We start from the raw sequence: 72,089 nt of genomic DNA, 5'->3' as shown, positions 1-72,089 counted from the left end.
CCCTAGAGAGAAGAGCCCTCTAAGCAAGCTGGTCCTGGTCCCTAACACAAACAGATCCCACAGAGCCCCAGGACAGCAAAACAATTAGACCAAAACAAATCATGAGAAAACAAAAAGATAATTACTTGACACATGGGAAAGAATTTACAAAAAATCAGAGCAAACTAGAATGTTATTTGGCTCTACACAGTGGAATACCTGAACACCTTGACTGACCCAAGATGAAGTAAATCTTTGACTATGTACAGAATCGGTGAGCATAGCCTTGCTATTGAGAAATGAAGACAGACTTCACACTGCCCACAAAATGAGGTTGACACTGAGCTGCACTTCCTAACCTCCTGCCAAATGTATTACCATATTAGAGAAACATATTTCCCTCAGAATACACACACTCACAATGATTTTGAAAACAAATCCAATTTTGATAAACTCCCATATATTTTGGGCAAAACACCACAGTGTGCCATCACAGCAGTAATATTTGTGACCTGTTGCCACAAAAAAAGGGATGTTTTTATTGTTTATTTCACTTTTGTTTATTATCTATTTCACTTGCTTTGGCACTTACGTTGGCACTTGCTTCGCCAATAAAGCCTTTTAAATTGAATTGAATTTGAAGTGAAAATTGAATTGACATTGAATTGATCGTCTATTAGGTTGTCACCCTCTTTACTAAACTGTGTCTTGAGTGGAAGCAGTCTACCCATGTAAACAACATTTCAACAGTGGGCACTTTGGTGATTGGTTGAACTGTACGCATCATTTTTGTTGATGCCTTATACCGCCCACCATGGTCTTCACAGGTTAACTGAGGATCACTGACTGTATATAATCAATGCTAAAAGTGGACCAATTCTAGTCATTTGCAACAACTGGCTGGATGAAAGCTGTCTAATACTCTTATCTGGATAGTCTGAACAATTCAAATATCATCCAAAAACCATTTTTATTTTTTTGGCAATCATCGTTTTCTGTACAGCACTTTGTGACATCGGCTGATGTAAAAATGGCTTTATAAATACATTTGATTAATTGATTTAACACCTGATTTACCATCACAGGTTGTTGTTTTTTAAATAGTAGTTTGCACTTTTGTACTTTTTAAGCATACATTACATGTACCTGTATGCTCTTGGTATCAATATCAGTTGTGTGCCTTAGATATCTTTGGTTCCATCACTTGCAGCAGTTACAGTTATTCTGATGACCTACAGGAGGACTGTTATTCATAGAACATGACTTGATACTGTACGTTCAGGATGAATAGGGGTGGAGCATCATGAGTGTATAAGGGGGTAACACCTACAGGATGAAGCAAGTCTATTTTATGTCAGTCTTACTTTCACTATTTCACAGTAACATTAAGTGTAACACCTTAGAGTTTAGTAGGGGTCAGAGGTGTACCTGGGTGGGTAGGGCTCTTGGCTGTAGTCTGGATACACCTTCTACTCTACACTCTGTAAATTAATGATTACAGTTCAAGATTTGATAAAACCTATGATCTTGTAAGTGATAAGATACTGTGTTAGTCTACATGTCATGCAGTATGTCAGTGGGTCTGTGTTTCTAATAGTGATGGGGGAGAACAATGACTAAAGAAAGTAACTGACTGACACCACATAGACATCCTGCTGAAAACCACAGGGTGTGTAGAAGTTCAGCAGGCCTGTCCAAAGTATAGAGATGGCCTCGTCTTGAGCTCTCAGCAGACCAAAGTGTCCAGGTACCTGTGAACAGCTCACTGAGTGCATGATGTGTAGGTGGGTTCAACATGGTAACAGTAGGTTGTCTCTGCAGAAGCCCTCTGGACAAACGTTCATACAGACATACTGTATGTACAGAACACTTCTACAATGGGCTTATTGGTGATTGGTCGGACTGGACGTGTGCGTCATTTTTGTAAATGCCTTATTCAGCCCACCATGTTTTGCATATCTGAAAATCACTCATGTAATCAATGTTTAAAGTGGACCAATGCTTACTTTATATAATGTTTGGTGAATCACATGTATTGGTGTCTTGATGATAATGTCATTTTTTTTGTAAACATGGTGTTGTTTGAAAGCACTATCTGGACAAAGATGTCCAATCCTGAGGTTTCACTGTGGAAAGAGACATATAAATGTCCATCAGTGAAATGGGTTTAAAATAATAGCATGCAGTATATCAGGGGACCGTGTTTCTAATTGTCATGGTCATGATCAACAATGCAAGCATGAGAGAAAACGCACAGACACCACATAGACATTCTGCTGAAACCACATAGTGAGTGAAAGGCCAACCAGGCCTATCGAAAGCAAAGAGCTCACAGCAGACCAAAGTGTGCAGGGTACCTGTGAACAGCTCACTGAGTGCATGATGCATGGGTGACTTTAGCATGGTAACAGTAGGTTGTCTCTGCAGCAGCCCTCTGCACAAACAAACATACAGACATACTTTATGTACAGAAACTAAGTGATGGAAGAAGTCTATTTTAGTCTGTATCTGTTGATTAAATATATATTTATTGATGCAAAAAGAAGGCACATTCAGTACACAGGTTAAGTGACTGTTTCTCACTCCGGAGACCCGGGTTCGTAATCGGGTCCTGACAAATAAATCATCATTTGTAATGCATAGCGATGATACAGTATCTCTGACTTTACTCCAAAAGCCATCTCTGGTCTATTGACACTGGTCTTAGCTTTATCTATTTACTGTTGGTGTAGATGATGATGAAGATGGTAGGACAGAAGAGGAGAATTCCAGTTCCTATGATGGAGTGAAGGACCAGGATTCTCATCTGTGGATCAACATCACCATCTGAAATCATAAAATTGCTCTTTCCATAACATAGACTGACCAGGTGAAAGCTATGATTCCTTATTGATGTCACTTGTTAAATCCACTTCAATCAGAGTAGATGAAGGGAAGGAGACAGGTTAAAGAAGGATTCTTACGCCTTGAAACAATTGAGACATGGAATGTGTGATTCAGAGGGTGAATGGGCAAGACAAAAGACTTAAGAGCCTTTGAACAGGGTATGGTAGTAAAAAATAAAAAAACTTTATAACTTTCAAAATATTTGTCACATACACATGGTTAGCAGATGTTAATGCGAGTGTAGCGAAATGCTTGTGCTTCTAGTTCCGACAATGCAGTGATAACCAACAAGTAATCTAACTAACAATTCCAAAACTACTGTCTTATACACAGTGTAAGGGGATAAGGAATATGTACATAAGGATATATGAATGAGTGATGGTACAGAGCAGCATACAGTAGATGGTATCGAGTAGAGTATATACATATGAGATGAGTGTGTAGACAAAGTAAACAAAGTGGCATAGTTAAAGTGGCTAGTGATACATGTATTACGTAAGGATGCAGTCGATGATGTAGAGTACAGTATATATATATGCATATGAGATGAATAATGTAGGGTAAGTAACATTATATAAGGTAGCATTGTTTAAAGTGGCTAGTGATATATTTACATCATTTCCCATCAATTCCCATTATTAATGTGGCTGGAGTTGGGTCAGTGTCAATGACAGTGTGTTGGCAGAAGCCACTCAATGTTAGTGGTGGCTGTTTAACAGTCTGATGGCCTTGAGATAGAAGCTGTTTTTCAGTCTCTCGGTCCCAGCTTTGATGCACCTGTACTGACCTCGCCTTCTGGATGATAGCGGGGTGAACAGACAGTGGTTCGGGTGGTTGATGTCCTTGATGATCTTTATGGCCTTCCTGTAACATCGGGTGGTGTAGGTGTCCTGGAGGGCAGGTAGTTTGCCCCTGTTGATGCCTTGTGTAGTCCTCACCACTCTCTGGAGAACCTTACGGTTGAGGGCGGAGCAGTTGCCGTACCAGGCGGTGATACAGCCCGCCAGGATGCTCTCGATTGTGCATCTGTAGAAGTTTGTGAGTGCTTTTGGTGACATGCCTAATTTCTTCAGCCTCCTGAGGTTGAAGAGGCGCTGCTGCACCTTCATCACAACGCTGTCAGTGTGAGTGGACCAATTCAGTTTGTCTGTGATGTGTATGCCGAGGAACTTAAAACTTGCTACCCTCTCCACTACTGTTCCATCGATGTGGATAGGGGGGTGTTCCCTCTGCTGTTTCCTGAAGTCCACAATCATCTCCTTAGTTTTGTTGACGTTGAGTGTGAGGTTATTTTCCTGACACCACACTCCAAGGGCCCTCACCTCCTCCCTGTAGGCCGTCTCGTCGTTGTTGGTAATCAAGCCTACCACTGTTGTGTCGTCCGCAAACTTGATGATTGAGTTGGAGGCGTGCGTGGCCACGCAGTCGTGGGTGTACAGGGAGTACAGGAGAGGGCTCAGAGCGCACCCTTGTGGGGCCCCCGTGTTGAGGATCAGCGGGGAGGAGATGTTGTTGCCTACCCTCACCACCTGGGGGCGGCCCGTCAGGAAGTCCAGTACCCAGTTGCACAGGGCGGGGTCGAGACCCAGGGTCTCGAGCTTGATGACGAGCTTGGAGGGTACTATGGTGTTGAATGCCGAGCTGTAGTCGATGAACAGCATTCTCACATAGGTATTCCTCTTGTCCAGGTGGGTTAGGGCAGTGTGCAGTGTGGTTGAGATTGCATCGTCTGTGGACCTATTTGGACGGTAAGCAAATTGGAGTGGGTCTAGGGTGTCAGGTAGGGTGGAGGTGATATGGTCCTTGACTAGTCTCTCAAAGCACTTCATGATGACGGAAGTGAGTGCTACGGGCGGTAGTCGTTTAGCTCAGTTACCTTAGCTTTCTTGGGAACAGGAACAATGGTGGCCCTCTTGAAGCATGTGGGAACAGCAGACTGGTATAGGGATTGATTGAATATGTCCGTAAACACACCGGCCAGCTGGTCTGCGCATGCTCTGAGGGCGCGGCTGGGGATGCCGTCTGGGCCTGCAGCCTTGCGAGGGTTAACACGTTTAAATGTCTTACTCACCTCGGCTGCAGTGAAGGAGAGACCGCATGTTTCCGTTGCAGGCCGTGTCAGTGGCACTGTATTGTCCTCAAAGCGGGCAAAAAGTTATTTAGTCTGCCTGGGAGCAAGACATCCTGGTCCGTGACTGGGCTGGATTTCATCTTGTAGTCCGTGATTGACTGTAGACCCTGCCACATGCCTCTTGTGTCTGAGCCATTGAATTGAGATTCCACTTTGTCTCTGTACTGACGCTTAGCTTGTTTGATAGCCTTATGGAGGGAATAGCTGCACTGTTTGTATTCAGTCATGTTGCCAGACACCTTGCCCTGATTAAAAGCAGTGGTTCGCGCTTTCAGTTTCACGCGAATGCTGCCATCAATCCACGGTTTCTGGTTAGGGAATGTTTTTATCGTTGCTATGGGAACGACATCTTCGACGCACGTTCTAATGAACTCACACACCGAATCAGCGTATTCGTCAATATTTTCATCTGACGCAATACGAAACATGTCCCAATCCACGTGATGGAAGCAGTCTTGGAGTGTAGAGTCAGCTTGGTCTGACCAGCGTTGGACAGACCTTAGCGTGGGAGCCTCTTGTTTTAGCTTCTGCCTGTAGGCAGGGATCAGCAAAATGGAGTCGTGGTCAGCTTTCCCGAAAGGGGGGCGGGGCAGGGCCTTATATGCCAGGCACACCGGTTTGTGTCAACAACTGCAATGCTTCTGGATTTTTCATGCTCAACAGTTTCCTGTGTGTATCAAGAATGGGCCACCACACAAAGGACATCCAGCCAATTTGAGGAACGTGCCACAAGAGCATTCATGAGGTTGTTCACTGATGTTGGGCGATTAGGCCTGGCTCACAGTCGGCGTTCCAATGAATCCCAAAGGTGACCGATGGGGTTGAGTTCAGGGGTCTGTGCAAGTCAGTCAAGTTCTTCCACACCGATCTCGACTAACCATTTCTGTATGGACCTCGCTTTGTGCACATGGGCCTTGTCATGCTACAACAGGAAACAGCCTTCTCCAAACTGTTTCCAGGTTGGAAGGACAGAATCATCTAAAATGTCATTGTTTGCTGTAGCATTAAGATTTCCCTTCACTGAACTAAGGGGCCCCAGACCATTATTCCTCCTCCACCAAACTTTACAGTTGGCACTATGCATTGGGGCAGGTAGCATTCTCCTGGCATCCGCCAAAACAAGATTCGTCCGTCGGACTGCCAGATAGTGAAAAGTAATTAATAACTCCAGAGAACGTGTTTCCACTGCTCCAGATTCCAATGGCGGCGAGCTTTACACCACCCCAGCGCTTGGGTGCGACTGCTCGGCCATGGAAACCCATTTCATGAAGCTCCGAGTTATTGTGCTGACTTCGCTTCCAGAGGCAGTTTGGAGCTCGGTAGTGAGTGTTGCAACCGAGGACAGATCATTTTAATGCGCTTTGCGCTTCAACACTCGGCGGTCGTGTTTTCTGAGCTTGTGTGGCCTACCACTTAGTGGCTGAGCCTTTGTTGCTCCTAGACATTTCCACTACACAATAACAGCACTTACAATTGACCTGGACAGCTCTAGGAAGGCATAAATTTGACGAACTGATTTGTTGTAAAGGTGGCATACTATGAGTGCCACATTGAAAGTCACGGATCTCTCACTAAGGCCATTCCACTGCCAATGTTTGTCTATGGAGATTGAATTGTTGTGTGCTCGATTTTATACACCTGTCAGCAATGGGTGTTGCTGAAATAGCCGAATCCACAAATTTGAAGGGGTGTCCACATACTTTTGCAAATTATCATGTATTTTTTAAATTTTATATTTAACCTTTATTTAACGAGGCAAGTAGGTTAAAAACAAATACTGATTTACAATGATGGCCTATTCTGGCCAAATCCTTACGATGCAGGGCCAATTGCCTTAGAACGCTGCACCGCTCGGGAGCCCTTGTATGTACAAGTGTGAACATGAGCGGGGTAAACACCTACACAATGAACCAAATACATTTCATGTCAGTCCTCCATTGCTTGTATATCATTCAAAGAAACATTCACTAAGTGTAACATTTGAGAGTGCCTATTTTGATTGGACAACCCCAGCCAAACAGCTAGTGACACACTTTATCTAGTCTTTTTAACTCTGTGGTTAGTGTGGTTCTAAAAGGAAGCAATCTATCAGAAGGAGGATCCTCCTCTATTGGTCTCATTCTGACAGAGGAACCTGCAGTAGTTTGTGTGCTTCATAAGACATGTCTTTTTGAGAATTTACTCAAAATTCTTCCATGACATCATCACAAAATGTCCCCTCCGCCCTGGACCACAAGTTAGAATAGATGGTGCTGTACCACACATGAGATGCTTAACTAAGAGGGTTCAAATATGGTTCATCAGCAGTTATTTGTGGTTTGTAACAGATTTCAGAAAACTAAATATATATTAGTCAGTTTAATAAATAACTGTTTTGCTGACTGTAAACTGCCAGGGGCAACATGAACAACAAGTAAAGATAGTGAGAACAACAGTGACACCACATCGACATCCTGCAGAAAACCACATAGAGACACAGAGACACAGAGAGCAGGTAGGAGGGTCCTGTGGGTACAAAGTCAGCAGGCCCACCTGACCAAAGCATAGATACAGACTCATCTTGGGCTTACAGAAGACTGCAGAGTACCTGGGAACTTGTCAACATGTGGGGGGGGGGGGGGGGGGGGTTCAGTGACATGCTATCAACACAACTAAACGAGGACAACACATTACAGAGGAGAGATAACTTGAATAAATACGTTTTCTCCCATACTTATTCAACTACTCCCTAGAAATCTATTTAAATAAACTACCTGTAAACACACGCATCATTGTCTTCATCATATAGAGATCACTCTACTACCAGTTTTATTTTTAGTGATTGTGTAGCTCCTGGTGACTTAGATACACTTTATAATAACTTAGTTGATGTTAGTAGTAATGATACAGTGATGAGAACTACCTAGACTGTTTGATACAAGTGACTGATTCTGAAATTGATTTACAACATGGTACAGATGTGCAATACGTATGTAATACATTTATATATTACCTTGTTACAGATTCTTAAAAGCCACACAGTGTCTTTGTTGGGCCTTTGCTGACAGACATTATGAGTACACACATCAACTATCACAGGAAAGTGAACAATTTGATAATTTTCACAACTTCTAAAAGTTGATGCGACTCTACTGGTGAAGCATTCACAGGGACATCCATATACACTGCTGCTCCCTATTGAAATATACATGAATTGCAGTACTGCAAGGTGTACTTATAAGTTCACATTTGTCAATAGTTTCTGAAAACTTCTAAATCCCAATGTGTACATTGTCATATTTGAAATCAGTCTCTCAACGATATACTGTTCAAATTATATTCAGCTAAGATTTTATTTTTAGTTCAGGCTTTTCTCATGAAGAGAGTGACATGGTTGTTTATGGTTGTTACATCCGTTGTTGGAATGAGACCAAGGCGCAGCGTGGTAAGTGTACATCTTTCTTTATTTTGATGAACACCAATAAAACAACAAAAGATAAACGAACGTTCTGCAGGCTACACATTAACTGAGCAAAAACAAGATCCCACAAACTAAGGTGGGGAAAAGGCTGCCTAAGAATGATCCCCAATTAGAGACAACGATAGTCAGCTGCCTCTGATTGGGAACCATACCCGGCCAACAAAGAAATAGACAAACTAGAATGCCCACCCTAACCACACCTAACCAAATAGAGAAATAGAGATTGCCCACCAAATCTAACCTAACCAAATAGAGAAATAAAAGAGCTCTCTAAAGTCAGGGCGTGACAGAACCCCCCCCCCCCCTCCCCACAAAGTTGCGGACTCCCGGCCGCTAAACCTTACTCTATAGGGGAGGGTCCGGGTGGGCATCTATCCTCGGTGGCGGCTCCGGTTCGGGACATAGCCCCCGCTCCGCACGCTGATCCCTCCGCTTCCGTGGATACCGGGCCATGGATCGTCGCCGGAGGACTGGGAACCCCCACTGGAGGCTCTGGACTGCAGACCATCACTGAAGACTCTGGAATGTAGACAGGAAGTTCAGGAAGTTCCATAGTTCCATAGTTCAGGAAGTTCCATACTGTTGAACTGCTGAGGTTCTGGACTGTGGACCGTCTCAGGAGGTTCAGGACTGTGGAACGTCTCAGGAGGTTCCAGGCCATGGATCATCACTGCAGGCTTTGTGCCATGGATCATCACTGGAGGCTTCGGGCCATGGATCATCACAGGAGGCTTCGGACCATGGATCATCACTGGAGGCTCTGGGCCGTGGATCATCACTGCAGGCTTCGTGCCATGGATCCTCACTGGAGGTTTCGGGCCATGGATCATCACTGGAGGCGTGCGTGGAGCAGGCACAGGACGTACTGGACCATGGAGGCGCACTGGAGGTCTGGAGCATAGAGCTGGCACAACCCGTCCTGGCTGAATGCTCACTTTAGCCCGGCAAGTGCGGGCGCTGGCACAGGAAGCACTGGGCTGTGAAGGCACACTGGCGACACAGTGCGTAGAGCCAGTGCAGGATATCCTGGACTGAGGAGGCGTACTGGAGACTAGGAGCGCTGAGCTGGCACAACCCGCCCTGGCTGGATGCCTACCTTAGCCCGACAAGTGCGGAAAGCAGGCAAAGAACGCACCAGGCTAAGGGCGCGCACTGGAGGCACGGTGCGCAGAACAGGAAAACATGGTATCTGAACCGTGACCAACTCCTGTAATTACAGGGAAAGGGTTCGAACGTAAGACGTTATTAGTAAAACCATCCCCTTGTTTAAAGGGATCTGATGTTATGTTTGAAAGTGTACAAAATAGCATTAGCTTGCCCGAGATGCTAAGCTAACAAAGGAACAGCAACCATTTTGTTTTTGCTGTGTCACTTGGAAATTTTACGCAGCTTACGGTAGCTGCAAAAGTACCCCTTGGGACAAAGAAGTTTCGTGGACCCCTTGGGACAAAGACCTCTTGGTGCAGATTCCGATTCAAAGAAATATTACGATATCTCGACACATTCCATAAGCAAATCTGAATTAACATTTTTTTTCATGATGAGCCAGCACAGCACTGTGAATGAGCAACTTCCCTCCTCCTTGAAGTCGTACAATACTGTAGTTGAGATGAACGACTCTTGCCCTTTGGACACTTCCGCAAGCACTGTGGCCGTCTCAGCAAGAAAAACAACGAGGCGCAGAGTGTACTCTGCTTCCGCTGATACATCTTCCACCTTGTGGGGGACTGTCACCCCTTTCAATGACACAAATAGCATCAGTCCTGCAACTCACCCAATGTGTTATGCAGGTGAGTGAGGACCCAAAAGCGATATAACGGAAACAGAGTCTTTTAATGTCCAAACAGGGAAAACATAAATCCTCAATCATTACAGGGGAAGTCCAAACAGGGAAAACACAAATCCTCTAGTTTAACAGGAGAGTCCCCCTTCTAGTTGTTGAGGAGAGTTGCAGGGCTAGCGGCAACAGACTGCAGGTCCCCTCGGGTAGGCGCGGCCGTAGAGGAATAGAGACACCTGCTCACACATAGTATCTGAAGACGAGGCAGAATACAACTGGACGGAACAAAAGCAAAGCAAACAGCAAACAAGAATCCGACAAGGACAAAAGCAGAAACAGAGAGAGAAATAGAGACTTAATCAGAGGGCAAAATAGGGGACAGGTGTGAAAGAGTAAACGAGGTCGTTAGGAGAATGAGGAACAGCTGGGAGCAGGAACGGAACGATAGAGAGAGAGAGGAATATAGAGAGAGAAAGAAACCTAATAAGACCAGCAGGGGGAAACGAAGAGAAGAGAAAGCACAGGGACAAGACATGACAATACAATACATGACACAATGACTGCCACTGGTGAAATACTTTGTGATATAACAGACAGATATCCTCGTCTCAGTTTGCAGGTACTGAAGAGGTTACCACACGTGGCCACTTTGGTGACTGACAGGCCTCAACAGCCACTGAGTGTTTTGAAGCACAAACACCAGGAGAATTGGTTGAAAGGTTACAGCCATTCTCATAACAACGCGGCTGCTGACTACTCATACGTAGGATCTGACCATTTAGTTTGTGCCTCGGATAACAACACCAACTGCTGGTGGGGGGTCCCGAGCCACAGAGGGGGGGAATAGTAGCCCAGACCCATGATGAGGGGGGGGGGGACTATGTGCAACAACGTACAAGGCCACCAGAGCAGAAAACAAGATATCTAGTTGTAAACTCCCCTATGAGAACAGTGAGGAGCAGACAGGCCCCTAGATGGGGGATAATCTTAGAACACATAAAATATTACTGAGGTGTACCACACTGGTCGTAAAAGAAGTCCAGTGGAATTCCACCTTCTAAACAAATGGCAAAAATAGATTGGATAATATTTCAGAATAAATCGGTAGAATAACTGGTCTCCTTGAGTACCAGTATCAATGCTACCACAGACAGTCCAGCAACAATCATTAAGAGGATTAGAGACCTCACAAGTCAAATTGCTATTGATAATAGCGATAGAGGAGTTAGTAGTCACTCAGATTGCAACACATGTAAGGGAATCTCTAGAACACTCTTCTGATAGTAAACACACATGCCACTAATAAATAGAACCCTCCCAATCAGCAAGTCGTGAACCATGATCACAACGAGTACGACTGGTTCAGTGCTGAGAATACTTCCGTTGTGAGGTCAGCTCCTCCGTGGATAACATAGCTATGAAATAGACTCCTTCATACCTACAGTTGAAGTCAGAAGTTTACATAGACTTGGGATGGAATCATTAAAACTCGTTTTTCAGCCACTCCACAAATGTCTTGTTAACAAACTACAGTTTTGGCAAGTCAGTTAGGACATCTACTTTGTGCATGACACAAGTAATTTCTCAAACAATTGTTTACAGACAGATTATTTCTGTCACGTTCTGTCCATCGTTCGTATGTGTTTTCCTTGTTTTAGTGTTGGTCAGGACGTGAGCTGGGTGGGCATTCTATGTTGTGTGTCTGGTTTGTCTATTTCTATGTTTGGCCTGATATGGTTCTCAATCAGAGGCAGGTGTTAGTCATTGTCTCTGATTGGGAACCATATTTAGGTAGCCTGTTTTGTGTTGGGTTTTGTGGGTGATTGTTCCTGTCTCTGTGTTTTGCACCAGATAGGGCTGTTTTTGGTTTTCCACGTTCATTGTTTTGTAGTGGTCATGTTTATCCGTTTTTGATTAAACATGAGTCAATATAACCACGCTGCGTTTTGGTCCTCTTCTACTTCACCACAGGAAAACCCTGACAGAATCACCCACCAACCAAGGACCAAGCGGCGTGGTAACGGGCAACGGCAAAAGCAGCAGCAGGAGAAGGAACAGAGGCAGCAGCAACAGGAGCAGCAGCAGCAGCAGTGGGAGATGCTGCACCATTTGGATAAATGGACTTGGGAGGAGATCCTTGATGGAGAAGGACCCTGGGCAGAGCCATGGATGGAATTGGAGCTGTCGGTGAAGCAGAGTGCTGAGTCTGAGAGTGTGGAGGATGTATTGGACAGAGTAGAAAGAAAGCTGTTGGTTTGGCATAGTATGCACGGCATACCAGTGCCAGCACCACGCATCAGGTCTACAGTGCGTCCCGCCTGTCCAGCGCTGCCGGAGCCTTCCTCCTCTCCAGCGCAGCCAGAGTCTCCCGCCTGCCCTGCGGCCTCTGAGCTACCAGTCTGTCCAGCGCCGCCAGTGCCGCCAGTCTGCCCAGCGCCGTCTGAGCTACCAGTTTGCCCAGCGCCGTCTGAGCTACCAGTCTGCCCAGCGCCGCCAGTGCCGCCAGTCTGCCCAGCGCTGTCTGAGCTACCAGTCTGCCCAGCGCCGCCAGTGCCGCCAGTCTGCCCAGCGCCGCCAGTGCCGCCAGTCTGCCCAGCGCCGTCTGAGCTACCTATCTGCCCAGCGCAGTCTGAGCTACCAGTCTGCCCAGCGCCGCAAGTGCCGCCAGTCTGCCCAGCGCCGTCTGAGCTACCAGTCTGCCCAGCGCCGCCAGTGCCGCCAGTCTGCCCAGCGCCGCCAGTGCCGCCAGTCTGCCCAGCGCCGTCTGAGCTACCCGTCTGCCCAGCGCCATCTGAGCTACCAGTCTGCCCAGCTCCGCCATTCTGCCCAGCGCCGCAAGTGCCGCCAGTCTGCCCAGCGCCGCAAGTGCCGCCAGTCTGCCCAGCACCGCAAGTGCCGCCAGTCTGCCAGGATCCGCCAGTCTGCCAGGATCCGCCAGTGTGCCAGGATCCGCCAGTGTGCCAGGATCCGCCAGTCAGCCAGGATCCGCCAGTCTGCCAGGATCCGCCAGTCTGCCAGGATCCACCAGAACTGCCAGTCGGCCAGGATCCGCCAGTCTGCCAGGATCCGCCAGGATCTGCCAGAACTACCAGTCAGCCAGGATCCGCCATAACTGCCAGTCAGCCAGGATCCGCCAGTCGGCCAGGATCCGCCAGAACTGCCAGTCGGCCAGGATCCGCCAGTCGGCCAGGATCCGCCAGTCGGCCAGGATCCGCCAGTCGGCCAGGATCCGCCAGTCGGCCAGGATCAGTTAGATCCGCCATTCAGCCAGGATCCGCCAGTCTGCCAGGATCAGATCCACCCAGGATCCGCCAGTCTGCCAGGATCCACCAGTCAGCCAGGATCCGCCAGAAGTGCCAGTCAGCCAGGATCTTCCGGAACCACCAGCCAGCCAGGATCTGGTAGATCCATCAACCTGCCTGAGCTTCCTCTCACTCATGAGCTTCCTCTCACTCCTGAGCTTCCCCTCGGTCCCGAGCTTCCCCTCGGTCCCGAGCTTCCCCTCGGTCCCGAGCTTCCCCTCGGTCCCGAGCTTCCCCTCGGTCCCCGAGCTACCTCAGTCCAGTGGGGCCCATTGTTAGGTTTTCCAGGGACAAGGTTAGCGGCGAGGGTGGCCACTCAAGGGACACTAAGGAGGTGGACTAAGACAATTATGGAGTGGGGTCCACGTCCAGCGCCAGAGCCGCCACCGCGGAGAGATGCCCACCCAGACCCTCCCCTATAGGTTTAGGTTGTGCGTTCGGAGTCCGCACCTTGGGAGGGGGGGGTTCTGTCATGTTCTGACCATCGTTTGTATGTGTTTTCCTTGTTTTAGTGTTGGTCAGGATGTGAGCTGGGTGGGCATTCTATGTTGTGTGTCTGTTTGTCTATTTCTATGTTTGACCTGATATGGTTCTCAAAAAAAAAGAAAGCTGTTGGTTTGGCATAGTATGCACGGCATACCAGTGCTAGCACCACGCATCAGGCCTACAGTGCGTCCCGCCTATCCAGCGCTGCCGCAGCCTTCCTCCTCTCCAGCGCAGCCAGAGTCTCCCGCCTGTCCTGCGCCGTCTGAGCTACCAGTCTGCCCAGCGCCGCCAGTCTGCCCAGCGCCGCAAGTGCCGCCAGTCTGCCCAGCGCCGCAAGTGCCGCCAGTCTGCACAGCGCCGCAAGTGCCGCCAGTCTGCCCAGCGCCGCAAGTGCCGCCAGTCTGCCCAGCGCCGCAAGTGCCAGTTAGGATCAGTTAGATCCGCCATTCAGCCAGGATCTGCCAGAAGTGCCAGTCGGCCAGGATCTGCCAGTCAGCCAGGATCTGCCAGTCAGCCAGGATCCGCCAGTCTGCCAGGATAAGTTAGATCCGCCATTCAGCCAGGATCCGCCAGTGTGCCAGGATCCGCCAGTCAGCCAGGATCCGCCAGTCTGCCAGGATCCGCCAGTCAGCCAGGATCAGTTAGATCTGCCATTCAGCCAGTATCCGCCAGGATCTGCCAGTCGGCCAGGATCTGCCAGTCGGCCAGGATCGGCCAGTCAGCCAGGATCCGCCAGTGTGCCAGGATCCGCCAGTGTGCCAGGATCCGCCAGTGTGCCAGGATCCGCCAGTCTGCCAGGATCCGCCAGTCAGCCAGGATCAGTTAGATCCGCCATTCAGCCAGGATCCGCCAGGATCTGCCAGTTGGCCAGGATCTGCCAGTCGGCCAGGATCTGCCAGTCAGCCAGGATCCGCCAGTCTGCCAGGATCAGTTAGATCCGCCATTCAGCCAGGATCCGCCAGTGTGCCAGGTTCCGCCAGTGTGCCAGGATACGCCAGTCAGCCAGGATCCGCCAGTCTGCCAGGATCCACCAGAACTGCCAGTCGGCCAGGATCCGCCAGTCTGCCAGGATCCACCTGTCAGGCAGGATCTGCCAGAACTACCAGTCAGCCAGGATCCGCCATAACTGCCAGTCAGCCAGGATCCGCCAGTCAGCCAGGATCCGCCAGAACTGCCATTCGGCCAGGATCTGCCAGTCGGCCAGGATCTGCCAGTCGGCCAGGATCCGCCAGTCGGCCAGGATCCGCCAGTCGGCCAGGATAAATAGAATGTGTACTTTCCAAGATACAGTTTATGTCGTCTTATCATCAGTAATAATGTCTCTGACAACAACTGATCTGACATCATATTCTTTAAGTACCAACGGATATTTTCAGCTGGTTGGATTACAGAAATACAGAATACAAAAATATTGTTCCGTTCTCCACCTTTTTGATGTTACCAGACTCTCTCTATGTTAACAACGGGCTTTCCAAGAGTCAAATCTATAGATTAGAGAGAGGAAAGGGGAAAGGTATTTATGGGCGTCATAAACCTCACCAACAGGGCAACGTCATGACACTGCATTTGTGTATAGCTGTATTGTAATTTGTAGGTAGCATGTACATGTTGCTGCAATCATTCCCTTGTAAATAGCATTGTTGCCCTATTTGTGCTATCATATAGTATTGTCTACAGTGGATTCATTACCTCTGTTTCTCCTGTTTCAGAACCACTACCTTTCCCACTTTTCATTCCCATACACATTCCTATGTCCATCTCCATATTCATAATCTCCAGTGTGTGTAAATAAAGCCACTGTGTGTGCTAACTCTTAGACTGCCTTATTCCGCTCTAACTGGGCAGAGTCAGTGGGTCGAGATTTGGGCCTGGTCCTGGATAATCAATATGGTTTCCCCTCCGACTCATTGAAGTAGAAGTCCTCATCCAAATCCAGATTAGGGATAGCTGTTCTGATGTCCAGAAGCTCTTTTCATTAAACTGTAGGAAACTATGGCAGAAACATCATGTACGGAAAAAAAAAAAGTTAAGGTCAGCTTAGAAAAAAAATCACTAAATAGCACAATTGGTCAGGAGCCCTTATAATATCTGCTATTCCCTCCAATGCCATTCCACATCAACATCAGCATTATGCATTCAGCATTATGCACTCAGCATTATGAAGATAGATTGGGGATAAGGCCCTGTGATAGACTAGAGTCCTGTCCAGGGGTCGTACTTGTACATCAAGCTGCTTCACGCTACAGAAACAGGATATAGGCTGCTGCTCCAATGAGCTGTTCCAGCTCGCAAAAGCCAAGGCTCGTGTTCGGCTACCTCCTTTTGACAACTAAATGACTTAAATGTAAATGTATGTAAATGTAAACCTCCTGACTTCAGAGTCTGGAGGCTGTTTTCATGTTGTCAGAACGATATGTTGATAATGAAGGGTGCTGTGCTTTTTTACTGATAGGTTCTCCCATGTGTATTTCTCACTCAAGCACCCACATGGACAGCCACACACAACCCTCTGTGTCTTCTTTGATACAAGTGTACCCTACATCTTTGAAAGAAAACCAATAGAATTTTCACCAGGACATTCAACAGTTACTGAAAAAGAGCAACATAACTTTGTGTTTATTGGTCTGTGACCAACTGACATCGCTCCCGGTTAGAGGGGAATAAGGAAGCCCAAGAGTTGACACACACAGAAACTTTATTCACACACACCGGAGATCTACATGGGGATGGAAAGTGGGAAAGGTTGTGGTTCTGTAGAAGGACATGAAAGGTAACGGATATACTGTACATACAATATCACAAGAGCTGTAATAACAGTAATACAGGAATGTATAAATGGCATATAATCCCTGAACATGTTTACAGGTAACAAGCTGTACAGAGGCAGAAGTCATAATGCAACAATAGCTAACTATTAAAGAACATTATAAACATGTCCCACAACTCACTTTGTGCACGCACACAATCCCACATGTCCAAAGAAATATGAGTCCAGCTGTTGTTGTGAAGGACGGAGATGCACTTGCTGCTCTTTCTGTGACTGCTTGAAGGAATCTGAGAGGGGAAGGCAGGAATTTGGGATCTGGGATCCAAGATGACTACCTGTGATTGTTTGATCCCACGGTGTAATAAGGCCCTTGGCAACCATGACCCCTAGCAACCAATCGGTTTGGCAATGTCCAGTGGTGTGAGGGGCCAGTTTACGACCCATAGCCTAGTCTACTAGGCTTCAGAGGGGGAGGGTAGCCTACTGCAGGTGTTACAGAGTTTGTGTTCTTATTTTAAATGTTTTATTTTTTTGTTCACCTTTCTTTAACCAGGTAGGCCAGTTGAGAACAAGTTCTCATTTACAACTGTGACCTGGCCAAGATAGAGCAAAGCAGTGCGACACAAACACAGAGTTACACACGACGCAGTGCGCCGACCCCGGCCTCGAGTACGACCCGGAGGACGATGCGCGGGGCGATCCGGGTGGAGGTGGTGGAAATCCCTCAAGAGGGAAGGATCTAAAATGTCCCTCCCCGGTACCCAGCACCTCTCCTCCGGACCGTACCCCTCCCAGTCCACGAGGTACTGCAGACCCCTCACCCGGCGTCTCGAGTCCAGAATAGCTCGTACTGTGTACGCCGGGGACCCCTCGATGTCCAGAGGGGGTGGAGGGACCTCCGGTACCTCATTGTCTTGTAGAGGACCAGCTACCACCTGCCTGAGGAGAGACACATGAAACGAGGGTAATAAGAAACGAGGGTAATGCGATAATAAGAGGGAAGTTGCAATCTATAACAAACCTCGTTTATCCTCTTCTGGACTTTAAATGGCCCCACACACTGCGGCCCCAGGTTCCGGCAGGGCAGGCGGAGGGGCAGGTTTTGGGTCGAGAGCCAGACCCTGTCCCCTGGTGCGAACACCGGGGCCCGCACTGCGGTGGCGGTCAGCGTCTCTCTTCTGCCGTTCACTGGCCTGCCTGAGAGAATCCTGGACTGCCCGCCAGGTCTAGAGCGCTGTACCCACTCCTCTACCGCAGGAGCCCCGGTCTGACTCTGATGCCACGGAGCCCAGTACACATTCGAATGGCGACATATTCGTAGACGAATGCCGAAGAGAGTTCTGGGCCAATTCTGCCCACGGAACGTACCTCGCCCATTCTCCTGGCCGGTCCTGGCAATACGGCCTCAGAAACCTACCCACTTCCTGGTTTACTCTCTCCACCTGCCCATTACTTTCGGGGTGATAACCAGAGGTAAGGCTGACCGAGATCCCCAGACGCTCCATAAACGCCTTCCAAACCCGGGACGTGAACTAGGGATCCCGATCGGAGACTATATCCTCTGGAACCCCATAGTGTCGGAAGACGTGGGTAAATAGAGCCTCTGCAGTCTGTAGGGCCGTAGGAAGACCAGGCAATGGGAGGAGACGGCAGGACTTAGAGAACCGATCCACAACGACCAGAATGGTAGTGTTCCCCTGACATGGGGGAAGATCAGTAAGGAAATCTACCGAGAGATGGGAACATGGCCGCTGTGGAACCGGGAGGGGCTGTAACTTCCCTCTAGGAAGGTGCCTAGGAGCCTTACTCTGGGCGCATACCGAACAGGAGGAGACATAGAGCCTCACATCCCTAGCTAAAGTGGGCCACCAGTATTTCCCCCTAAGACCCTGCACTGTCCTATCAATCCCCGGAAGATCCGCAGACGGTAGTGTGTGAGCCCACCGAATCAATTTATCACGGACACCAAGCGGTACGTAACTTCGACCAGTTGGACACTGTATAGGCGCAGGTTCAACCCTCAACGCCCGTTCAATGTCCGCGTCCACTTCCCATACCAATGGGGCCACCAGCCGAGAGGCTGGAAGGATGGGAGTGGGTTCGATGGACCGGTCCTCGGTGTCATAGAGACGGGACATCGCGTCGGCCTTAGTGTTGAGGGACCCTGGTCTGTAAGAGATCGTAAATCTAAAATGTGTAAAGAACATGGCCCACCTAGCCTGACGTGGATTCAGTCTCCTCGCTTCTCGAATATACTCCAGATTACGGTGGTCAGTCCAGATGAGAAAAGGGTGTTTAGCCCCCTCAAGCCAGTGTCTCCACACCTTCAGGGCCTTTACCATAGCTAGTAACTCCCGATCCCCCACATCATAGTTCCGCTCCGCCAGACCCAGCTTCTTAGAAAAGAAAGCGCAGGGACGGAACTTCGGTGGCGTGCCCGAGCGCTGAGACAGCACGGCTCCATCTCCAGCCTCGGACGTATCCACCTCCACTATGAATGCTAACGAAGGGTCCGGATGTGCCAACACGGAAGCTCCGGTGAACAGTACCTTCAACTGGTTGAAGGCTCCATTAGCCTCTGCTGACCACCGCAGACGCACCGGTCCCCCCTTCAGCAGTGAGGTAATGGGCGCCGCTACTTGACCAAAACCCCAGATAAACCTCCGGTAGTAATTAGCAAACCCTAAAATCCGCTGCCCTCCTTTACCGCGGTCGGAGTCGGCCAATTACGCACGGCGTTAACGCAGTCACACTCCATCATCATCCCCGAGCTGGAAATGTGATAACCCAGGAAGGAAACGGCTGGTTTTGGAGAACACACATTTCTCAGCCTTGACGTAGAGGTCATGCTCCAGCAGTCGCCCAAGAACCCTGCGCACCAAGGAAACATGCACGGCGCGTGTGGTAGAATAAATCAAGATGTCATCAATATAGACTACCACACCCTGCCCGTGCAAGTCCCTAAGAATCTCATCTACAAAGGATTGGAAGACGGCTGGAGCATTCTTCAACCCATACGGCATGACAAGGTACTCATAGTGGCCTGATGTGGTACTAAACGCTGTTTTCCACTCGTCTCCTCCCCGAATACGCACCAGATTATACGCGCTCCTGAGGTCCAGTTTTGTGAAGAAACGCGCTCCGTGGAATGATTCCACCGCCATAGCGATGAGAGGTAGCGGATAACTAAAACCCACGGTGATCGAATTGAGACCTCGATAATCAATGCACGGACACAGACCTCCCTCCTTTTTCCTCACAAAAAAGAAACTCGAGGAGACGGGTTACATGGAGGGCCGAATGTACCCCTGTCTCAGAGCTTCCGTGACATATGTCTCCATAGCCTCACGCAATCCCACCGTCGATGAGGTGGTAATTTGGTCGCTTTCTTCTTACTAAAAGCGATAGCCAAATCGGCATATTCTGGGGGAATGCGCACAGTGGAAACTCCTATACACCTCTCTGAACACCCCTTAAGAGCCCCCTGTTTCCAGGAAATAACGGGATTGTGAATAGCCAGCCAGGGAACACCCAACACCACCGGGAACCCAGGTGAATCAATAAGGTAGAAACTGATCCTCTCCCTATGATTCCCCTGCGTTACCATGTCCAGCGGAATCGTGGCCTCCCTGACCAGCCCTGACCCTAACGGTCGGCTATCTAAGGAGTGCACGGGGACAGGTGGGTCTATCTGCACTAACGGAATACCCAATTTACGGGCGAGTCCACAATCCATAAAACTCCCAACTGCGCCTGAATCGACTAGCGCCTTATGCTGAAGAGAGGGGAAGAACGCAGGGAAAAAAATTAACAAAAACATGTGACCAACAGGGAGCTCTGAGTGAGTTTGGTGCTTACCCACCTGGGGTGGCCGAGGAGTGTTCCGCCGACCATCTCGACTCCCAGAGGGACTCCTCCAACACCGATCCAAAGTGTGTCCTCTCCGTCCACAATAGGAGCAGGAGGGGCCCCCTCTGGTCCCCCTAGATGCAGCTCCTCCCAACTCCATCTGAGTGGGAGTGGGAGAGCTGGAAGGTGGAATTAACAGGACCCCTTCTGAATGCCCGCGGGCAGCGTGCAGGTTGTCCAATCGAATAGACATGTCTATAAGTTCATCCAGGGAGAGAGTTGTGTCTCTGCAAGCTAGCTCCCAGCGGACATCCTCCCGGAGACTAGACCGGTAATGGTCCATCAGGGCCCTGTCATTCCACCCAGCACCAGCAGCTAGGGTCCTAAACTCCAACACGAAGTCCTGCGCGCTCCTCATCTCCTGTCTGAGGTGGAACAGTCACTCACCCGCTGCTTTACCCTCTGGTGGATGATCGAACACAGCTAGGAAACGGCGGGTGAACTCCAGGTAGTTGTCCCGAGCCGAGTCTGGACTGTTCCAGACTGCGTTAGCCCAGTCCAGGGCCTTGCCCGTTAAACAGGAGACGAGGAGGCCCACACTCTCCTCACCCGAGGGAGCCGGACGCACGGTAGCCAGGTAGCTCTCTAGCTGGAGCAAAAATCCCTGGCACCCAGCCGCTGCTCTATCGTACTCCCTCGGGGGGGAGAGACGCAGTGCGCTGGACCCAGAGGACGACGTAGGTGGAGTAGGTGGTGAAGGTGGTGTCGGCAGTGGAAGAGCTGAGATAGACGTCGGTAGACCACTCCTCTCCCATCGTTCCATCCTCTCCATCATCTGATCCATCGCCGTACCAATCCGATGGAGGACAGCTGTGTGGTGATGGACGCGCTCCTCCATAGTGGGGAGAGGGGTGGTCGCTGCTCCTGCTGACTCCAATTCTTCTGTGCGGGCTTCTGTTGAGAATAACTATGAGTGGTGGATGGAATCAGGCGCAGAGAGCAGGGTTCTGTCGTTTATCAAATTTATTACACCGGTGCAACCGAAAATGATCACGCCAACACACAGGGCATATATAGGTTGCCAGTCCAAAACAACAGGACAAAATAGACCAGAGAATAAAGATAAGAAAATAAATCACACCATCAAACACAGAGTAACAAAAAACAAGCCCGCACAAAATACCCAACGGGCCTAGTGCCATTAAATACCCTACAAACAAACCCTAATACAAAACAGGTGTACCCAATTAACCACTAACCAACACAAACGGAAAAGGAATCGATGGCAGCTAATAGGCCGGTGACAACGACCGCCGAGCCCCGCCCGAACAGGAAGAGGCACCCTCTTCAGCGAGGTTTGTGACAGTATGTCTATGTTGGCCTGATATGGTTCCCAATCAGAGACAGCTGTTTATCGTTGCCTCTGATTGGGGATCATATTTAGGTAGCCATTTTCCTCATTTGTGTTGTGGGATCTTGTCTATGTATAGTTGCCTTAGTGCACATCAGTAGCTTCACGGTTCGTTTGGTTGTTTGTTGTTTTGTTTCTTTGTTTGGTCAGTGATTTTCGATTTATTAAAATGATGTGGAACTCTACTCACGTTGCGCCTTGGTCCGATCCTTACAACGAACGTGACAGTGACACCACACAGACATCCTTCTGTAAACCACATAGAGGCAGAGACACAGAGAGCAGGTAGGAGGGTCCTTTGTGCACAAAGCCAGCAGGCCCACCTGACCAAAATGTATATACGGCCTCGTCTTGTGCTTACAGAAGACCGCAGAGTACCTGTGAACTTGTTGTGTGGGGGTGAGTGTGAGTGACATGCTATCAACACTACTAAAATAGGTGTTAAGAACACATTACAGAGGAGGGATGACTTAAATAAATAGGTTTTCTCCCATACTTATTCAACTACTCAGGAACTCAATACAAAACTAGACACAAACAGATGAGTCATTGTCTTCTTCATTTAAATATCTCTCTGCTACCCATTTTATTTTGAGTGCCTGTGTGGCTCCTCCTGGTAACTAAGCTACACTTTATAATATCTTAGTTTATGTTAGTAGTAATGATCCATCCAGTGATGATGACAACCTAGCCTGTTTGATGCATATGACTCTATGATTCTGAAATGGATTTATAACATGATACAGATGTGTAATATGTAAGTAATAAATGTATATAGTACCTTGTTATTGATTCTTAACAGCACCACAGTGTCTTTGTTGGGCCTTTGTTAACAGATATTATGACTACACATCAGTGGTGTAAGGTGATTTAAGTAAAACTACTTTAAATTACTACTTGTGTTTTTTGGGGGGGTATCTGTACTTTACTTTACTATTTACATTATTGACAACTTTTACTTTTACTTCACTACATAAAAAGAAAATAATATACTTTTTGCTCCATACATTTTCCCTGACACCCAAAAGTACTCTTTGCATTTTGCATGCTTAGCAGGACAGGAAAGTTCACGCACTTATCAAGAGAACATCCCTGGTCAACCCTACTGCTTCTGATCTGGTGGACTCCCTAAACACACATGCTTCATTCGTAAATGATGTCTGAGTGTTGAAGTGTGCCCCTGGCTATCCGTAAATAAATAAAAATACATGAAAATGGTGCCGTCTGGTTTGCTTAATATTAGGAATGTGAACAATTTTATAAATTAACTTTTGATACTTAAGCATATTTTAGCAATTACATTTACTTTTGACACTTAAATATATTTAAAACCAAACACTTTTAGACTTTTACTCAAGTAGTATTTTACTGGGTGACTTTCACTTTTACTTAAGTCATAATCTATTAAGGTATCTTGACTTTTACTCAAGTATGACAATGGGGTACTTTTTCCACCACTGTTACACACGTGAAATATCACAGGTAAGTACGTTTTCAACAATTCTTTGTGAACAATTTGAAAATGTTGACAATTCCAAAAGTTGCTGCCAACTTGTATTTGTTTGTCAAAACGTCTCAGTTACAAAGTGTAGTGATATTTTAATTATATTTTCAACATTATCAGCGGTCTTCAAAATATACTCAGCTAAGAAGTACATTATTAGTTCAGGCTTTTATCATTAAAGAGTGAGTTGTGATCTTAGTGACATATTATTTTGTGGTTTTGATACACTTGATGTGTGAGAAGACAGTGTGTGGTGAGGATTACCTGTTATTGCTGGGGGTTAGAGATGAGTTAAGCTGAGTGGAACATATATTTAAGGCTGTCAGAAAACCACAGATATGTGATACAGTATACAGCTTAAAAATAGAGTTTTGAGACAACTTGAAGAATATGAGAGAAAATCAAACAAAACATCTAAATTACAGTGAATTCATGTTTTATTTGCTCTAAAATGCACAACAGTAATGTAAAAAGGAGTTTGACAGAATATAAGCAATTGTAACACAATTATAATGATAAAAAGCCAGTGTATAAGAGAAAAAGCGATGCAAGTCTTTACGGAATAAAAGTTGACATTTCAAACCATGTTTTGGCACCTTAGCCCAGAGTACACAGTGTCTCTCTCCATGGTGCTCCTCTGTCTCTGGGTCTTTTGCTTCTTGTGGATGACATTCAGAGCAGCGTAATGGACCGATGTGAGTGTGTCATCGTGTTCTTGATCCTAAGAGGAAAAGCAAAACAAATTTCAAAGACATCAGGAAATAAACTGATTGAGGGATCTGTTTACAGTTCATCAGAGTAATACTCCGAATATTTCACTATACGGTCTGCATACCTGGTTATGACAACTGGGGACTGTCGGAATGCCTGACTGAGGATGCTTTCCTTTTAAACACATGAAGGAATCATCTTAATCATGATCATCTTCATACATTGAATCAACCCAGTTTCATTACTAAAACATGTAATGTATACCGCACCAACAGATTAATCATATATTGTGGGCAATGATAATGCTTACCGCTGCACAACAGAGAGGTTTTCTTTGTAATCTTATACAAAACACAACCAAGGACAATGATGAGGATGACACAAAGAGCCAACGCCACACCCAGGCAGTACACCAAGAGAAGATGGTCCTCCTTACAACCATCTGTAGAAATACAGACAGTGATAGAGGAGATTCAGGACATTTTGTTTAAGCAGGCATAAAATGTTAGATCATTTAAAAAATGTCAGAAATATCACTAACAGTCAACGTCCACCTTGGTACCATTCCCAAACAGTATCTCTCCAAATGATGCCACAGCGCAATAGTAAGTCCCAGCATCAGAGAGGCTGAGGTTCCTCTTGGGGAGATTATAGACAAATCTCTTTGTAGGAGACCCAGCCTCAGGGCTCTCCTTACACTGTTCACTACTGTCTCCGTGGGTGTAAATTAAACCTGGACGGAATTCTCCTGAGCCATGTCTGAACCAATAGATACTGTGTTCTCCTGCACAGGTCTCAGTGTGTATTGTACAGTTCAGAGTCACAGAGTCTCCTGGCTGGACTGACTCAGACACAGGTTGCTGGAGTACAGACATGCTGTTGGACTCTGAACCTGAAGAGAGTGACGGAGTAAGATCATAGTGTGTATATTGTATTAGCCTGGTATGTTCATTTAGTGCCAAAGTCTAAAGTATATTTCTATTTTAATGGTGCAAAATATAAAATCCAAAATTAGGGAAGGAATTTAAGTTACCTTTGACAATTAAAACAGTTCCTTTTCCAATTTTGACTTGGCCCGCTTTCATAGCACCACAGTAGTATGTAGCTGAGTCACCTGACTCTGTCTTGGAGATGGTCAGGTTAGAGCTGCCAACTCCTCTCTTCACACTCAAACGTTTAGTCTCCTTAAAGTCCTTGGTAAAATTGTTGAAATAAAAGGTATTTTGAGTGCGATAATATGATGATGCCATGAGAAGAGGCTTCTGTCCAACAGTTTGCTTGAACCAAGAGACTCTGACTATCAAATTAGATCGACAAAAGCAAGTGAGAGATACATTTTGTCCCAGATTTGTAACTATCAAAGGGTCTGGTTGGATTACATCATTTTTAAGCGCACAACCTGTGAAGAAAACAAAGTAAATACATCAGACAAAGGCATAGTACAGATTTATACATTATTAACATTATTCAGATTACATAGTCATTCAAATTGATTCAAAAAGACCATGACATAAAAAGTTAAAGGAACCGTATCAATATTTCTTACTTACCAAAGTTGCGGTAAAACAAAATGATTGTCCAATATATAATCATCATTTCACTGTCCTTTCTGAACTGTATAGTGTGTGGGTTTTGTGTGTGGGCCCCTTTTATATGATGACACTCATCGGGTAATCATTATGAAGTAGGTGGTATCTCTGAACTAAGTGATTTTATTGGCTGTCTGAACAGGCATAAAACATGTGATTAAGACTACAATCTAACATCTGTCCTGTGGCATACCATAGTTAGAACAGCCCTTCAAATGATGTAAAATCAGAGTTACTGGTTTGTATTTTCTAGCATTTGGGTCGGTGGCTGAGACTACTGGTACATTTGTCCTCCTTGACATACACAGGGTGTTTACGTTCCATTTCTCACTTCATGGTTGTAGAATGCAGTTCAAGCTTTCAGGAGGAAGTGAACTCTGGTGAGGTTGGCACCTTTTTTGACAAAAAAATATGTGATCGTTAGATACCTGGTGCAAATAATTGGTAAGAATTGGGCAAGTCATTAAACGTAGGAAATAACAAGTTTATTGAAATATCACACAAGCATAAAAGCAGGTAACAGAGTTCCATGTTACAACTATTACCATCATAAGGAAGAATTAAGACATTCACTAAATCATTGTATACATTTTGTTGTACACTTCTACAAAAACAAATGTATGCAGCCAGTCAACCTCATGCACTATTTCTGAGGTTTTGAGACTTCTGAAACCATCCCAATATCAGCTTTCACACTTGCTGGACAATTATGCTCTGCATCTGAGTGATTTTACATTAATATTAGCTGAAGCTTGGCCCCTGTAATGGTGCCCTAAAGCAAATGAGAAATGTATAGCTAGAATGATGGTTATTGGATGACCCTCACATGTCACTTCCTGTCTTGTTGACTCACACCAGGGCAGATGGTTTCTTCCTCTCTCTGTTCCATCCTCTGTCTCCTGGGCTTGGTACTCTTCTTGTCAGTGAACTTCAGGGCAGAATAGTTCAGGGCATCATTGTCACTGGGGAGCTTTGGGGATTAAACAAAGACTCACTACATTCAGACTCTGGATCCAATCTAATGATGTAATATTTTGGTGTAATATTCTTTCCCAGTCCCATTCTACTAACCTGTTGGTCTGATGTGTTGGCATGAAGCTTCCCATACTGGCTATGCTGAGAAAGGGTCCCCGCTAAAAGAAAAAGAAAAACAACATTTAAAACACGTGAAACCTCTTCTTGTTTACTCATAAAAAGGCGTACTACCATGTACTATATGTATTGTGCTCTTCTTCATTAAAACATTTAAAACAGAGTATCTGTAAATAGGTTGCTGTGTGTGTGAGGGAGTGTTCATGGCATGTGAAGATAAATAAATGTTCATTACTGCAACATAAAGATGCCTGAGTATGGCCTAAATAAATATATTCAACTTCCTTTGTCTTGATTATTGTTAAATTATGAATTTATCTTATCACAAGTAAGTAATGGTCAAATGAGTTTGGCAGAGACGAAATTCATTAATTCATTACAGTTACATCTAATAAAGTGAACACCTATGGCTATGTCATTCATCCAGTTCTACAGTCTGATAACCCACCTACATGTACAGATTACCTCAACTAGCCTGTACCCCCACACACTGACTCGGTACGGGTGCCCCCTGTATACACCCTCGTTATTGTTCTTCTTATTGTGTTACCTTTGTCTTGTCTCTGGAATCATTAAACTGAAGACTAGTTAGTTTATCAAATCAATTCTCTGTAATTATTATTAGGTGATTATTCTAATAATGTACATTTAGGAAGCCGGGGCACCAAGGAAAATATTCAGATTACAAAGTTATAATTTTCCTAATATAACGTTCAGATATTTTAATATCTGATCAATTAGTCTACAAATTAATGAATTATTTTTACCTCACGTTAGTCTCATTCCAAACGTCATAAATTGTTGGTTATCTGCACGAACCCAGTCTTCACTATGAATCACCCATACATAAATTGTCTCAATCATTTATTTATTAACTAACTAAATAATCACAGAAATGCACACACAAACAAAGTAGATATGGTTACAAGAGAATGATAGGGGATGTGCCCTAGTGGGCTAAACCGGTATGGCGGCTTGGTAGACAAAGGGACTGAGAAGGGCGAGAAAGATAAAAGAAACTACACAGTTGTTAATTATAACCATTGAAATGGTAATCCTTTGCACATGAACGCTCCCTCTATCGGTAACAATTGCAATCAATATATATATTTAAGCTCAGTGTGTCGTCGTGATTTCGGTTGGAAGTTCATCCGCACCTCTCTCGGAGTCCCTGGAGTCTTTGGTTAGAATGGCTAGTTCAGAGTAACATTCAAAAATGTTGTTATAGAATAGATGTTTCGGTGGTTGTCGGCCTTCGCATTCATTAGTATAGAATTCCTAGCTGCAGACTAGTAAATAGTATCAAAGATTTGCTCTTATTCAGTCAGATCGATAGTCTCAGAGTTTAACCACGTGGTATGGTTAAAAGGTTCAGCAATCTACTCAAACCTTAGCTCCCTCCGTGATGAGGTACTGGTCTCTACTCAAACCTTAGCCCTCTCGTGGTAATCGCGATAAGCTGGTTTGAAGGGAAATCCTTCAGGTGGGGATTATATTCATAACAGCAGAAGAGGGCTGTCCCATGACGCCAGGTCAATGTCTGTGTTCTTGGGGCAGGCCTATGACCTAGTTAAACTCCAAAGGGAATTGGAGTTTCCTTCATTAAACAGTTTAAATCACATTACATAATTTCACAAATAGTTTCATCTTTACTCATTCATTTTATACAACAAGTAGCCTCACAACTGAGACTCCTGTATAAACAGAGTTATGGTAATGTGGCTGTATTGTCTCGCATGAGTTTCACAAACATTGAATGAAATGGACCGGTCGTAGCTGGATTCTTCCCAGACCGTGTACACATTCTCCAAAACATGGACATTGTTCAGTTCTCAAGTTCTGAGATGTGGAAGAGGTTTCTTTGTTCTCCTGTGAAACTCACTCTCTCTCTCTATACTCTGACCATGAGGAGAGAAAGAGCCTGTGTGTAGGGGGATAGAGAGAGAGGTGGTGAGAGAGAGAGGAGGATGGTGCTCGCTGTACCCGAAGAGGGCCACATCATGACACTTTTATTATTACTTTTTATTTAAGTCTAATTGGTAAGTATTTTCTTCTTATTGAACTGCACTGTTGGTTAAGGGCTTGGAAGTAAACATTTCACGGTAAAGTCTACAATTGTATTCGGCGCATGTGACAAATGTAGCACACACTGTGATGATTTAAACCTACCCTAAACAGAAACCGTAGATAGATGGAAGCATTCGCGTGAAACTGAAAGTGCGAACCATCGCATTTAACCATGACAAGGCGACTGGTAATATGGCAGAATATAAACAGCGTAGTTGTTCGCTCCACAAGGCAATCAAACAAGCTAAACGTCAGTATAGAGATCAAGTGGAGTTGCAATTCAAGGGCTCGGACACGAGACGTATGTGGCAGGGACTACAGACAATCACAGACTACAAAAGGAAAACCAGCCACATCGCCGAGACTGACGTCTTGCTTCTGGACAGGCCTGCTACCAAGGACTGTGGGCTCTCCTTCTCCATGGCCAACGTAAGTAAAACATTTAAACGTGTTAACCCCCACAAGGCTGCCAGCCCAGACGGCAACGCAAGCCTCGTCCTCAGAGCATGTGCAGACCAGCTGGCTGGTGTGTTAACTGGCATAATCAATCTTTCCCTATCCCAGTCTGCTGTCCCCACATGATTCAAGATGGCCACCATTGTTCCTGTACCCAAGAAGGCAAAGGTAACTGAACTTAATGACTATCACCCCATAGCACTCACCTCTGTCATTATGAAGTGCTTTGAGAGACTAGTCAAGGTTCATATCACCTATACCTTACCTGCCACCCTAGACCCACTTAAATTTGCTTACCGCCCCAATAGATCCACAGATGATGCAATCGCCATCACACTGCACACTGTCCTATCCCATCTGGACATGATGAATACAAGAATGTTGTTTATTGACTATAGCTCAGCATTCAACACCATAGCACCCTCCAAGTTCATCAGTAAGGTCGAGGCCCTGGGTCTGAACCCCGCCCTGTGCAACTGGGACCTGGACTTCCCGACAGGCCACCCCCAGGTGGTGAAGGTAGGAAACATCCCCTTCACTCTGCTGATCCTCAACACTGGGGCCCCACAAGGGTGCATGCTCAGCCCCCTCCTGTACTCCCTGTTCACTCATGACTGTGTGGCCAAGCACCCCTCCAACTCAATAATCAAGTTTGCAGACAACACAACAGTAGTAGGCTTGATTACCAATGATGACAAGACAGCCTACAGGGAGGAGGTGAGGGCTCTGGGAGTGTGGTGCCTGGAAAACAACTCCACTCAACGTCAACAAAACAAACGAGATGGAAATGTCTGCTCCACCCAAAATTACAACCAATTAATTGCAGCATTACCACAAAAATTGAATAATTTTGCATGCCCAATTTTTCAGTCTTTGATTTGTTAAAAAAGTTTGAAATATCCAATAAATGTCGTTCCACTTCATGATTGTGTCCCACTTGTTGTTGATTCTTCACAAAAAAATACAGTTTTATATCTTTATGTTTGAAGCCTGAAATGTGGCAAAAGGTCGCAAAGTTCAAGGGGGCCAAATACTTTCGCAGGGCACTGTATATAGTCTTAGTTCACTCCTACTTAGATCTCTGTGTATTGGGTATATGTTGTGTAATTTGTTAGATATTAATGCACCATAGAAGCTAGAAGCACAAGCATTTTGTTTATGTGACCAATATACTGTAATGTGATTGGACATTGAACAGTATGGTGGCCCTGAGAGGCAAAGTCGAGTACAGTGTATTGATGCAGGTTAGTGTTCCTGTGTTAAAGGTCTATGGAAGGTTAGTTTCCAATAGTGGAATGTCACTGTAACACCCTCCACTATGACCACAGATGTGTGTGAACAGAATGCATTGAGCTCAACTTAATAATTGTATAATTCGCATAGTTGTAGTAATTATCGTGTCAAAGGGTCAATTGGAATGATCTTTGTGCATTGTATTTGGGCAGAGGGAAATAATAAAGGCTGATTGCAAGAATGATTCCATAGGGGTTGACCAGGAGCCATGTGTCTGATGGATCGTAATTTCTGTTCTATAACATTGTCTTATATAGTTACTGTTTGATATCATTATACTCTCTTTTTGTGAATATACAGTTTTTTATTCTTAGAGATTGAAAGTAGTGTTAGGTTTAATCTGTAAATATCTAGTGGACTGCAGTAGACTATAGGAATATGTACTCCCCAGTGGTGACCCATCATTCAGGGCAGGTGTGGCTGAGCCCCACATTTGAGCCCCATATTTATTGTTTATTTTTTTGTCCTTTCTTGATTTTCATGTTAATTTTGCATTCCCATGTGTCACAAATCCTTTTGCAAACAATATATATATATATATATATATATATATATATATACTTTTTTTTTTATTTTTAGTAAGGCAGCTCCAATATGCAGGTGTTTCATCCTAGCTCAGTGCTTTCTGTAGTGGTGGGGCAAGCCAGCAGAAAATATGAAGCTTTGCGCCATGATTGGCTCAGTGTTCTGTCACTCATGGGACACTACGTCACCGCCAAGTCTAAGGGTAGAGCTAGAAAAATTCAAGCCCCTTGGGTGCTGCCATGGAGTTACATTAGAAGTGCCTATCAAAGAAGGCTCAAGGTTATCGGCCACAGATACAATAATGTCAAATCTCATATCTACAGTGGCTTTGATTGGACTTTCAAAATCTTAGCTAGCTGTGATTATCATGAATCAAGTCGACAATCTACAAAAAAATGTTAATCCTTGTTATATGAAGAGAAATAATGAAGAGAAATTATAGATACCTTTATCGATGCAAATAGTTTTTAATCCTTGTCATATGAAGATAAATAATGAAGAGAAATTATAGATACTGTCACGCCCTGGTCGAAGTATTTTGTGTTTATCTTCATGTATTGGGTCAGGCCAGGGTGTGGCATGGGTTTTTTGCATTGTGGTGTGTTTTGTCTTGGGGTTTTGGTGTGTATGTATTGGGATTGTAGCTAGTGGGGTGATCTAGCAAAGTCTATGGCTGTCTGGAGTGTTTCTCAATCAGAGGCAGGTGTTTATCGTTGTCTCTGATTGGGAACCATATTTAGGCAGCCATATTCTTTGAGTTTGTCGTGAGTGATTGTCCTTAGTGTCCAGATGTCCTTGTTCTGTGTTAGTTTACACAAAGTAGAGGCTGTTTCGGTTTTTGTTACGTTTATTGTTTTGTAGTGTTTGTGTTTTTTCGTGTCTACGTTGTTTATTAAACATGGATCGCAATATACATGCTGCAGTTTGGTCCGACTCTCCTTCACCACATGAAAACCGTAACAGATACAATATATTTGTGATCATCGGCCATTGGACATAAACATTACAAAAGAAGTTGGAAATTTCAAATTCAACAATGAGTGGTTTGGAAGGAATCAGTGGCTAACTGCAAGCATCGCAAAGCAGTCTTTAGCCTTCTATTCAGTGTTGTGGCTGTGTGGTTCCAAGTCTAAGTTTAAGTGTCTCCTTTCCTAGTTTAAAATGATAAACATTCAACATTGGCCATGCTGTCAATGAAGCATGATTTATGCCACGCTCAAAACAACTGTTAACTCAGAACTGCAAAGTCTGACTTTAGTGAGTTCAAGACAACTGGGAACTCGTGTATAATTAGCTACAACTGGGAAAATATGTTTTGAATTTTCATCCAACTTGAGCCTTTTTCTTGAGATTCGACCTGAAGTTCACTGATGTCATCATGATTCAACCTTTTTTTCCCGAGATCCTAGTTGTCTTGAAAGCACCATAAATCCAGAGAATTCCTGACTTTGATGACAAAGTTTAATGACAAAATTTGCCCACGAAGGACCGTCTCGCAACCTTCGTGTTCAAGTGAGCACAGCACAACAGGTGAATGCAAAAATGGCTTGTATGCTGCTGGATAAATTATGTAACATGTCAGGGAGATATGTATACTGTAGCTAAGAAAGTAATACAAAGTGTATGTTGTGTAGTAAACTGTTAGTAGCCCATGTGCCTCAGCCTAATAATTTGGTCTATTTTCACCTCTTAATTTTGCCTACTGTTCTGACTTGGTGGTGCACATGTAGCCTATAATCTGTTTTTGAGAAATGTAATCATTGAATATTGTAAGAGCTTTCATTGTCTCTTTATACGCCTCTTTTATTTATCCTACGGTTTTGACTTGGTGAACAGGGAGAACACTGTAAGAGTGGCCCATGTTCTGAATTCTGTTTCTGAACATTTCAAAAGTGCTGAACAAATAGTTATATTAACTATGTCCGTCCTAGCTCGCTCATTAATCTCTTAATCAAAATTACGGATTGCCTCTGATCCGCTTGTCGTCCCCTTATGCCATAGTTTGTACATATCAATTGTCAGTAGAAACCACATTTGTTTAAGCAAGTCAGCCATATCAGCTATGTTTTTTTAAAGGCAGTAAATGAGGCTGAATTAACAGTTTTACTGCCAGATAAGGCTACGCTGATAGCCAGGTGTAGCATTGGTAAGGTGTTGGGACAGCTTTATGTAGGCCCTAACAGTTTGTGGGCACCGTTTGTCACCGCTATTGTGCAATTCATGTATTGTTTAATTTTGTGTTGCGTAGAGGCTTTGTTGATATGCATCCCACATTTTTTGGGGGGTCCCCACCAAGATTTACATGCTAAAATCGCCACCGGTACTCCCAATTAATCAATGTCTCTTCTGACTGATAAGAAGACATGTGAAAGGCACAGAGGAGTATGAAGGTTCTGGACTCGACAGTCTGGGACACAATAACATCAATGGGAGGAACAGACTCAGTCCCTGCCCAGCAACAGAGCCTAGTCGTAAGGTATAAATATATATGAGTCTGTGACATGTAGGTGTGCTTTTGCAGCTGCAACACCTAGTTTGGTGAATACATTTAGCTTGTATCCATCTGGATTATTGTAACAGAAATTAGAACCTAACACAATACTCCTGATGGTATATAGGAGGTATGTTGTGCATTTAACATGTGTTGACAAGGGGTAGAGCAACGCCAGTGTATATAGGGGAAACACCTACAGAGTGAAACAAGTCAATTTTGTGTCAGTCTCGTTCCCTGTATATCATACACAGAAACATCCACTAACTGAAGTGTAAACCTGAGAGTTCCATGGCTGATTGGACACACCAGCCTAACTAATACATGTGACATGCTATTTCTATTCTGTTTCACTCTCTGGTGAGTGTTGTTCTCATAGGAAGTAATCATCCTCTATTGGTCTCCTTCTGAAAGAGAATCCTGCAGTAGTCTTACAAGACCTGTCGAATTCAGAATGCACTGAAAAGTTCTCACATGACATCATCATAAACTGTCCCCTCCCCTTTGTCCATAGATCTAGAATAGATGGTATCACACATGAGACAGTTAACTCAGAGAGTTCAAATAGGGTTCATCAGCAGTTCTTTGTGGTTTGTAACTGATTTTAGATAACTAAATAGTCAGTGTAATAAATAACTTTTTCGGCTGTCGCAGCAAAATGTAAAGGGCAACATGAACAAAGTGTAAAGATTGTGAGAACAACAGCGACACCACATAGATATCCTGCTGAAAACCACTTAGAGACACAGAGAGCAGGTAGGAAGGTCCTGTCTGCGCAAAGCCAGCAGACCCACCATGACCAATGCTTAGATATGGCCTCATCTTGGGTTTACGGAGGACTGCAAAGTACATGTGAACTTGTTGTGTGGGGGTGGGTGTGAGTGGCATGCTATCAACACAAATAAAACAGGACAAAACATTACAGAGGAGAGATGAATTGATAGATAGTTTGTCTCACATACTTATTCAATTACTCCCTGGAACTAAATACAAAACTACACGTAAACACCTGTGTCTTTGTTATACAGATCACTCTACAACCAGTTTTATTTTGAGTGTCTGTGTGGCTCCTCCTGGTAACTAATCTACACTTTATAATATCTTAGTTGATGTTAGTAGTAATGATTCAGTGATGATGACTACCTAGACTGTTCGATGCAAATGACTCTATGATTCTAAAATGGATTTCTAACATGATACAGATGTGTAATATGTAAGTAATAAATGTATAGATTACCTTGTTATAGATTCTTAACAGCCACACAGTGTCTTTGTTGGGCATTTGTTGACAGATATTATGACTAGACACATCAACTCTCACAGGAAAGTACTTTTTCAACGATTCTTAGTGAACAATTTGAACATTTTCACAACTCTTAATAAAGTTGCTGCACACTCTACAGCTCAGGCAGTTATGGGGACTTCCACGTACACTGCTACACCCTATTGAGTTCCTGTACTTCAACCTTCACATATGCATATTCACATTTTGTGTTGTTTGAAAACGTCTCAGTTACAATGCGTACATTGTCATATTTTGATTGAATTATCAACAAGGACACAGGACACAGTTTAAAAAGAGAGTTTGAGACAACTGAAAGTGTTAGTCAGTAGAATGTACTCTATGCATGCTATTATAAACATCATGTAATCAGGATGCAATGTCAATGCAAACCTACCAGTTTAACTTGAAGAATATGAGAGAAAATCTAACAAAACATCCACATTGCAGTGAATTAGTTTTATTTGATACAAAATGCACAACAGTAATGTAAAAAGGAGTTAGACAGAATACAATAAATTGTAACACAATTATAATGATAAAAACACAATGTGTAACAGAAAAAAACAATGCAAGTCTTTTCAGTCCGTGTTTTGGCACCTCACCCCAGAGTACACAGTGTCTCTCTCCATGGCTCTCCTCTGTCTCTGGGTCTTTGGCTTCTTGTGGATGGCATTCAGAGCAGCGTAATGGACCGACGTGGGTGTGTCGTTGTCTTTTTGATCCTAAGAAGAATAGCAAAACAAATTCCAAAGACATCAGGAAATGACCTGATCATTTGTTTACAGTTCATCATCGTTCTGAAAAAACCTACACTCGATCCCTCCGATGTCAACAACTACAGACCAGTATCCCTTCTTTCTTTTCTCTCCAAAACTCTTGAACGTGCCGTCCTTGGCCAGCTCTCCCGCTATCTCTCTCTGAATGACCTTCTTGATCCAAATCAGTCAGGTTTCAAGACTAGTCATTCAACTGAGACTGCTCTTCTCTGTATCACGGAGGCGCTCCGCACTGCTAAAGCTAACTCTCTCTCCTCTGCTCTCATCCTTCTAGACCTATCGGCTGCCTTCGATACTGTGAACCATCAGATCCTCCTCTCCACCCTCTCCTAGTTGGGCATCTCCGGCGCGGCCCATGCTTGGATTGCGTCCTACCTGACAGGTCGCTCCTACCAGGTGGCGTGGCGAGAATCTGTCTCCTCACCACGCGCTCCCACCACTGGTGTCCCCCAGGGCTCTGTTCTAGGCCCTCTCCTATTCTCGCTATACACCAAGTCACTTGGCTCTGTCATAACCTCACATGGTCTCTCCTATCATTGCTATGCAGACGACACACAATTAATCTTCTCCTTTCCCCCTTCTGATGACCAGGTGGCGAATCGCATCTCTGCATGTCTGGCAGACATATCAGTGTGGATGACGGATCACCACCTCAAGCTGAACCTCGGCAAGACGGAGCTGCTCTTCCTCCCGGGGAAGGACTGCCCGTTCCATGATCTCGCCATCACGGTTGACAACTCCATTGTGTCCTCCTCCCAGAGCGCTAAGAACCTTGGCGTGATCCTAGACAACACCCTGTCGTTCTCAACTAACATCAAGGCGGTGGCCCGTTCCTGTAGGTTCATGCTCTACAACATCCGCAGAGTACGACCCTGCCTCACACAGGAAGCGGCGCAGGTCCTAATCCAGGCACTTGTCATCTCCCGTCTGGATTACTGCAACTCGCTGTTGGCTGGGCTCCCTGCCTGTGCCATTAAACCCCTACAACTCATCCAGAACGCCGCAGCCCGTCTGGTGTTCAACCTTCCCAAGTTCTCTCACGTCACCCCGCTCCTCCGTTCTCTCCACTGGCTTCCAGTTGAAGCTCGCATCCGCTACAAGACCATGGTGCTTGCCTACGGAGCTGTGAGGGGAACGGCACCTCAGTACCTCCAGGCTCTGATCAGGCCCTACACCCAAACAAGGGCACTGCGTTCATCCACCTCTGGCCTGCTCGCCTCCCTACCACTGAGGAAGTACAGTTCCTGCTCAGCCCAGTCAAAACTGTTCGCTGCTCTGGCCCCCCAATGGTGGAACAAACTCCCTCACGACGCCAGGACAGCGGAGTCAATCACCACCTTCCGGAGACACCTGAAACCCCACCTCTTTAAGGAATACCTAGGATAGGATAAGTAATCCTTCTCATCCCCCCCTTTAAGATTTAGATGCACTATTGTAAAGTGACTGTTCCACTGGATGTCATAAGGTGAATGCACCAATTTGTAAGTCGCTCTGGATAAGAGCGTCTGCTAAATGACTTAAATGTAAATGTAATGTAAATGTCATAAGGTCTGAAAACCTGGTTATAAGAACTGTGGACTGCCGGGCCACTTGGCTGAGGGTGCGTTCCTTTTAGACAAACACATGAAGGAATCATCATCATCATCATCATCACACAATAAATTAACCCAATTTCATGGCTACAACGTAATGTGCAGTGCATTTGGAATATCTCCAGACCACTTGACATTTTACACAATTTGTTACGTTACAGCCTTATTCTAAAACAGATGACATTGTTCTTTCCCTGATCAATCTACACAACAGCACATGCTGTTCAACCAGCATTTTGTTCAACTAGGCATAAAATGTTAGAAATATTTTAGAAATGTCAGAAATATCACTAACAGTCCATTTCCAGCTTGGTCCCGTTCCCAAACAGTATCTCCCCACATGAGGCCATAGCACAGTAGTAAGTCCCAGCATCAGAGAGGCTGAGGTTCCTCTTGGGGAGGTTGTAGACACAGCTCTGTGTAGGAGATCCAGCCTCAGGGCTCTTCTCACAATGATCACTCCTGTCTCCATGGGTATAAATGATTCCTGGATGGGATTTTCCTGAGCCATGTCTGAACCAAAAGACACTGTGTTCTCCTGCACAGGTCTCAGTGTGTATTGTACAGTTCAGAGACACAGAGTCTCCTGGCTGAACTGACTCAGACAAAGGCTGCTGGAGCACAGACATGCTGTTGGACCCTGAATCTGAAGAGAGTGAATAAGATCATGGTTTGTACATTCTTCCCTGCTAGATTAATTATTTTAGCATTACGTGAACACACTTCAGTACCAACATTTTTAAAGCAACTTATTAAGTTACCTTTGACAATTAAAACAGTTCCTTCTCCAAATTTGGCTTCCCTCGCTAACAAACTAACACAGTAGTATGTAGCTGAGTCCCCCGACTCTGTCTTGGAGATGGTCAGGTTACAGCTGTCAACTCCTCTCTTCACACTCAAACGTTTAGTCTCAGTAAAGTCCTCGGTAAAGTTATTGAAATAGAAACTGTTTTCACTGCCATAATATGATGATGCCATGAGAAGAGGTTTCTGTCCAACAGTTTGCTTGAACCAAGAGACTCTGATCAATTGAGATCGACAAAAGCAATTGAGTGAAACACTTTGTCCCAGTTGTGTAACTATCAACGGGTCTGGTTGGATTACATCCTTGTTAAGTGCACAACCTGTGAAACAAACAATTGAAATAAATCAGACAAAGGTATAGCACATTATCATTATTCAGACTACATAGTCATTCAAATGGATGAAAAAGACGGACATAAAAAGTATAAGGAACCATATTAATATTTCTTACTTATCCAAATTGGCATAATACAAAAAGATTGTCCAATATATAATCATCATTTTAATGTCCTTTCCGAACTGTACAGTGTGTGGGTCTTGTGTGTGGGCACCTTTTATACGATGACACTCATTGGGTAATCATTATGAAGTAGGTGGAAACAACAGTGAACTAAGTGATTTTATTGGCTGTCTGAACAGGCATAAAACATGTGATAAAAATGTCAATCTAATATGTGTCCTGTGGCATACCATAGTTAGAGCAGCCCTTCACATGATGTACAGTCAGAGTTACTGGTTTGTATTTTATCATTTGGGTCGGTGGCTGAGACTGGTACATAAGTCCTCTTTGACATACTGATAGAGGAAAATATAGTTTAGATGATCAATTATGTATACATTAATGATTATAACCATTTATGCTAATACTATTATGTTATGATTTGAAAAGTATGGGTTCTTAATTGTACTGTTACTCAAAATGTAAGCAGAAATGAATTGTGTCTGTGTCTCCTGGGAAAGTTTAAGAAGGAGGGATAAGATAGTTTTTCAAACAGATAAGAATGTTTTGGTTGGATTCCATTAGTGGAGAGAAGTATATCCTTTAGGCAGGTTGGAATGTAGTTTATGAGGGGAGTGAAACTATCTCCAGGACCGAATACTACGCCATTGTAAGGCTGGGAGAGGGGGTGTAACTGATGACGTCATTTTATGTCTTCTTTCTTTAAAATGTAATGTTCATTGTATTTTGGGTCAGTACTCATCAAGAATAAATGCTGAACTTGTTTTTAAGACTGGTCTCTTGCTAATTCATGCAAATGATAAACTTACAACTTATCATGAATTAGAAATGAGTGCGAATTGAATTGATTTTGGCAATAAAACATAAAGGGATTAAGAATTCCTCTATCACATACACAGGGGGTTTGCATTGTATTTCTCATGTCACGTCTGAAGAAGGCAAGTCAAGCTTTCAGGAGGAAGTGAACTCTGGTGAGGTTGGCACCTTTTTTACAAAATAAAGATTTGAAAAATCTATACATTTTGTTGCACACATCTACAAAAACAAGTCAACCTCAGCCACTACTGTTTTTCACTAGTCATGTGGCATTCAATACTAACATTGCCTCCCAGCTCTGCTTTCTGGGAAGAAGTGGGCTGAACAAGAACTGGTGTTGAGATGCACCTGAAAAAAACTCTATGTTTACTGCATTTATTACATTTTCCAAATGCCTATAGTGAACACTTTAAATGTGTAGAGAACTTGTATAACATTAGTCAATTGAGCTAGATGTTACTGACATGCTTTCCAAATCAAAAGAAATGTGAGTAGTTTATTCATCCAGGTTGCTCCTTCACGGGACGAGACTGACCTGTGTAAAATGCAGTCTCTCCACAGAAATGAATGGAAACTTCCGTTTGCGTTCATTGGTTCATCTTTGATGGTCAAATTTGATTGGCTGAACACTCGGTAGGCCGCCCAGTAGACAATGAATGTTGTTGTACAGCTTGATTCTGTGTTGGACAACTTTATCACATGGCAAGTTTGAATATGTCGATGTTCAGTTTAATGTTTTGAACAATGTCACTACTGTAGATTTGTCCTTTATTAGGTCCAACTACAGCTCATACTGTCTGCAATACTATGTACTGCAGCTGGCCAACAGAAGGCTTGTCCAACCAAAGTAAGAGACACAACACAAGAAGAGTCAGTGAATCCCTTTACTTAATGTTTTTCTTGTCATTGTGGTCCATGGGAGTCGTACAGTAGTTGGGACCTGGTTGGCCACATGTTATGACACTGTCATCCTCTAGGGCCTCTATGACTTCCACACAGTCACTTTATAACACAGAGAAACAGAAAACGTGTCAATAGTTTTTACTTAACCAACAATATCTCATACACTATTTATTCTGAATGTATTGACAGATAAAATCCCTCCCATCGTATAATTAGAAGGAGGCTCTTTCTTCTTGGTCCAACACACTGTCATTGACACTGACCCAACTCCAGCCACTTTAATAATGGGAATTGATGGGAAATGATGTAAATATATCACTAGCCACTTTAAACAATGCTACCTTATATAATGTTACTTACCCTACATTATTCATCTCATATGCATACGTATATACTGTACTCTACATCATCGACTGCATCCTTATGTAATACATGTATCACTAGCCACTTTAACTATGCCACTTTGTTTACTTTGTCTACATACTCATCTCATATGTATATACTGTACTCGATACCATCTACTGTATGCTGCTCTGTACCATCACTCATTCATATATCCTTATGTACATATTCTTTATCCCCTTACACTGTGTATAAGACAGTAGTTTTGGAATTGTTAGTTAGATTACTTGTTGGTTATCACTGCATTGTCGGAACTAGAAGCACAAGCATTTCGCTACACTCACATTAACATCTGCTAACCATGTGTATGTGACAAATAAAATTAGATTTGATTTGATTTTGAGATGATGATGATGATACTTTACATCACACTTCAAACCATGGCTTGTGTTTAACTACAGACGTCTGATGTCTGGGTCAATTAACTAGTAAATAGTTAATTGTGTTTTTACACAGATTCAATGTCGACTATGTATAGTTACCTAGATGCCTCGTAAAAATAGTGTTCTATTGTTGATTAAAAGGGCAACATGAAGAGTAAAAGAGTATGTGATACATCTAACTGACTGACACCACTGAGATCCTGCTGAAACCACATGAAGAGAGACAGAAAGAGACAGAGGATCCTGTGCAAAAGGCCAACAGGCCGTACCAAAGTGTAGATAGGTACAGCCTCATGTTTTGTTCATAGCAGACCGCAGAGTACATGTAAATATGTTGCTGTGTTTGTGAGGGGGTGTGTGGCGTGCAACCATTAGGCCTATGTCTTAAAGTGAAAACAAGGATGAAAACCTCCTACACTATAACTGACCTGTCCTCCTTTTGTGGTGGGGGCTTTGGTCCACTTTCACTGTGAGTAATTATGTTGAAAGGGGCCTACGTTATATACTGTAACGTGATGCAAGGGACTACCTGACTTCACATAAATGAGAAGACATTGACCTTTACATTGTAAGCACTGTGTGAAGAGACCATTGGTGCACTAAGGGGCATGAACAGTACGGTGGCCCTGAGAGGGAAAGTAGAGTGCAGTGTGTTGCTGCAGGTCAGTCTTCCTGTGTTAAATGGCTATGAAAGGTTAGTCTCCAATGGTGGAAAGTCACTGTAACATCCTCCACTATGACCACAGAGGTGTGTGAACAGAATGCATTGAGTTCAACTTATTCAAATTAATTTGGTTTAACAGATGGAAATGCTTTATTTTTCTATTTGCACTTCATATTACACTTGAAAAACTATGACCACTGATTTCAACACATTTTACTGGAGCATTCATATAAAGCTAATAACGTTAGAGCAAGTTAAGAGCTATCTGGTATAAAAGGACAACTATTTAATTTAATTCATCCAGTTCTACTGTCTGATCCCAGAGTAGACCGTCTCTTCCTCCATGTTGCTTCTCTGTCTTCTAGACCTGTTCTTCTTGTTGCTCAGATTCAGAGCTACATAATGAAGACTGTCTGCATCGTGGGCCTGTGAAGAACAATTACAAAATGGAGGAAGAATATGACTACTGTCATGTTTTGTCATATATTGTCATGTCTTGTCTTTGTGCTTTCCCTTCTGTTCGTTTCCCCCTGCTGGTCTTATTAGGTTCGTTCCCTTTTTCTATCCCTCTCTCTCTTCTCTCTATCGTTCCGTTCCTGCTCCCAGCTGTTCCTCATTCTCCCTACTCACTCATTTAGTCTTTTCACACCTGTCCCCTATTTTGTCCTCTGATTAGAGTCCCTATTTCTCCCCTTGTTTTCCACTTCTGTCCTTGTCGGATCCTTTTATGATGTTCGCTGTGCTGTGTCCTTGTCTCGCCCTGTCGTGTCTTGTCTCCTTCAGATGCTGCGTGTGAGCAGGTGTCTTAGTCTGCTACGGTCGGTGCCTTCCCGAAGCAACCTGCAGTCAATGGTCGAGTCTCCAGTCTGTCCTCGTTACTACGAGTGGATTTAAGTTTTTGCCTGTTTTGTTTTCTTCTTGAGTGTTCCAGAATTATTACTTTTGCCATTTACTGGAATAAAGACTCTGTTTTCGCTAAGTCGCTTTTGGGTCCTCATTCACCTGCATAACAACTACATATTATTAAATCCTTTTTTTTTACGTAGTAATAGAAAATGTCATGAATTTTACTTACCCCTGTATCTGAAGAAGAGACTGCTGGACTTCCTGTCTGAGAGACGGGTCCTGAAAAGAAAGACAGAAAATATAAAGATACGACTACTCTTTCCGTTACAGATACATCTGGTGATGTCAAAGAAGAGCAACTTCAATGAAGGACTTTACCTGCTACATAGATCATTAGTTCATTTAATTAGGATATTTCTTACCTCTGCAATGCAGACACTTTCTCTTGTTCATCGTGTAAATGATGGAACCAAGGAAAAGTATCAGGATAAACGAGAAACCCAATGCTGAGCTCAGGCAGTACACCGAGAGAAGAGGGTCTCCGTAATTGTCTGGAAAAACATTTCTTATAAATATAAATAACTTGTACTGTATGTAGTTGGACAAAGTAAATTATATAATAGATCTAAACAAAAACTGTAAAGACGTATCACTTACTACTAATCTCCAGCTTGGTCCCATTTCCGAACAGTATCTCCCCACATGAGGCCACAGCACAGTAGTATGTCCCAGCATCAGAGAGGCTGAGGTTCCTCTTGGGGAGGTTGTAGACACAGCTCTGTGTAGGAGACCCAGCCTCAGGGCTCTTCTCACACTGATCACTCCTGTCTCCATGGGTGTAAATGATTCCTGGACGGGATTCTCCTGAGCCATGTCTAAACCAATAGACGCTGTGTTCTCCTGCACAGGTCTCAGTGTGTATTGTACAGTTCAGAGTCACAGAGTCTCCTGGCTGGACTGACTCAGACACAGACTGCTGAGTAAGGTGCTGGTTCCTGGACCCTGCACCTTTTACACAATAAAACCAAGGTCCTAATGAACTTCTAATTACAAATGAAATTCAGAATTTCCATATGCAAAGCCACTGAAACAGTAACATTCCGTATTAACTTCTGTGTTACTCACCTTTATGCATCAGAAATATACCATTTCCAAAGATCATGCCATCATAATCACGTGCAGCACAGTAATACATCCCCACATCCGATGTCTTGGCATTTGAAATGGTCAGCACAAAACTGTCTCCGTTCTTCTCTGCAGAAAACCGAGGGTTGTTGTCAAACTCCCCATAGAGCGTTGGATCTTTTGAGTCAAGGTAAAGAGATACTATCATCACTGGAGCTTGTCCTACTGTTAGTTTGAACCAGTTGTAGTAGTCTCCGCCAGTCCCAGAGATGAAGCATTTCAAATCAACAGTGTCTCCAGGGATGAAGGTCTTCAAAAGATCAGACTGAGTAATGATACCAATGGACAACACTGAAACAAATACACGTTTTATGTCAAAGTCTACACATCAGATTCATGCGTTTACAAGGTCCCGTAACATTAAGTACCCTTATTCCACCAGAATTTTTTAAAATCTTGTCAACACAATGTCTTACCTGCTCTAAATAAAAGAGAGATTACGAGACACAGTTTTGTGTCTGTGGATTGCATATCCTTTTGTCGTCCTGTGTGTCAGATAAGAGTGAGAATCAAGAGGTTATGGGTGTCTTTTTATACATGACTGGAGACATGGTCCACAGGCCTGATTGGCTGCTGTGACATTAGTAAAGACACGGAACAGGAAAGTTGAACCCTCCCCTCTGATCTTTTTCTATCCTCATGCTACATGAGTACACTTTCCGTTTTCTTCAGAAAGCTATCGTCTTATTGGTGATTGAGAGATATGGACACCAAATGCTTATACTGTATATTCTTGTCCACATTTCAGTTCCTGAATGTAAGTGTTTATGATAATATGGCTTGATTATGATTGGCAGGCTCCTATCTACACACTCATAGAAGTGTAATTTAATAAACATATCATTAACATTATTCATGAGTATGACAAATGCCTGTGAATGTCTTCCCAAGCAGTTGACATCTCAGACTAAGTCGTTGTGGTGGAGGGGGGGTTCTACTAAGATAACATATGGAATTGTTTTAAGATGGTCATACCATGGATCAGTTACCTATTTGATTTTGAACTTTAGAACCCTTTAGGTATCAAAAACGAATAAAGTATTTGATAAAATATTGAATGTGTCCTTTACTGCTATAGTCCATTGAAGCGCATTGAATTACACATTTTTGATTGGAGAAAAAAAGACAGTAAAGAAATCACAAGGAATAAGGTTTTGAGGTGTCTGTGTTATGCAGGTGAGTGAGGACCCAAAAGCGACTTAACAGAAACAGAGTTTATTCCAGTCTTAACAGAAAACGACTAATCCTGAATTCTTTCACAGGTAATGTCCAAACAGGAATAACAGTAATCCTCTAGTCTGTAGAGGGGAACAACAGGAGAAGCGGCCACAGACTGCAGGTCGCTTCGGGTAGGCGCAGGCCGTAGCTGATAGAGACACCTGCTCACTCGCAGCATCTGATGAAGGCAAAAACACGACGGAACAAGAACACAGCACAGCAAACATCAAACAAGGATCCGACAAGGACAGAAGCGGAAACAGAGGGAGAAATAGGGACTCTAATCAGAGGGCAAAATAGGGGACAGGTGTGAAAGAGTAAACGAGGTAGTTAGGAGAAAGAAGAACAGCTGGGAGCAGGAACGGAACGATAGAGAGAGAGAGAGAGAGAGAGAGAGAGAGAGAGAGAGAGAGAGAGAGAGAGAGAGAGAGAGAGAGAGAGAGAGAGAGAGAGAGAGAGAGAGAGAGAGAGAGAGAGAGGGAAAGAACCTAATAAGATCAGCAGGGGGAAACGAATAGAAGAGAAAGCACAGGGACAAGACATGACAATCTATGACAAAACATGACAGTACCCCCCCACTCACCGAGCGCCTCCTGGCGCACTCGAGGAGGAACCCTGGCGGCAACGGAGGAAATCATTGATCAACGAACGGTCCAGCACGTCCCAAGAAAGAACCCAACTCCTCTCCTCAGGACCGAAACGGGAAACAATGAAGAGGGAATCTAGTGCAATTACTATTATAAAAATGAGACACGGGTAGAGAACTGTGAGAGTTAGAGCAATCAGGACCAAACAGGCCAGGAGAGTAACAACTAGGGACAGACTGAGACACAGCAAGGCTAAGACCAGGAACAGGAGAGAGGCGGTGGCTGTAGACAGACTGAGACACAGCAAGTGCAGGAACAGGACCAGGAGAGATGCGGTGGCTGGGGACAGACTGAGACACAGCAAGGGCAGGAGAGATGCGGTGGCTGGGGACAGACTGAGACCCAGCAAGGCCAGGAGCAGAAGCAGGAAGAAAGTTACCGGACTTAGTCTGCGCGCAGTCCGAACAAGCAGCCACGAAACGGCGCGTGTCACGCTCCTGAGTAGGCCACCAAAAACGCTGGCGAATAGAAGCAAGCGTACCCCGAACGCCGGGGTGGCCAGCTAACTGGGCAGAGTGAGCCCACTGAAGAACGGCCAGACGAGTAGAAACGGGAAAGAAAAGAAGGTTCCTAGGACAAGCGCGCGGTGACGGAGTGTGAGTGAGTGCTTGCTTTACCTGTCTCTCAATTCCCCAGACATTCAACCCGACAACACGCCCCTCAGGGAGAATTCCCTCGGGGTCGGTAGAGGCTACAGAAGAACTGAAGAGACGGGATAAAGCATCAGGCTTGGTGTTCTTAGTGCCCGGACGATAAGAAATAACGAACTCGAAATGAGCAGCGCCCAACGAGCCAACGAGCCTGACGCGCATTAAGTCGTTTGGCAGAACGGATGTACTCAAGGTTCTTATGGTCAGTCCAAACGACAAAAGGAACGGTCGCCCCCTCCAACCACTGTCGCCATTCGCCTAGGGCTAAACGGATGGCGAGCAGTTCGCGGTTAGCCACATCATAGTTACGTTCCGACGGCGACAGGCGATGAGAAAAATACGCGCAAGGGTGGACCTTATCGTCAGTATGGGAGCGCTGGGACAGAATGGCTCCCACGCCCACCTCTGACGCGTCTACCTCGACAATGAACTGTTTAGTGACGTCAGGTGTAACAAGGATAGGAGCGGATGTTAAACGCTTCTTGAGGAGATCAGTACAACAACCATACGACCGGTGAGGAGGAAGGGAGGTGGCTCTGGACCGACTGAAGACCGTGCGCAGATCATGATATTCCTCCGGCAATCCTGTCAAATCACCAGGCTCCTCCTGTGAAGAGGGGGCAGAAGAAACAGGAGGAAAAGCAGACATTAAACATTTCACATGACAAGAAACGTTCCAGGAAAGGATAGAATTACTAGACCAATCAAAAGAAGGATTATGACACACTAACCAGGGATGACCCAAAACAACAGGTGTAAAAGGTGAACGAAAAATCAAAAAAGAAATGGTCTCACTATGGTTACCAGATACTGTGAGGGTTAAAGGTAGTGTTTCACATAATATACTGGGGAGAGGACTACCATCCAAGGCGAACATGGCCGTGGGCTCCCCTAACTGTCTGAGAGGAATGTCATGTTCCCGAGCCCAGGCTTCGTCCATAAATCAGCCCTCCGCCCCAGAGTCTATTAATGCACTGCAGGAAGCTGCCGAACCGGTCCAGCGTAGATGGACCGGCAAGGTAGTACAGGAACTTGACGGAGAGGACAGAGTAGTAGCGCTTATCAGTAGCCCTCTGCTTACTGATGAGCTCTGGCTTTTAACTGGACATGAAATGACAAAATGACCAGCGGAACCTCAATAGAGACAGAGGCGGTTGGTGATTCTCCGTTCCCTCTCCTTAGTTGAGATGCGAATACCCCCCAGCTGCATGGGCTCAACACCTGAGTCAGTGGGGAAAGATGGTAGTGTCGGGGAGAGGGGGGACACAGTTAACGCGAGCTCTCTTCCATGAGCTCGGTGACGAAGATCTACCCGTCGTTCTATGCGAATAGCGAGTTCAATCAAAGAATCCACGCTGGATGGAACCTCCCGGGAGAGAATCTCATCCTTAACCTTAGCGTGGAGTCCCTCCAGAAAACGAGCGAGCAACGCCTGCTCGTTCCAGTTACTGGAGGCAGCAAGAGTGCGAAACTCTATAGAGTAATCCGTTATGGATCGATTACCTTGACATAGGGAAGACAGGGACCAGGAAGCTTCTTTCCCAAAAACAGAACGATCAAAAACCCGTATCATCTCCTCCTTAAAGTTCTGATACTGGTTAGTACACTCAGCCCTTGCCTCCCAGATAGCCGTGCCCCACTCCCGAGCCCGTCCAGTGAGGAGAGATATGACGTAGGCGATACGAGCAATACCCCTGGAGTACGTGAGGGGCTGGAGAGAGAACACTATATCACACTGGGTAAGGAACGAGCGACATTCAGTGGGCTCCCCAGAGTAGCACGGTGGGTTATTAATTCTGGGCTCCGGAGACCCGGAAGCCCAGGAGGTAACCGGTGGATCGAGGCGGAGATTGTGAATCTCCTCCGAGAGGCCGGAAACTTGGGCGGCCAGGGTCTCAACGGCATGTCGAGCAGCAGACAATTCCTGTTCGTGTCTGCCTAGCATCGCTCCCTGGAACTCGACAGCAGAGAAGAGAGAATCCGTAGTCGCTGGGTCCATTCTTGGTCGGATCCTTCTGTTATGCAGGTGAGTGAGGACCCAAAAGCGACTTAACAGAAACAGAGTTTATTCCAGTCTTAACAGAAAACGACTAATCCTGAATTCTTTCACAGGTAATGTCCAAACAGGAATAACAGTAATCCTCTAGTCTGTAGAGGGGAACAACAGGAGAAGCGGCCACAGACTGCAGGTCGCTTCGGGTAGGCGCAGGCCGTAGCTGATAGAGACACCTGCTCACTCGCAGCATCTGATGAAGGCAAAAACACGACGGAACAAGAACACAGCACAGCAAACATCAAACAAGGATCCGACAAGGACAGAAGAGGAAACAGAGGGAGAAATAGGGACTCTAATCAGAGGGCAAAATAGGGGACAGGTGTGAAAGAGTAAACGAGGGAGTTAGGAGAAAGAGGAACAGCTGGGAGCAGGAACGGAACGATAGAGAGAGAGAGAGAGAGAGAGAGAGAGAGAGAGAGAGAGAGAGAGAGAGAGAGAGAGAGAGAGAGAGAGAGAGAGAGAGAGAGAGAGAGAGGGAAAGAACCTAATAAGACCAGCATGGGGAAACGAATAGAAGAGAAAGCACAGGGACAAGACATCACAATCTATGACAAAACATGACAGTCTGTCCTATATCTATGAGATATAAGAAAGCTTTAGGTTTTTTGGACATATATTTATCCCAGAAAGATATTAATCTCTCCAGAAATAAGTCTCTCACTGTCGCCGCCTGTTATAGGCCCCCCTCAGCTCCCAGCGGTGCCCTGGACACCATATGTGAATTGATTGCCCCCCATCTATCTTCAGAGTTTGTTGTGTTAGGTGACCAAAACTGGGATATGCTTAACACCACGGAAGTCCTACAATCTAAATCCATAAACACGGGCACCCTCATAGATATCATCCTGACCAACTTGCCCTCCAAATACACCTCTGCTGTTTTCAATCAGGATCTAAGCGATCACTGCCTCAATACCTGCATCCGCCATGGGTCAAACGACCACCCCTCACCACTGTCAAACACTCCCTAAAACACTTCTGCAAGCAGGCCTTTCTAATCGACCTCGCTCGGGTGTCCTGGAAGGATATTGACCTCATCCTGTCAGTAGAGGATGCCTGGTCGTTCTTTAAAAGTAATTTCCTCACCATCTTAAATAAGCATGCCCCTTTCAAAAAATGTAGAACTAAGAACAGAGATAGCCCTTGGTTCACTCCAGACCTGAATGCCCTCGACCAGCACAAAAACATCCTGACTGCACTAGCATCGAATAGTCCCCACGATATGCAACTGCTCGGGGAAGTCAGAAACCAATACACACAGTCAGTTAGGAAAGCAAAGGCTAGCTTTATCAAACAGAAATTTGCATCCTGTAGCACTAACTCCCAAAACTTTTGGGACACTGTAAAGTCCATTGAGAATAAGAGCACCTCCTCCCAGCTGCTCACTGCACTGAAGCTATGAAAAACTGTCACCACAGATAAATCCACGAAAATCGAGAATTTCAATAAGCAATTCTCGACAGCTGGCCATGCTTTCCCCCTGGCTATCCCACCCCGACCAACAGCTCCGCATCCCCTGCAGCTACTTGCCCTGCAGCTACTTGCCCAAGCCTCCCCAGCTTCTCCTTCCCAAAATCCAGATAGCAGACGTTCTGAAAGAGCTGCAAAACCTGGACCCGTACAAATCAGCTGGGATAGACAATTTGGACCCTCTCTTTCTAAAGTTATCCACCGCCATTGTTGTAACCCCTATTACCAGTATGTTCAACCTCTCATTCTTATCGCCCGAGATCCCTAAAGATTGGAAAGCTTCTGCAGTCATCCCCCTCTCCAAAGGGGGTGACACTCTAAACGCAAACTGTTACAGACCTATATCCATCCTGCTCTGCCTATCTAAATTCTTCGACATCCAAGTGAACAAACAGATCCCTTCGAATCCCACCCAACCTCTCCGCTGTGCAATCTGGTTTTTGAGCTGGTCACGGGTGCAATCTCAGCCACGCTCAAGGTACTAAACGATTTCATAACCGCCATTGATAAAATACAGTAATGTGCAGCCGTCTACATCGTCCTTGCCAATGCTTTCGACTCTGTCAATCACCAAAATCTTATCAGCAGACTCAACAGCCTTGGTTTCTCAAATGACTGCCTTGCCTGGTTCACCAACTACTCTCAGATAGAGCAGTGTGTCAAAATAGAGGGCCTGTTGTTCGGACCTCTGGCAGTCTCTATGGGGGTACCACAGGGTTCAATTCTCGGGCCGACTCTTTTCTCTGTATATATCAATGATGTCGCTCTTGCTGAGTGTGATTCCTTTACCCACCTCTACGCAGATGACACCTTTCTGTATACATCTGGCCCTTCTTTGGACACTGTGTTAACTTCTTACGGATCATTGGGACGCTACCGTCCCACCTGGCCAACATCCCGTGAAATTGCAGAGGTCTAAATTCAAATTACAGAAATTGTAATATTAAACATTCATGAAAATACAAGTATCATACATCATTTAAAAGCTTAACTTCTTGTTAATCCAGCCGTGTTGTGAGATTTCAAAAAGGCTTTATGGCAAAATCACACCATGTGATTATCTGAGGACCGCACCCCGCACACAAAAGCATTACATACAATTTCCAACCAAGCAGAGGCATAACGAAAGTCAGAAAATAAATTATTTACCTTTGAAGATCTTCAACTGGTTGCAATCACAAGGGTCCCAGCTACGTAACAAATGGTCCTTTTGTTTGCTAAAGTCCTTCGTTATGTCCCAAAGAAGTCTGTTTCATTGGCGCACTAGATTCAGTAATTCAAAATGCATACAAATGAATACCGTAAGTTACAGATAAACTTCTTCCAAACATATCAAACGTTAAATCCTCAGGTACCCTAATACGTAAATAAATTATTAAATTTAAGACGGAGAATACCGGAGACCATTACCGGAGATAAATAACAAAGTACGCGCACTCACCGGAAAGCGCAACAAACACTACAGCCAAAATGGGAGACACGTACTAAAACTTCAAATTCTAGCTCATTTTTCCAAAAACAAGTCTGAAACTCTTTCTAAAGACTGTTGACATCTAGTGGAAACCATTGGAACTGCAATCTGGGAGGATTTCCTTTCATATTCCCATTGACAGCCATAGTAATCAAGGGTGAGCTGAAAATAAATTCTGGATGGATTGTCCTCGGTTTTTCGCCTGCAATATCAGTTCTGTTATATTTACAGACATTATTTTGGAGTGTTTTAGAGTGTTATCTATCCAATACTACCAATTATATGCATATCCTAGCTTCTGGGCTTGAGTTACAGGCAGTTTACTTTGGGCACCTCATTCACCTCATTCGAATACTGCCCCCTAGCCCGAAGAAGTTAACAAACCTCCAAACGAGCTTCAATGCCATACAACACTCCTTCCGTGACATCCGACTGCTCTTAAACACTAGTAAAACTAAATGCATGCTCCTCAACCGATCGCCACCCGCCCGCCCGACTGGCCCGACTGGCCCTACTCTGGATGGTTCTAACTTAGAATATGTCGACAACTACAAATACCTAGGTGTCTGGCTAGACTGTAAACTCTCCTTCCAGACTGATATTAAACATCTCAAATCCAAAATTAAATCTAGAATCGGCTTACTATTTCGCAACAAAGACTCCTTCACTCAACATTACCCTCTTATAAAAATTTAAAAGACAGAAATACCTTATTTACATAAGTATTCAGATCCTTTGCTATGAGACTCTAAATTGAGCACAGGTGCATCCTGTTTCCATTGATCATCCTTGAGATGTTTCTACAACTTGATTGGAGTCCACCTGTGGTAAATTCAAATGATTGAACATGATTTGAAAAGGCACACACCTGTCTATATCAGATTCCACAGTTGACAGTGCATGTCAGAGCAAAAACCAAGCCATGAGGTCAAAGGAATTGTCCATAGGGCTCCGAGACAGGATTAAGTTGAGGCACCAAAACATTTCTGCAGCATTTAATTTCCCCAAGAACACAGTGGCCTCCATAATTCTTAAATGGAAGAAGTTTGGAACCATCAAGACCCTTCCCGGAGCTTGCCACCCAGCCAAACTGAGCAATCGGGGCGAGAAGGGACTTGGTCAGGAATTCACCAAGAACTCGATGGTCACTCTGACAGAGCGCTAGAGTTACTCTGTGCAGATGAGAGAACCCTCTAGAACACATATGTCAGAGTCAAGGCCCGCGGGCCACATCCGGCCCGCGAGAAGGTTTTTTACGGCCCCTGGGATGATCTTGATTTATTATTAGAACCGGCCCGCAGACCGCAGCAAGCCGGCAGCCCGCAGATCTTTTACACGCACCAATACTACATTTCCCACAATGCAACGGTGACGCACCGAGCAGTAGGCTGCTTCATTTCAATATTTATTGGCACAGCAGTTGTCAGCATCACAGTAAAATTAACTTTCAGATACCCATCAAAAATGGCAAAACGGAAGGTGGACACTGAGAACCGGGGTTTCAAACAAGGTGGGAGTCGGAGTATTTGTTCACGGAGGTAGCTGGAAAACCTGTGTGTCTTCTGTGTGGAGAAAGTGTGGCGGTACTGAAAGAGTATAATCTGAGACGACATTATGAAACGAAACACGCGGACAACAACAAGAATATGGACATGGAACAAAGGCTACAAAAGGCAGAGGAATTAAAACGAGGCCTCAAATCTCGACAGGCTCTGTTCAAAAAAGCCAAATCACAAGGCCAGGCTGCTGTCAAGGCCAGTTTTATTTTGGCAGAAGAGATCGCTAAATCAGCCCGGCCATTTACGGAGGGGGATTTCATCAAAAACTGCATGATTAAAGTTTGTGACGAAGTTTGCCCAGAAAAAGGCAACTCTTTTTAAATGTGAGTCTGAGCAGAAACACCATTGCCGAGAGAGTAGACCAGTTGTCCATCAATCTAAAAGAGCAGCTTGTGAAAAAGGGAAAAGATTTCATTGCATATTCCTTGGCTGTGGATGAGAGCACCGACATTTCTGACATTGCCCAGTTGTCAATTTTCATCCGCGGAGTGGACTCCAGCCTAAGCGTGACAGAGGAGTTTTTGGCTTTACGTCCTATGCATGGCACAACTACGGGGCATGATTTGTATGAAGAGGTGTCAAGATGTGTAAATGAGATGGAGCTGCCTTGGGAAAAACTCGTGGGTTTGACAACCGACGGAGCACCTGCGATGTGTGGACACAGGAGCGGACTGGTGGCGAAGATACGGAAAAGATGCAAGAGGAAAACGCGACAGGTGAGCTGACAGCTTATCATTGTATCATACACCAGGAAGCGTTGTGCGGTAAAGCCTTGAAAATGGAGCATGTAATGAGCATCATCACGCGCACAGTTAACTTTATCAGAGCCAAAGGTTTGAATCACCGCCAGTTCAAGGCATTTCTGACGGAGTTAGAAACGGAGCATGGTGATTTGCCTTATCACACAGAGGTGCGATGGCTAAGCCAGGGAAAGGTGCTTCAAAGATGTTTCGAGCTTCGTGAGGAGATTTGTCTGTTCTTGGACAGCAAAGGGAAAGACACAACACAACTCCGAGACGAAATGTTTCTGTGTGAAATGGCTTTTCTGTGTGACATTACGAGTCATCTGAATGCAATGAACTTGCAGCTGCAGGGTCGGGATCGTGTCATCTCTGATATGTACAGTACAGTGAAGGCATTTAAAACCAAACTGACTCTGTGGGAGATGCAGATGCGGAAAGAAAATTTGAGCCACTTTCCCAGCTGCCAGACCATGAAAGAGAAGCTCTCTACCAGTGCGTTCCCGAGCGCACAGTTGGCTGATAAAATAGGTATGCTTGCCGCTGACTTTCGACGCCGATTTGCTGACTTTGAAGCACAAAAAAGCAGGTTGGAACTGCTCGGTAACCCATTTGCTGTTGACGTGGAAAGCTCACCACCAAACCTCCAAATGGAGTTGATTGACCTCCAATGCAATGATGCACTGAGGGCAAAATATGCGGCAGTGGGTGCTGCGGAGTTCGCCCGTTTCCTCCCCGACACAATGCCCCAGCTGCGCATCCAGGCTGCTCAAACGTTGTCTATGTTTGGCAGCACATACCTGTGTGAACAACTGTTTTCTTTGATGAACTTGAACAAAACATCACACAGAAGTCGACTTACTGCTGAACACCTCCACTCAATTCTGAGGATTTCCTCAGCTCAGAGCCTTACCCCGAACATTGATGAACTTGTGGAAAAGATGGGACACCACCAAGTATCACCCTCAACCTCAAACAAGTGAACATTACTGTGCAATCACATATTTAGAGTTTTTACTCAGTTCAAGTTTAAAAGTTAAAGTTTAATATTTGTTTTCACTGCATGTTACTTCTCCTTAAACAAAGTGTTGTTTTTGATTAATAGATTTTTGCACTTTATTTTATTGTATTTCAATCCAATTATATTTTAAAAATATTTCAGTTGAGTGGATGATAGAAAATTGCTATTATTGTTTTTTTCTTTGAAGTAAATTTAGCCCACTTTTGCTAAAATAGAAAATATAGGCTACTGATGGTGCCTTGAATACCGGTTTCTTTCATTTAATGTTCATGTTATGGGGATTTTTATATAAAGGAAATTTGTCTTTTGTGTCTGTTGAAAATTAAAGATTACTGACAGAGCCATAAGAAAATATTGCTTTATTTATCTGATCATATTGGAATATATTTGTTAGGTTTTCAGTAGGTTCAATTAGGTTCACTAGACTATATGCGTCATTTAAAAAATTTTCAATGAACATTCGAACAGTCCGGCCCTCGGCTTGTAGCTAAATTTTTTATTTGGCCCTCCGTCCATTTGACTTTGACACCCCTGCTCTAGAAGGACAACCTTATACATCTATGCAGCAGTCCACCAATCAGGTCTTTATGGTAGAGTGGTCAGACGGAAGCCACTCCTCAGTGAAAGGCACATGACAGCCCGCTTGGAGTTTGCCAAAAGGCACCAAAAGACTCTCAGACCATGAGAAACAAGATTCTCTGGTCCGATGAAACCAAGATTGAACTCTTTGGCCTGAATGCCAAGCGTCATATCTGGAGGAAATTTGTCACCATCCCTACGGTGAAGCATGGTGGTGGCAGCATCATGCTATTGGGATGTTTTTCAGCGGCAGGGACTGAGAGAATAGTCAAGATCAAGGCAAAGATGAACAGAGCAAAGTACAGAGAGATCCTTGATGAAATCCTGCTCCAGAGCGCTCAGGACCTCAGACTTGGGCAAAGGTTCACCTTCTAACAGGACAAGTACACAGCCAAGAAAAGGCAGGAGTGGCTTCAGGACAAGTCTTTGAATCTCCTTGAGTGGCCCAGCCAGAGCCCAGATTTGAACCATATCGAACATTGACCTGAAAATAGCTTTGCAGCAAAGCTCCCCATCCAACCTGACAGAGTTTGAGATGATCTGCAAAACAGAATGGGAGAATCTCCCAAAATACAGGTGTGCCAAGCTGGTAGTGTCATACCCAAGAAGACTCATTGCTGTAATTGCTGCCAAAGCTGCTTCAACATAGTACTGAGAAAAGGGTCTGAATACTTATGTAAATGTCATATTTAGCAACAACAATAAAGAATTACCTGCTTTTCTTGTCATTATGGGGTATTGTTTTGTTGATTGATAAGGGAAAAAAATATATATCCATTTTAGAAAAAGCTGTAACGTAACAAAATGTGGATAAAGTCAAGGGTTCTGAATACTTTCCGAAGGCACTGTATATAGATGTCTCCTTAATTATTGTATCCTCTCAATACTTTATTGAAAGCATTCTAATATTTGTCAGACATCACGTGATAAAAGTCCATGTTTAGGGGACCTGCTTGGTTCTGGTCCCGGTTCTGACCGACCAACATTTTCACTTATAAATTGACCTGTAGACACCGTAGATCAAAATGTCTTGCATTGAGCAATAGCCCTGGTTCCCACGGACACAGTAGTATATTTTTGTGTGACTTAGGATCTGAATTCTGAAACCACTTAAACCTGGGATGTCCCTCCCACCATTTAATTTGCTCATCCGACTGCCAATCAACTCCTGGCTGAACCCTACATCACAGCGCAGCAGGAGAGAGTGGTTTCATCACTATAGCACATTAAGAGATCGATTTATAGCCATTCATCTAAAATAATGGATATATTTTAAACAAAAAACACTTTCAGTTTGTCATAGATGGACAAGATTTGTATGAGATGGAATTCATTAAACATGCAAATATGTATTTTACAGTTATAAGGAAGTTTAAATCTATAGTTAGTGGTTTTATAATTTAATTATACTATATTAAGAAAGTATTTTCAAGCCTTTCTCATACAGTTTTGTTGAATAGAAAATATGTCATGCAATATTTCATATTTTCACATTTTTGTCATATTTTTACTGTTTCTTGAGCTTTTGTCCTCATAAGTGACGAAGCAATTTATAGCTATTTTCACCAGAAAGGTGATATTTGAACCTTTCTTGGAGCATGCAGCATTACTAATGATTGTTTATGGCCCTCTCATGATAAATTATTACTTTTTAAATGTTGTATTACACAGATTACATTTTAGATTACATTTAAGAGAAAGTATTTTGTTAACATTGTCAGATGAATATCATGACAACAACAGGTTGTGGTCTGCATATAAATGTAATGTGTGTATGATTCAGACAGAGGGTTTGGTGCAGAGGGTGAGGACGGAGACCTTGTTTGCATCCAAAATGGCACCTTGTTCCCTATATAGTGCACTACCCTTGACCAGAGGCATGTTTTTTTGACCAGGGCACAGAGGGTGCCATTTCAGAAGCACACTTGTAATTTGGTTGATAGCTGTTTTGTTATCTATAAGGAAACAGACTGCATGGTCTTACGTCCCTGAAAAGTGTGAAAACTATGGTCTGAAAGTGTTGGACCTGAGGGTTAGTTATCAACCTCCTCAGAATCACTGTCCAGCAGAAATAGTGACATTGAAAAAGAAACAAGGCTCATCACAGGCCTTAGAAACACAGTGAGAAAGTATCTGCATGCAAATCAAACTGCATTGGTAGCAAACCATAAAAAAACCTTAATGCCACAGTAACAGAGGAGGTGAGAACACAAAAGTACCGAAGAAAAAAAAAGTTCAAGCCAAATGTGCGAAGGCATGATGTCAGTGTGTTTAGATGTTGAGTGGAAACGTTCGACCACGGAGATCTTTGTATGAGGTGTGATTTTTCCATCCGTGTTCACGCCAGCGAGGTGACACTGACTACAGGTCGAGGATGTTGCGTCTGCAGTGAATGCATCAGATGAGAGTCTGCAGAGAGGGTTGACACCTGCCTCTGTACACTCAACATTAGAGCAGTAGGTCTATTGTTTATGGATGAATTCACTCTGCATGCAAATACCTCAAGGATGCGCTATGACTGAAGCAGTCCTACAAGAGCTCCAAAGTGTTGAAGATGTTGAATAGAACACATTTATAGTATTTTTGAACATAGCCCACTAAAGTATGGTTATTGTACTAAAAAGCAGATGGCGGTAGGTGTGGTAGGTGTCCCAAACCTCCGATGTCCAACATACAGTATCATTGTACATCATGCATTCAATTAAACTCAACTCTAGCCTAGCTAGTCTAGCTAGCAACAATTCATGGTCAGATGAATCAATAGCTGCATGCCATTTGAAATGTCTTTATTCCTTTGGAACTTCTGTGGGTGTAATATTTACTGTTCATTTGATTGTTTATTTCACTTTTGTTTATTATCTTCTTCACTTCACACAGGACAAGAACGCCAAGGTAACCTGTCTAAATGACTATCGCTGCTTGGTACATACATCTGTAGCCATGACATGCTTTGAAATGCTGGTCATGGCTCACATCAACACCATCATCCCAAACGCCCTGGACCCACTCCAATTTGCATTCTGCCCCAACAGATCCACAGATGACGCAATCTTGATTGCATTTCACACTGCCCTCCACACTGTCCTTTTCCACCTGCACAAAAAGGAACACCTACGTGAGACTGCTGTTCATTGACTACATCTCAGCATTCAACACCATAGCAGCCTCCAAGCTCATCCATAAAAAAAAAAATCTGGGATCAAACACCTCCCTCTGCAACTGGATCCGGCACTTCCTGATGGGCTGCCCCCAGGTGGTGAGGGTAGGCAACAAATGATATGCTCGCATTAGACTAAATCATGCATGAGCGCACCAGCTGTTATGGATGACTGTCTGATCACGCTCTCCGTAGCCGATGTGAGAAAATCCTTTAAACAGGTTAACATTCACAAGGTCGCAGGTCAAGACGAATTACCAGGACGCCAACTGAGAGCATGCGCTGATCAACCTTCACTGATATTTTCAACCTTTCTCTGACCCAGTCTGTAATACCTACATTTTTCAAGCAGACCACCATAGTCCCTGTGCCCAAGAACAACAAAGTAACCTGTCTAAATAACTATCACCCCATAGCACTTAAATCTGTAACCATGAAATGTTTTGAAAGGCTGGTCATGGCTCACATGAACACCATCATCCAAGACACCATGGGCCCACTCCAATTTCAATCCCCCTCCAAAAGATACACAGATGCACAGATGACGCAATCTCTAATGTCCTCAACACTGTCTTTTCCCACCTGGAAAAGGCAGTGTCTTATGACTGCTGTTCACAAGCATTTCGTAAAACCCCGCAATAACATCTGCTACATATGTGTATGTGACCAGTACAATTTAATTTATTTTTACCTTTATTTAACTAGGCAAGTCAGTTAAGAAGACATTCTTATTTTCAATGACGGTCTAGGAACAGTGTGTTAACTGCCAGTTCAGAACGACAGATTTGTACCTTGTCAGCTCAGGGATTTCAACTTGCAAAAATGTCGGTTTACAAGCCCAACGCTGTAACCACTAGGCTACCCTGCCACCCCATTTGACTTGACTACAGCTCAGTATTCAACACCATAGCGCATCCAAGCTCATTTACTAAGCTAAGGAGCCTGGGATTAAATACCTCCCTCTGCAACTCGATCCTGTACTTCCTGACAGGCTGCCACTAGGTGGTGAGGGTAGGCAACAACACATCCGCCGCACTGAACCTCAACACCGGGGCCCCTCAGGGGTGCATGATTAGTCCCCTCCTGTACTCCTTATTGGCCCATGCCTGTGTGGCTGCGCACGACTAAGACACCATCATTAAGTATGCATATGAAACAACTGTTGTAGACTTGATCACAGATTACAATGAGACAGGGAGGTCAGAGACCTGGCAGTGTGGTGTCAGGACAACAACCTCTCACTCAATGTCAGCAAGACAAGGGAGCTGGTCGTGGACTATAGGAAACAAAGTGCAGAGCACGCCCCCATCCGCAATGACGGGGCTGTAGTGGAGCAGGTTCAGAGCTTCAAGTTCCTCGGTGTCCACATCACTAAGTAATTAATATTTTCCACACACACCAACACTGTAATAAAGAGGGCAGAGCTCCCTGCCATCAGGCGGTGTCAGACGAAGGCCTTTGTCAAAGACTCCACCCACCCAAGTCATACTGTTCTCTCTGCTACCGCACGGTAAGTGGTACCGATGCACCCAATCTCGAACCAACAGGACCCCGCACAGCTTCTACCTCAAAGCAATAATACTGCTAAATAATTAGTTCAATATTTAACCAATAGCTACCCAGAGTATTTGCTTGATGCTTTTTGTACTAACTCTTTTGACTCATCACACATGCTGTGATCACTGTTTATTATCAATCCTGTTGCCTCGTCACTTTATCCCTACCTGTATGTACATACCTACTTCAATTACCTCGTATCCCTGCACATCCACTCAGTAGTGGTACCCCGTGTATATAGCCAAGTTATCATTACCCATTGTGTTTTTATTCCTTGTGTTATTATTTTTTTATTCAGTCTCTTTTTCTCTCTGCATTGTTGGGAAGGTCCCGTAAGTAAGCTTTTCACTGTTTGTTTACATGTGACAAATACATTTGATTTGATTTGATTTGCCAAGTAGAGACACATCAGGTCCCATTTGGAGTTGGATTTTAGTCCGAATAAAAAAGTACTATATAAAAATGTCAACTCTGAGTTGGGCTGGGTTGTGATGGGCTCAGTACCATAGGCACTAGAGACTGGAATAGGATCATTCACTGTTTGTCCAATTATCAAACGAGAACTGGTCTTTGATGAAAGTTTAATTTCCCAAATAAATAACCAGCCGCATCAAGCCACTATTTAATGTCTTGGTACAATAACTCTGACTTGCTTTACAATGTCTTCTTTAAAAAGAAATCTGCTCAAACTGTGGTAAACCCGACAAAAAAAAATGGATTCCTGTTAACACAGCCAATACAATCTCTTGTTTCAGTGTTCCCTCCTACATTGTATAAAGGCTATGTAAAGTGTCATCATTTAACATTTACATTTACATTTAAGTCATTTAGCAGACGCTCTTATCCAGAGCGACTTACAAATTGGTGCATTCACCTTATGACATCCAGTGGAACAACCACTTTACAATAGTGCATCTAAATATTTTAAGGGGGGGGTGAGAAGGATTACTTTATCCTATCCTAGGTATTCCTTAAAGAGGTGGGGTTTCAGGTGTCTCCGGAAGGTGGTGATTGACTCCGCTGTCCTGGCGTCGTGAGGGAGTTTGTTCCACCATTGGGGAGCCAGAGCAGCGAACAGTTTTGACTGGGCTGAGCGGGAACTGTACTTCCTCAGTGGTAGGGAGGCGAGCAGGCCAGAGGTGGATGAACGCAGTGCCCTTATTTGGGTGTAGGGCCTGATCAGAGCCTGGAGGTACTGAGGTGCCGTTCTCCTCACAGCTCCGTAGGCAAGCACCATGGTCTTGTAGCGGATGCGAGCTTCAACTGGAAGCCAGTGGAGAGAGCGGAGGAGCGGGGTGACGTGAGAGAACTTGGGAAGGTTGAACACTAGACGGGCTGCGGCATTCTGGATGAGTTGTAGGGGTTTAATGGCACAGGCAGGGAGCCCAGCCAACAGCGAGTTGCAGTAATCCAGACGGGAGATGACAAGTGCCTGGATTAGGACCTGCACCGCTTCCTGTGTGAGGCAGGGTCGTACTCTGCGGATGTTGTAGAGCATGAACCTACATGAACGGGCCACCGCCTTGATGTTAGTTGAGAACGACAGGGTGTTGTCCAGGATCACGCCAAGGTTCTTAGCGCTCTGGGAGGAGGACACAATGGAGTTGTCAACCGTGATGGCGAGATCATGGAACGGGCAGTCCTTCCCCGGGAGGAAGAGCAGCTCCGTCTTGCCGAAGTTCAGCTTGAGGTGGTGATCCGTCATCCACACTGATATGTCTGCCAGACATGCAGAGATGCGATTCGCCACCTGGTCATCAGAAGGGGGAAAGGAGAAGATTAATTGTGTGTCGTCTGCATAGCAATGATAGGAGAGACCATGTGAGGTTATGACAGAGCCAAGTGACTTGGTGTATAGCGAGAATAGGAGAGGGCCTAGAACAGAGCCCTGGGGACACCAGTGGTGAGAGCGCGTGGTGAGGAGACAGATTCTCGCCACGCCACCTGGTAGGAGCGACCTGTCAGGTAGGACGCAATCCAAGCATGGGCCGCGCCGGAGATGCCCAACTCGGAGAGGGTGGAGAGGAGGATCTGATGGTTCACAGTATCGAAGGCAGCCGATAGGTCTAGAAGGATGAGAGCAGAGGAGAGAGAGTTAGATTTAGCGGTGCGGAGCGCCTCCGTGATACAGAGAAGAGCAGTCTCAGTTGAATGACTAGTCTTGAAACCTGACTGATTTGGATCAAGAAGGTCATTCTGAGAGAGATAGCGGGAGAGCTGACCAAGGACGGCACGTTCAAGAGTTTTGGAGAGAAAAGAAAGAAGGGATACTGGTCTGTAGTTGTTGACATCGGAGGGATCGAGTGTAGGTTTTTTCAGAAGGGGTGCAACTCTCGCTCTCTTGAAGACGGAAGGGACGTAGCCAGCGGTCAGGGATAAGTTGATGAGCGAAGTGAGGTAAGGGAGAAGGTCTCCGGAAATGGTCTGGAGAAGAGAGGAGGGGATAGGGTCGAGCGGGCAGGTTGTTGGGCGGCCGGCCGTCACAAGACGCAAGATTTCATCTGGAGAGAGAGGGGGAGAAAGAGGTCAGAGCACAGGGTAGGGCAGTGTGAGCAGAACCAGCGGTGTCATTTGACTTAGCAAACGAGGATCGGATGTCGTCGACCTTCTTTTCAAAATGGTTGACTAAGTCATCTGCAGAGAGGGAGGAGGGGGGGGGAGGAGGATTCAGGAGGGAGGAGAAGGTGGCAAAGAGCTTCCTAGGGTTAGAGGCAGATGCTTGGAATTTAGAGTGGTAGAAAGTGGCTTTAGCAGCAGAGACAGAGGAGGAAAATGTAGAGAGGAGGGAGTGAAAGGATGCCAGGTCCGCAGGGAGGCGAGTTTTCCTCCATTTCCGCTCGGCTGCCCGGAGCCCTGTTCTGTGAGCTCGCAATGAGTCATCAAGCCACGGAGCGGGAGGGGAGGACCGAGCCGGCCTGGAAGATAGGGGACATAGAGAGTCAAAGGATGCAGAAAGGGAGGAGAGGAGGGTTGAGGAGGCAGAATCAGGAGATAGGTTGGAGAAGGTTTGAGCAGAGGGAAGAGATGATAGGATGGAAGAGGAGAGAGTAGCGGGTGAGAGAGAGCGAAGGTTGGGACGGCGCGATACCATCCGAGTAGGGGCAGTGTGGGAAGTGTTGGATGAGAGCGAGAGGGAAAAGGATACAAGGTAGTGGTCGGAGACTTGGAGGGGAGTTGCAATGAGGTTAGTGGAAGAACAGCATCTAGTAAAGATGAGGTCGATTTAAAAGGTGGACCGTTGTCAGACCCTCATTCTATACAGTCCAGAAAGGACTGACGTTACAATGATGATCAGGCATTGGACAGTATTTCTGTTTTTTTTTGCCAACTCTGGTAATACATTTTTATTTAGTATATATAATAATAATATAATATAATATATGCCATTTAGCAGACGCTTTTATCCAAAGCGACTTACAGACAAGTGTGCATACATTCTATGTATGGGTGGTACCGGGGATCGAACCCACTACCCTGGCGTTACAAGCACCATGCTCTACCAACTGAGCTACAGAAGGACCACATTTAGATGACCTTTAAAGATCTACATCTAAACCCAGTGATGGTTACTCACCATAGAGGTGGTGTGAATATCACTTGCTTTTGGCCAACTGATGTCAATACCAATGTCGCTTGGTTCAAGCAGACTCTTGGACAGAAACCCCTTCTCATGACATTGTCATTTTAAAGTGGCTAAGATATTTTTTACTTTAACAACTTTACCAAGGACTTTACTGAGACTAAACATCTGAGTGTGAAGAGAGGAGTTGACAGCTTTAACCTGACCATCTCCAAGACAGAGTCAGGGGACTCAGCTACATACTACTGTGGTGCTATGAAAGTGGGCAAAGTCAAATTTGGAGAATGAACTGTTTTAAATGTCAACTTCCTTCTCTAATTTTGGATTTTAGGTTTGTACCATCAAATTAGAAATATACTTTAGAATTTGCTTATGAATGAATATACCAGGCCAATGCAATTTACACAATTTACACTATGATCTTACTCCGTCACTCTCTTCAGGTTCAGAGTCCAACAGCATGTCTGTGCTCCAGCAGCCTGTGTCTGAGTCAGGCCATCCAGGAGACTCTGTGACTCTGAACTGTACAATACACACAGAGACTTGTTCAGGAGAACACAGCGTGTATTGGGTTAGACATGGCTCAGAAGAATCCCATCCAGGAATCATTTACACTCATGGAGACAGGAGTGATCAGTGTGAGAAGAGCCCTGAGGCTGGGTCTCCTACACAGAGCTGTGTCTACAACCTCCCCAAGAGAAACCTCAGCCTGTCTAATGCTGGGACTTACTACTTACTATGATATTCCTCTTAGGATCAAGAAGACAATGACACACTGATGTCGGTCCATTACGCTGCTCTGAATGTCATCTACAAGAAGCCAAAGACCCAGAGACAGAGGAGCACCATGGAGAGAGACACTGTGTACTCTGGGGTGAGGTGCCAAAACACAGACTGAAACGCAGACTTTTCCTCTGTATAGACTTGCATTTCTTTCTCTGTGTTTTATGCTTATGTGTACCTTGTGGCTTTTCTGTGTAATTATTGTACAAAACAATGGCTTGTATTCTGTCAAACTCCTATTTACATTGATAATGTTGTGTATTTTAGATCAAATCTAAATTAATCTGCTGTCGTATGAGCTATTGTGTGATTTGCATTCATATTTTCCTCTGTCCTTACATTTCCACAACAATTTACCCCACAGATTCAGTCTGCAACAACCATATGCGGCTTATGCTCAATATAACAAAGCTTTTCTAAAACTATTTTTAAGCTCTATCCTGTATCAGATCTCTGTGGTAATCTGACGGCCCAAAATCGATTAGCCACTCATCTTAACTCATCGCAAACCCCCAGCAATGACCATCAGTCCTCACACACACTGTCTTCACACATCTCAGTGCATCAAAACCACAAACATCCGTGTCACTAAGAGCACAACTCACTGTCTTCATGAGAAAAGCCTGAACGAAAAATACATGACATAGCTGACTATATTACAGTTGATATTGTTGAAATTGTTCAATTATCACAATGTGGACACTGTAACAGAGCAGTTTTAATAAATAATCTACCAACTGTTTATTTTATGTGGACATTGAAGTATTGCAGTTCTACTAAATTTCAATAGGGAGCAGCAGTATACACGGAAGTCCTCATGACTGGATCAACAGTAGAGTTTCAGGAACTTTTAGAAGTTGTCAAAATGTTTAAAATGTTAGATTCTATGACAAGGTAATATTTAAATGCTTACACATCAATTACAGGTTTTGAATCAATTTTAGCATCATGGAATAACATGCATCAAATGGGAGACAATCTATTCAAGTCAACTCTCTCTAACGTGTTGTCCTCTTTTAGGTGTGTTGATAGCATGTCACTAACACTCACCCCCACACAGTGAACAGTTTCACAAGTACTTTGCAGTCTGCTGTAAGCACAAGATGAGGTCGTATCTACGTTTTGGTGGGAGGGCCTGCTGGCTGCTGTAAGCACACGGGACCCTCCTACCTGCTCTCTGTGTCTCTGTGTCTCTATGTGGTTTTCAGCAGGATGTCTATGTGGTGTCACTGTTGTTATCAATATCTTAACTTTTTGATCATGTTGGCCCTGACAGCTTACATCCAAAGCAAAACAGCTACTTTTAAAACAGACTCTATATATTTAGTTATCATATATCAGTTACAAACCACAACGAACTGCTGATGAACCCTATTTGAACTCTCTGAGTGAACTGTCTCCTGTGTGATACATTTATTCTAGATATATGGGCTCAGGGGGAGGGGGCGGTTTATGTTGATGTCATGGGAGGACTTTCAGTGCATTCTGAATCAGACAAGACTTATAAGACTATTGCAGGATGCTCTGTCAGAAGGAGACCAACAGAGGAGGAGCCTCATTCTGATAGATTGCTTCCTATTAGAACAACACTAACCAGAGAATGAAACAGACCAGACAAAATGTGTCAAATGTATTAGTTAAGCTGGGGTGTCATGTCAGCCATGTACTCTCAGGAGTTAGTAAATTATATACAGGGAATGTAAGACTGACTCAAATGTACTTGATTCATTCTACAGGTATTTCCCCCACTTATACTCATGACGCTCCACCCCTGCTCACTCTTATACTGTAGATGACAAGACAAGACATGCTCTTTGCACTACAGACCTATTGGTCGTCTGGAGTATTGTAACTGTTGAATGACATGGTCAAAATAGTGTTCTTTTCCTTTACAATTCTTTAGGTACACTTGTTTAGCTTGACCGGCGCAATGGAGGCCAGATAAATCAAGTGCACCTAAAGGAAGTGTGAGAAAACAAATAGTCTACTATTTAACCCAGGTCTGTCCAAAGTGGTGAGACAACCATAAACCAACAAACAAATAAAACCTTCAAAACAATTACTTACAAGACCATTCAACAGCATCCCGTGTCAACAACTTAAACAACTGATACCAACTGAAATTGAATGAATCTTTCTCTTGCATTCTGTACATACAGTATGAATGTTTGTGCAGAGGGCTTCTGAAAGAGACAACCTACTGTTACCATGCTAAACCCACCCACGCATCACGCACTCAGTGAGCTGTTCACACGTATCTGAACACTTTGGTCTGCTGTGAGCTCAAAACAACACCATCACTGCACTTCGGATAGGACTGAAACCCTTGTGCACACTGTGTGGTTTTCAGCAGGAAGTCTACTGTATGTGGTGTCAGTCAGTTGCTCTTATTCTGCGTTGTTCACGCCCATGAAAATTGGAAACACAGACCACTGCCATGCAGACCAACAAAGTATCGTATTACTTACAAGTTCAATGGTTTTATAAATTCTTCAACTGTAACCGTTAGTTTACAGAGTGTAGAGTCGGATGTGTATCCAGGCTACAGCCACGAGCCCTACCTACCCAGGTATGGGTCACCTGGAGTATTGTGACTGTTACAAATTCCCTGCTGTTGACATGTAGCCCATCATATTATTCTCAGAGCCCTCTCCCAGGGACAAACTCTTAAACTTTCTAACTCCTGCAGTAGGCTCCCCTCCCCTCTGGAGCCTAGCAGGCTAGGGGTCGTAAACTGGCCCCTCACACCTCTGGCCCTAGCCAAAACGATTGGTTGCTAGGGGTCATGGTTGCCAGGTGCTTTATCACACCATGGTGTCAGCCGATCACAGGCAGTCATCTTGGGTCCCAGATCCCAAATTCCTGTCTCCCCCTCTCAGTCAACAGTACAGTAACAGAAAGAGCAGCAAGCTCATCTCTGTCCTTCAAAACAAAAAGCTGGACTCACTCATCTCTTTTGACATGTGGGATGGTGTGCATGCACGAAGTGAGTTGTGAGACATGTCTATATTGTTCTTAATAGTTAGCTATTGTTACATTATGTATGCTGCCTCTGTACAGTTTGTGGCCTATAAACATTTTCAGGGATTATAGACCATTCATACATTCCTGTATTACTGTTTACTACAGCTCTTGTAGTATCGCATTTACAGTATATTGATTGCATTTGAATTCCTTCTACAGAACCACAACCTTTCCCACGTACGTTTCCCGTGTACATCTCCTGGGCGTGTGAATGAAGTTCCTGTGTGCCAACTCTTTGGCTGTCAGTTGGTCACAGACTAGTAAACACGTAAAGATGGGTTGCTGTTTGTCCCGGTCAAGATTATATTTGTTTTCTTTCAAAGACGTAGGGTACACTTGTATCATAGAAGACACAGGGGATTGTGTGTGGCTGTCCATGTGGGTGTTTGAGTGAGAAAGACACAGGGGAGAACCTATCAGTAAAAAAGCACAGCCCCTTTCATTTTCGACTCTGAAGTCAGGAGATTTTCTAGTTAGTTGTCAAAAGGAGGTAGCCTAGCTCATAGGAACCGCAACCTATATCCTGTTTCTGTAGAAGGAGGCAGCTTGATGTACAAGTACACCCCCTTGACAGGACTGTAGTCGATCATATTGCCTTATCCGAAATCTATTTCCATAATACTGAGTGCATAATGCTGATGTTCATGTGGAATGGCGCTGGAGGGACCAATTGTGCTATTTTGTGTATTTTTGGAGCGGATCTGAACTTTTTCTTGTACATGATGTTTCCACCATGGTTTCCTATGATTAAAAGAGCTTCTGAACATCAGAACAGCTATCACTAGCCTCAGTTTGGATGAGGACTTCTACTTCAATGAGTCAGAGGCGATACCATATTGATTATCCAGGACCAGGCCCAAATCCCGACACTTGAAGATGGAGGAGGCAACCCAAATATAGATGCTGGTGTGCGGGATGCCTGCAAAACTACGTCAAAGAGTGGATACAATCACTGGAGAATAAACTGAATGAAATCCGTTTGAGAGTCGCCTATTAACGTGATCTGAAGAACTGTAATATCCTATGTTTCTCCGAGTCGTGGCTGAACACATACATGTTCACTCGTGACTGCATGGCCATGACGCCTCCTACTCGTTCATCAAGTTTGCAGAAGACACAACAGTAGTGGCTTGACTACCAACAGCGGGAGGAGGTGAGGGCACTCGGAGTGTGGTGTCAGGAAAACAAACTCTCACTCAACGTCAACAAAACAAAGGAGCTGATCGAGGTCTTCACGAAACAGCAGATGGAGCAACCCCCATCCATATTGACGGGACAGTAGTGGTTAAGGTGGAAAGTTTTAAGATCCTCGGCGTACACATCACTGACAATCTGAAATGGTCCACCCACACAGACAGTGTGGTGTAGAAGGCGCAACAGCTCCTCTTCAACCTCAGGAAGCTGGAGAAATTTGGCTTGTCACCTAAAACCCTAAAACTTTTACAGATGCACAATTGAGAGCATCCTGTCGAGCTGTATCCCCGCCTGGTACGGCAACTGCTCCGCCCACAACCGCAAGGCTCTCCAGAGGCTGGTGCAACCGCATAACGCATCACCTGCCCTCCAGGACAGCTACAGCACCCGATGTCACAGGAAGGCCAAAAAGATCATCAAGGACAACAACCATCCAAGCCACTGCCTGATCACCCCGCTACCATCCAGAGGGCGAGGTCAGTACAGGTGCATCAAAACTGGGACAGAGAGACTGAAAAACAGCTTCTATCTCAAGGCCATCGGACTGTTAAACAGCCATCACTAACAAAGAGAGGCTGCTGCCTACATACGGACTCAAATCATTGGCCACTTTAATAAATGGATCACTTGTGACTTTAAGTAATGACACTTTAATAATGTTAACATATCTTACATTACCCATCTCATACATATACTATTTTTTATACAATCTATTGCTAACTTGCCTATGTCTCTCAGCCATCGCTCAACCATATATTTATATGCACATATTCTTATTCCATCCCTTTACATTGTGTGTAACAGGTATTTGTTGTGGAATTGTTAGATTGCTTGTTAGATATGACTGCACTGTCGGAACTAGAAGCAAAAGCATTTCGCTACACTCGCATCAACATCTGCTAACCATGTGTGTATGTGACCAATAACATTTGATTTGATTTGATTTGGACAAGGACAAGGTAAATAAAAATCTCGCTGCTTTTTCAATACATCGGCAGGACAGAACAGTGGTGAAAGAGAGTGAACCGGCTCTACGTATTCGACTGGTTTGCGACCCACTGACACCGCCCCCAGATAGAGGGGCAAAAGGCAGTCCAAGAGTTGACACACACAGGAAATGTATTTACACACACTGGAGATGAATGTGGAGATGGACATAGGAATGTACATGGGAATAAAAAGTGGGAAAGGAGGTGGAATGGTAGTAGTTCTAAAACAGAGGTAATGAATCCACGGTACACAATACTATCTAATAGCACAAGTAGAGCAACAAGGCTATTAAAAAGGGGAGGGCTGTATGAAAATGTATATGCTACCTACACATTACAATACAGCTATACATAAAAGGCAGCATACAACAATCGTAACTAACTATGAAGAACAAACAACAAATATCACATAACTCACTGTGCACGCACACCACCCCACAAGCCCAGATAGATGTTATTGAGTACAGTTGTTGATGGGTAGAGACAGAGATGTTGCTGATTGAGATAGAGTGCAAGTATTGTGTGACCTGCATCGTCAAGAAGATGAACAGATGTCCGACCCCCTAATAACCTCCCTAACAACCTGCCAGGGCAGTGACAGAGGTCAGAGAGAGTTTGAGAGGCAGGTTTATGCTACCCGCTAGACTCTTAGGTTCCGGACGGTCATGGGGGAAGGGGAGTGGAGTGTGTAGCTCAGGGTTGTGAGGTGCTGATTATTTCACCCACAGATTGTAACAACGTTCGTCTGTTGAATGAAGAGAGTCGGACCGAAGCGCAGCGTGTAGGTTACTCATGACTTTAATGAAAGAATCGCGGTACATGAAATAACTGAAACTGAATACAAAAAACAACAGAACGGAACGTGAAACTAATTACAGCCTATCTGGTGACTACAACACAGAGACAGGAACAAACACCCACAAAATACAAAGCGAAAGTCAGGCTGCCTAAATACGGTTCCCAATCAGAGACAACAACAAGCACCTGACTCTGATTGAGAATCGCCTCAGGCAGCCAAGCCTAACAACATCCCCAATCAGCCGCGATCCAAAATAATACAAACCCCAATACGAATACAACATATAAACCCATGTCACACCCTGGCCTACCCAAACATATAACAAAAACACCAAAATACAATGACCAAGGTGTGACAGAACCACCCCCCCCCCCTAAGGTGCGGACTCCCGGACGCACCTCAAGAGCATAGGGAGGGTCCGGGTGGGCGTCTGTCCATGGTGGCGGTTCTGCCTCGGGACGTGGACCCCACTCCATTAATGTCCTAGTTCCTCCCCTTTGCGTCCTGGGGTAATCCACCCTCGCCGCCGACCATGACCTAATAGTCCTCACCTAGATCCCCACATAACTAAGGAGCAGCTCGGGACAGAGGGGCATCACAGGACAGAGGGGCATATCAGGACAGAGGGGCATCTCAGGACAGAGGGGCATCTCAGGACAGAGGGGCATCTCAGGACAGAGAGGCAGCCCAGGACTGAGGGGAAGCCCGGGACTGAGGGGAAGCCCGGGACTGAGGGGAAGCCCGGGACTGAGGGGAAGCCCGGTACTGAGAGGAAGCCCGGTACTGAGAGGAAGCCCGGTACTGAGAGGAAGCCCAGTACTGAGAGGAAGCACAGTACTGAGATGAAGCTCAGGCAGGTAGTAGGCTCCGGTAAATACTGGTTGTCGGGCAGATCTAGAAGAGACTGGTTGTCGGGGAGATCTGGAAGAGACTGGTTGTCTGGTGGCGCTGGGCTGACTGGCGGCGCTGGGCAGACTGGGAGCACTGGTGGCACTGGGCAGACTGGGAGCACTGGCGGCGCTGGGCAGACTGGGAGCACTGGCGGCGCTGGGCAGACTGGGAGCACTGGCGGCGCTGGGCAGACTGGGAGCACTGGCGGTGCTGGGCAGACTGGGAGCGCTGGCGGGAGCGCAGGAGAGGAGAAAGGCTCTGGCTGCGCTAAACAGGCGGGAGACTCCGGCAGCGCAGGAGAGGAGAAAAGCACTGGCTGCGCTGAACAGGTGAGGCGCACTGGAGGCCTGGTGCGTGGTGCTGGAACTGGTGGTACTGGATCGAGGACACGCACAGGAAGCCTGGTGCGGGGAGCTGCTACCGGAGGACTGGTGTGTGGAGGTGGCTCTGGATAGACCGGACCGTGCAGGCGCACTGGACCTATTGAGCACCGAGCCTGCCCAAGCTTACCTGGCTCGATGACCACTCTAGCCCGGCCAATAGGAAGGGCTGGTATGTGCCGCACCTGGCTCTGCACCCGCACAGCTCCATAGCATAACATGGTGCCTGCCCGGTCTCTCTAGCCCAACGGTGAGCACAGGGAGTTTGCGCAGGTCTCCTACCTGGCATAACTATTCTCCCTTCTAGCCACCCCCCAATACGGCGATATTCTCCCGGCTGCGCCCAGGGTCCTTTTCCGTCTAATATCATTTCCCAAGACCAGAAGTCCTTATATTGCTTCTCCTCACAATTAACAGGGAGAGTATGCT

At 45.0% G+C, this 72,089-nt stretch overlaps 3 protein-coding genes and 1 pseudogene across 3 annotated transcripts; 1 reads left to right on the top strand and 3 right to left on the bottom strand.

The window, feature by feature from the left end:
* Positions 1 to 24,007: 24,007 nt before the first annotated feature.
* On the bottom strand, positions 24,008 to 25,875 carry LOC124007749. The gene is made up of 6 exons (XM_046318487.1): positions 25,817 to 25,875; positions 25,300 to 25,665; positions 24,808 to 25,158; positions 24,577 to 24,708; positions 24,391 to 24,440; positions 24,008 to 24,276 (listed from the first exon to the last, which is right to left on the bottom strand). The coding sequence occupies exons 1-6, from the start codon at positions 25,860 to 25,862 to the stop codon at positions 24,133 to 24,135; spliced, it is 1,089 nt and encodes a 362-aa protein (XP_046174443.1). The 5' UTR covers positions 25,863 to 25,875; the 3' UTR covers positions 24,008 to 24,132.
* Positions 25,876 to 35,642: 9,767 nt separating this feature from the next.
* Positions 35,643 to 38,734, bottom strand: LOC124007988. The gene is made up of 5 exons (XM_046318909.1): positions 38,694 to 38,734; positions 38,194 to 38,558; positions 37,724 to 38,078; positions 37,399 to 37,519; positions 35,643 to 35,786 (listed from the first exon to the last, which is right to left on the bottom strand). The coding sequence occupies exons 1-5, from the start codon at positions 38,732 to 38,734 to the stop codon at positions 35,643 to 35,645; spliced, it is 1,026 nt and encodes a 341-aa protein (XP_046174865.1).
* A 3,266-nt stretch (positions 38,735 to 42,000) lies between these two features.
* LOC124007753 lies at positions 42,001 to 44,708 on the bottom strand. Its single transcript, XM_046318491.1, has 6 exons — positions 44,312 to 44,708; positions 43,836 to 44,186; positions 43,368 to 43,718; positions 43,133 to 43,261; positions 42,940 to 42,989; positions 42,001 to 42,290 (listed from the first exon to the last, which is right to left on the bottom strand). Exons 1-6 carry the CDS (start codon positions 44,364 to 44,366, stop codon positions 42,171 to 42,173), a joined length of 1,056 nt encoding a protein of 351 aa, XP_046174447.1. The 5' UTR covers positions 44,367 to 44,708; the 3' UTR covers positions 42,001 to 42,170.
* Positions 44,709 to 63,582: 18,874 nt separating this feature from the next.
* Positions 63,583 to 64,342, top strand: LOC124008925 (annotated as a pseudogene).
* The last annotated feature ends 7,747 nt before the right edge of the window (positions 64,343 to 72,089 follow it).

This window comes from Oncorhynchus gorbuscha, linkage group LG21 (genome assembly GCF_021184085.1).
Source record: "Oncorhynchus gorbuscha isolate QuinsamMale2020 ecotype Even-year linkage group LG21, OgorEven_v1.0, whole genome shotgun sequence".
In the NCBI taxonomy this organism is placed as follows: domain Eukaryota; kingdom Metazoa; phylum Chordata; class Actinopteri; order Salmoniformes; family Salmonidae; genus Oncorhynchus; species Oncorhynchus gorbuscha.
This window is presented reverse-complemented; position numbering and strand designations above follow the sequence as displayed.

Coding starts and splice junctions, on each gene's coding strand:
- LOC124007749 (XM_046318487.1), bottom strand. CDS start 25,862: ATGATGATTATATATTGGACAATCATTTTGTTTTACCGCAACTTTG. Junction 25,666..25,816: donor TTTGTTTTACCGCAACTTTG/GTAAGTAAGAAA, acceptor TTTTCTTCACAG/GTTGTGCGCTTAAAAATGAT. Junction 24,709..24,807: donor TACCAAGGTGGACGTTGACT/GTTAGTGATATT, acceptor GTATTTCTACAG/ATGGTTGTAAGGAGGACCAT.
- LOC124007988 (XM_046318909.1), bottom strand. CDS start 38,734: ATGATTATATATTGGACAATCTTTTTGTATTATGCCAATTT. Junction 38,559..38,693: donor TTTTTGTATTATGCCAATTT/GGATAAGTAAGA, acceptor TGTTTGTTTCAC/AGGTTGTGCACTTAACAAGG. Junction 35,787..37,398: donor TCCACAGTTCTTATAACCAG/GTTTTCAGACCT, acceptor TATTCTTCTTAG/GATCAAAAAGACAACGACAC.
- LOC124007753 (XM_046318491.1), bottom strand. CDS start 44,366: ATGCAATCCACAGACACAAAACTGTGTCTCGTAATCTCTCTTTTATTT. Junction 44,187..44,311: donor CTCTCTTTTATTTAGAGCAG/GTAAGACATTGT, acceptor TATTTGTTTCAG/TGTTGTCCATTGGTATCATT. Junction 42,291..42,939: donor TCTCTTCTTCAGATACAGGG/GTAAGTAAAATT, acceptor TGTTCTTCACAG/GCCCACGATGCAGACAGTCT.